We start from the raw sequence: 53,502 nt of genomic DNA on the forward strand, positions 1-53,502 counted from the left end.
GATTTTTAAAAATATTAGAAAGTTGAAGTTTCTAAATAAATACCTTGTGCAGAACTTAGTAATGAACAAAGATCTGGTATTTTCTGACATTGTCAAAACAGTGCGATTGGAAGGAAATATTGATTCATTTAATGATTAGTTTGTTAAAAGTTTCCAAAAGGGATTAAAATATCAAATGCAATGAAAAAGGATACTTTTGTTATGGTTTCTATTGTCATTATTTTCAATGCAAAATAAAATAATCAAATGAACAAGAACGAATAATAGAATATGGAACGTTATCAATAAAAGTAAATTCCGAAAAAAAACCCAGAGTCTATCGTAAATCATTTGTTGGCGCTTGATGTCATCAAAACTGAAAAAAAAGTTTCAACGTATCTTGAGATTTAGAATCAAGTAGTAATTTGTTCGAAAGTTCTTATGAATAAATAAGTTTTATATCACCGAAACCTTTAGTCCTTTCATTGAGATTTTTTATGAATTACAAAAATATCTATTTTGTAGCTTCAAGCAAGATTACAAAATGCATTTAGTTGCTAATATATATGCATCATTAACTCAAACGAATACTTTGTGCAGAATGAAGTTATGAACAATGACTTCGTATTTTATGACACGTTCAATTCGAAAGAAAGTCGATTCATTTAATTATTAACTTGTTAAAAGTTTCCAAAAGGGAATATATAATCAATATATAATCAAACAAATGCAATGAATACTTTTATTATGGCTTCTATTATCTTTATCATTGATGCAAAATAAAATACCCAAATGAACAACAGGAACAAAACAAAAGAAGGTGGCACCATATCTATAAAAACAATATCATTCGGAAAACCCCCCAGAGTATTTCGTATATAATTAGCTAACACTTGTGGTCCTCAAAACAAACATTACGCTTCAAAATTCTTGGAATTACGAAATTTGTTTGAGAGATACGTGTTCTTATGAATACTTTGTAAGTTATATGTACATAAAGCGACTAAAGTTTTAAAGAATCAAAAGCCTTTAGTTCTTTCATTGAGATTTCTGTACGAATTACAAAACTGTCTATTTTCTGTAGCTTCGGGCAGGATTGCAGTATGCATTTAGTAGCTAATATATATGAATCATTAATTTATTTATTTCCTCTTCATTAATATGGGCCAACACTTAACTATAACTGAAGCAAATTGTTTATGAATCATACTATCGGAAACGTACATGTATGACACGCATTTTAATTGGTCAAATGCGGCATTAAGTTTATTCATATCTAGAAACTGTAACTGATAAACACTTAATATTGATTTAGATTGGTGATTGTTGATGCTATGTCGGAAGATTTAATAAATGATAGGGAAATAAATCACATGGATATTATGTGTGTCCATTATGAAGCACTTTACTTGTCTACGCTTTGCACCCTTAATGTGAACTGAGGTACGAGCCTATATAACATCCTCTCTATCATAACCATTTATTTTACCCTTTATCACACCCTAATGAACACTTTTCCGCAACACATTTGTTTTTTATTATTCGGAGAAACTAAGATATTTTCGTTTTTGTCGATGTATATCTGCAATTTAAACTATGACGTCTTGACACGAACAATTTGTTAAAGATGTCGCCACAATTCATTTTAAGCGGCGTTTTGAGAATAATAAAAACATAGGATGAAGAAAAAGCAACGAGTTATTTGCTCAGATATATATTAAAAACAACAATACATATCAAAAACAAATACCACACCAAAATCAATCATTGACCAATATCGGTCCTCTGGTCATCGGCCCTGGAGCAAGTGTCTAGTGATATGAGTTGTGATAAAGTTGTTTTTTTTTCATGTAGTATTTTTTGTATAGCATTTAGCATCATATCTAAAACTTTAAGTAGGATTTGATTGGAAAATGTGTTGGTCATCCAGCCTTCTTAAAAACGGAGCAGCTTGATCAATAGTCTATGTCCTCTATATGTACGTAACATTATAAGTTTTTTTCACAAATAAAAGATATTGTGGAACTACATGTCTTATCATTCCATTCCCCATTAGAGCTATACATCTCAATACAATCTTCGTTAATGAGGTTATTGGGATTTCCGAATGACCAATGTGTGAAGGTGATTTTATTTCCACTCCTACTCCAGATGAATTCTGATTCTGTGTTCTGGTCGGTGCCTCCAATCCACACTCCACAGCTGTACAAGATCGTTTGACACCTTTCTACAACAAAGGTAGAAAACATCGGTATTAATAAAAAAGAAATAACACGTAGTTTGTTGTAGAAAATAATACAAGGACAGCAATGATACACTTAATTTGGACTTTATAACGTAACAAGTACTAAAACTCTTTGTTTATATCAAGATACAAAGTGACACTTTTCTTTCTGTATTTAAGTACCCACACATTAAGATTGTGGTGTTTATAACTTTTATAGTAATAGAGTACTAAACCTTCCTCTACAAGAAAGGTTAATACGAACTAACACATATAGTTTGTTGTTTATCATTACAGAATTCCTAACACCCTTAGTTTGGTGTTGATGATTATATGTTTATTGATAGCTAGAAGACTGTTTTTATTCGGTTTTTCTACTTTTTTCAATGATTATTCATGTTTTTTAAAAAAAAAATTTGCAATTGGGAAGCCTAAAAAGAAAAAAAATCCAATATATCTTAGGTTGATTGCTTCTTATTGATAAAAACAAAATAGTTTTCCTCTTTTTTTAATTTTGTAAGAAATCACCAATATTTCAATATTTCCCGGGTTTTATAGTCGTATTATACTGTATAAATATATTTTTAGAAACCTATTTTGGTACCAAAATGTATCCGTTTTACGTAGTTTCTATTTCAGTAAAATGTGGGGTTTTTTTAAATCATTTATTACTATGTTAATAAGTTAGTCCTCAAGAAATAAATTTACGTTTCAATGTCAAAGGAATATGCTGTCTTACCCATCCTATAAAGAAACTGCTTGATCCAATTATTTTCATCTAAAGATTCGATCTCTGCTAAATAAGCATCTTTTGCCTTACAGTAAGCCTAAAAAAATGTACATTTTTTTTTAAACATTCAAATGCAATGTGCTTTTTTTTTCTCATCAATACACTCTTGATTTTGCCAACCTTTGCATTGTCCCAAGTCTTTTGTTCTGTGAATAGGCGATAAACATGATTCCCGTACTGAACCCAGCCTTTAAACAAAAAAAAAGAGAGAACAAAAATTGATTTCCATAGGTTAAGTTTTTAAAAAGAACTGTTCGTTTCTTGCTTACTTTATTTGTCCTTCTCTATACTTATCTATAGTTTGCGCAACAAGACTATAAAACGCAGTGCTGCTATTCATAAAGTTTACGACTTTAAATTCTTTTCTATCCTGTATACAAAATCAGGTGCCATGCATTCTACGTCCATGATCATATCCATTTTATCCTAACCATTAATCATATCCCAATCCTATCTCATCCTTATTGAACTGCCCCGTCCACTGTAATCTTTAAGGATTGTAACACTATATAATACGTATCGCATTTTACTTCTGAATGATTTGAATCAATAATTTTTTTTAGAAATATTTAAGACATATATCATTCTTTTTACGTGAACAAATCCCATAAAACCAAAAATAAATGTATGTTTAAAAACCATCAAGTTTTATGTATATGCTTTGTGCAGTTCGGGTCGTTGCTTTTTACCAAAAACATTAATTACTACATGTGATATTGAGAAAAACATAACTGCATTGTTTGTTTCAAATATGCAAATACTGCGTGTTATATAAGACTAAACCATTAACTATTTACCCTCTTCACAATGAATGTTGTATTTCCATTCGCCGTTTGACTGACAGATCAGACGTCCGGAACCAAACTGGAAGTATCCGTCAGAACACGAGGCGTGCATCCTTCTGTGTATACCAATGGCGTCCTCACGTTTTGCGCTATCGATGTTTATCCCTATTCCTTTGGGTATTCCGCAGTCTGTTGATTTTGTTCAGTTTTATTTATTGTAATTATAACAAGAGGCCCATGGGCCACATCGCTCACCTGGACAACAGTTCCTTGTAACATTCTATCTCGTAGCATATGCTATTTCTATTTTTAACTTGGAACCCCTGTCTTGGGCCCCAGTATTGGTCCGCGGATTATGATTGGCTTTAACAATTTTGAATCTATATTATCTTAGGATGCTTACATAGTAATCTTACAAACTGTAGCTTTGTAGTTCTCGAAAAGAAAATGTTATAACATTTTCCATAATATATATTTCTATGTTAACTTTGAACCTTCTTGGGGCCCCAGTATTAGTCCGGTGGTCACAACTTTATTGACTTAGAATCTGCATTATTCAAGGATGTTTGCATAGTAATCTTGCAAATTTAAGATTTGTAGTTCTTGACAAAAAAATTTTAAAAGATTTTTTTCTATAAATTTTAAACTTTGAACCCCACATCGGATCCTATTTTTGTCCGTTGGTCACGATATTTTCATTATATATAATAGCTTTATTGGGTTAATATTGGAATTTCTGGTGCAGTGGTTCTCAAGAAGATTTTTAAACATTTTTCCTACGTATTTCTCTATTACACTTTGAACCCCGCCTGGGGCCCCAGTTTTTGTCCGAGGGTCACGAATTTTACAATTTAGAATCTTCACCATAGAAACAGGCTTTGATGGAAATATTGGCATTTCTGGTGCAGTGGTTTTTGAGAAAAAGATTTTCAAACATTTTCCCTACGTATTTCTATGTTAAACTTTGAACCCCGCCTGGGGCCCTAGTTTTGGCCCGAGGGTCACAAATTTTACAATTTATTGTATCATTATTTATTGTTACGTATTTCTATGTTAAACTTTGAACTCCGCCCGGGGCCCCAGTTTTGTTTCGATAATCATAATTTTTACAATTTAGAATCTTCACTAAATAAACAAGCTTTGGTGTAAATGTTGGCATTTGTGTTGCAGTAGTTCTTAAGAAGAAGATTTTTAAGGACACAGACCCTATATTCACTGTTTCGCATTTATCTCCCTTTTAAAAAGGGTTACACCCTTTATTTTACCAATTTAGAATCCCTTTTTCATAAGGATACTTTGTATTAAGTTTGGTTAAATTGATTTGGAGAAAAAGTCAAAAATGTTTAAAGTCTACAGACGGACAGACGGACGGACGGACGGAGAATGGACAACAGGTGATCATAGAAGCTCACTTGAACCTTCGGTTCAGATGAGCTAAAAAAGAAATAGCAAAACATTACACCCATTTTTTTAAAAAATGTTTTAAACAAAGGCAAAAGGGGCCATGTAATTAAAACTAAAATTCAACAAATTTTTTATTACTTTACTTAAAAAGAGTTATGAGCGCACATTTACTTTCAAAAAAATTTCCGAAATAATTTTGATATACGTGTGTTTCCTATCGCTAGTTCATTCTTTTAAGATATAACATAAAAAAATCAGAATACAGTGTTAATTATTTACTGTTTATAACGTTAAAAATCTAAATCTTTTGGTGTTAAGTTCACAAAAATATAAGACAACAAATGGTTGGGATTTGATTAGGTGGATTATTATTATTTTTCGTTTTGCTCAATGAAACTTACTTATGAGAACAAAGTGATTTTTTGCAACGGTTGAAATGACCGAAAAACCAATTCCTCATTTAATTTGAAATAATTATCATCATTAACCTGGAAATGTCAGTTAACGAGGCCGAGTACAGAACGAGTACGCACGCTTTCGCGCAGCGTTTCATTTCTATTGTGACGTCATCTTTTTTGCTTTGTTGACGCCATGGCGTGATTGTTTCAACTGCAGATATTCAGCGAAATTTGTTAAAAATAGCTCGTTTGATGCGTAAAATTGATATTATATTGTGGAATAAACATAAATGTCTCGAAGTATAAGCTATATTTAGGCTCGGGTCGAAAACGTGAAGAGGGTTCAGCAAGCCTAGCCCTCTGTCACGTTTTCTTAACCCGCCTAAATATCGCTTAATTCATTTATTTCAAGACATTAACCATGTATTTTATATTTAATGACCCTAAATATGTGATGTTAAATATTTATTTATTACTTAAATATGTCTGAATGTTTTAATAATACAATAAAGATCACCATTTCCGTCTTTGTCGAATAAAAAATAGTCATTATCTGACAAACTGGGAAATTGGGTATACAAAAAATAACTTTGATAAGACCCCTGGAACAAACCAGGAGGTAAAAGGGTTTTTTTATTTGACCATTTGATGCCTTTTAGCAATAACTTTAATATGTAGAACAGAAAAAGAAATCCCTAGGGCAGAAGTTTAAAAAATGTGCAAAATTGGTACATTTCAAGCAAAATCACATAGGGTCCTATGTTAAAAATTAACAAACTTTGAGATGGCCCCTTAAACAAACGGTGTGGTAAATGTCTTATTTTTTTATCTTAAAATAATAATTATATCAGTAGAAATTCTTGTCAAAAATTTCATTTAAAAATCTAGGGCAGAAAAAATTAGACCCGGCCTCGTTAAGGTAAGGTTTGCGGTTACAGGGAGATAACTCACACATTTTCATTGTGACGTAACACCAACTACCCTTTATTTCAGTTATGACGTCAACATTTATATGACGTCATAATTGATTTCATGTTTTTTTTTATTTCGCGGGGTTTTTTAGTTTCAATGAAAAAAATAAGAGGATACAAGCATTTTATCAATTTCCACGAAAACGAAATCCGCATCATATGGTTTTGAATAGTGTTTTAGAAACATCAGATTACACATATTCTAAGATACCTTTTTCCTGAAATCGGTGGACTTGGAAAGGTTTCAAATAAGATGTTTTCGTTTACATAATAGTAGTCTAAAATTAAGACTTTTGTTGCAGTTTATTCTATTTTTAGATAGTTCATCAGAAATTAATAAAAGTGAATCATGATTTTAATAGTGATATTATTTTCGAACATTTTAAGCATAAATAACCCCCATAATAGTCACATATAAAATGCACATATTTTCACGAAATTGTTTACATTTTATCAAAATGAAAATTGGAATTCATGAACTTTGACCTTTTGTACTTATAAAACGGGACGGGCAAAATTCATTTGAATTTCATAAGAAAAAAGACTTTAGTATAGTGAACAAAATGGTATGTAACTTTGTTACAACCTCTAAAAAATGCAAGCCGCAAACCTTACCTTAATGTTATTTCTATTAACGGCTTTGAACTTTAAAAAAAAACCTTATTTTTTTCCTCCTTTATCTACCTTTAATAAATTATTACCTCATAACAAATAGGTTTTCATACTTCATGTTTATTCATATTGATTATTGACTACAAATATTCACTTAAATCTTTTTAAAAAAACCGAAATGATCTGAAAAACAAAAAAAAGGGGGGGGGGGGGGGAATTGATATACCTGAAAGAACACATTCATAGAGTTTGTCTTCGGGGTATTTCATATGCTTGCAAGTCTCGTTCATGTTACAGCTCGGATTTTCACAGGCTCCAGCGAGGTCCTACAAAAACCAGAACAAAATTGTTTTAAGGATGTTATCAAAAGATAATCAACAGAACCAAATAAGCCGTCTGGGTTTTTTTTTCAGTTTTGATAAATTAATTTTACTTTTCTACACCAATACATTTATTTACCGAAACATGACCAATTTTTATAATATTATTAAGAGAGGTTTTGCACAGAATAAAACATAACTTTCATATAATCTCTTAATCGAACCAAGAGGTTAACAATTTACGCGGTTTTTTTTCAATGTTACCAAACAGTTATTTTTGCAGTAAGTTTTTATATACTATTTGAAAAAAAAAATACCCCGGTGTAAGGCAGAAATACAAATAAATACAGTAAATCTATTGTACTTTTTAACAACTGTCCTTCGGGTCAAACAGTAAAAAATTATAACTTAATTTGAGACGACTCTCTAGGAAATCAGTATAACAATTAATCTTAGAATAAATGACATATTATTTAAACTTTATGGTAAAAAAAAAAATTAAAATACCTACATGTAGGTTAGAAATAAAAACTTAGCTCGTAAAGCGGTAAAAAAATATTAACAGAAGCTAAACCCATAGCTCTTTCCATGTTTATACAAATTACGAGAACGGAGTGATCATCATAGTTTTATTCGTAAAAACCCAAAGAAACTAGATATCTAATCCTTATTATAACACTCTTCAAGGTAAAACGTATGCTGTATACAGGAAAATATTCGCCCCCTTTTTATTTTCGACCCTATTGCCCCCGTTGTCAGCGAACGAATTAATGATGGAACGAATTCCAATGTCTGATATTATATCTCTTTTAAAACAACTGTATCAAGGCGAATTCAAGACTGGACGAAAGCATTTGCAAGTGTAGAAGGGCGAAAATAACATGGGGCGAAAATAACTCTGTATACAGCATCTTACTGTTGGCCAGTGATCCTTTTCGCTGTAAACCCACCCAGCGCTCATCACGTACTTTGTCTCTGATTTCCTCTGATAGTTGATTTCACAGAACTTTGCTCCGGTGCAGTAATTGACTGAAACACATCTTGGTGTTACTAAACATTCAGTAACACAGTCAATCAAACTGAATTCTGGGAACGAATTACTCACGCTTCCGTCCAGTCGTTGTCCATATTGAAGTTGTGAAAAGCCCGGGTGTAGACTGCTAGAACAGTGCACAAAAAGATTAAAGAGAGGCAACAAAGGTCTACAGTTACCAAGAACCCACATTGTACTGTATGCTTTTCATTATATGTCAAAGAATATATTCAATTTAACAATTGTGCTCATTACAAAGAAAAAAAAACCCCATAAAACCACTTCAAACGTTTGGGAGATTCTGGAGTAAAGTAATATATCTTATTGCCGGGTATGTATTGAAATTATCTCGTACAAAGTTAGTTCTTATGAATACATAATTAGCCAATGTTAGCATAAAGGGAATAAGTAAGTGACATGCCATTAGCCCGTCCGTTGTATGATAGGGATGCAGTTCTTTCAATTAAGAACTATGAATATGAAGACAATGGAATATGTGTTTTTGCCGCTTCAAACAGGGTTTGTAACATGTATATAGTTTCCAACATTATCAAAAAAAAAAAAAAGAAGAAGAAGAAGAAAAAAGAAGGATAGGGTTGGCTTTGTTGTGCGTACTAGATAAATTACGATCGTAACAAAAGAGACACTAAAAGTAGGATATGCAAGAATTTGAGTGGATTGTAATAGATACGATATCCTTCACAGTATGTCAATCATATCTACGTTGTAAAAAAATGATTGCATTACCTCTACGCTACATCTACATCTACTTCTTTTGCTTGACTGCTAAACTGTTTCCCTACAACTATATGGTAATGAATTAATAAGATGGTGTGATGTCAGACAAATCGATACATAACTCATTTTATTGAGTCATTTTTATATAATTCAAAGGCGACATGTTCCTTTCACAAATTATATGTTTTAGCACAAAAAATGTGTTAATCCTTTTATTGTAAGCCTTTTTTGTACAGCGCATCTTACTGAATGCGCTTATGGAGAAAAGAGACATTAGTCATTCAGACTTTTATATCAATTTAAAGTTTTAAAACTGCATTTGATAAATTGCCTTTCATACAAACTATGCCTACAAAAATCGTGTTTCAAATGTTATTACTAAATGTGTAAATCTGCATCCAGAATAAGATTGGCGGTTTTTTTTTATCTCCTTTTCATCTTAGTTTAAACAATATTTATTTAGTGAATTTCATCATACATATTATAATAACAGTACACAGAAGATTGAGAAACAAGGCAAAAGGCTTACATGTATGTTAATCTCGCTCTCGTCATTTTACAAATGAGAGGTGGGTAAAATTTTCAATTACTATAACATTGCACATAAACATTGATTTGGAAAAATGTAGGAGAAAGAAAAAAGAAAATGAATGGGGAAAAAAGAATAGCTGGAATTGAGTATTGGGACAATTGTATCAAACCAATAGATAATGTCTATACTAATAGACTAAGGTTACTTAAACATGTATTAATATTGAACCATAATGTTGCTAGTAGCTCTAAATAAGCATTTTATATCTGTGAACATACAGGTGCATACAAATATGGTATTTAATGCAATACAGTAGTTATAGTACAACAACAGGTGAACTCCGAACCTATTACAGGTACATACAAATATGGTATTTAATGTAATACGTAGTTATAGTAAAACAAGAGGTGAACTCAGAACCTTTTACTTTCAACAAGAAGTTTCTGGACAAGGTAAAAAATATTGTTGTTTTCACAATTGTATCAAACCAATAGATAATGTCTATACTAATAGACTAAGGTTACTTAAACATGTATTAATAATGAACCATAATTTTGCTTAGTAGCTCTAAATAAGCGTTATATATCTGTGAACATACAGGTACATACAACTATGGTATTTAATGTACTACAGTAGTTATAATAAAACAACAGGTGAACTCAGAACCTTTTACTTTCAACAAGAAATTTCTGGACAAGGTAAAAAATATTGTTGTTTTCACTTTCAGAAAAATTAGCGTTACCATATAACAATAATTCAACATTAAGAAAATATGGAAGTGTCAGGATTGTATTGATCCTAACTCTGGAATATGTATTACAGTGTAGTAAAAAATGGTCAGTACTTTCAACTTCGCCGCAAGTACAGAGAGGCGAGTTGATTAATTTTCTTTGAAACAAATGAAGATTACGACCACTACACTCTAGTCTTAGTTTGGAGTGAAGAGTTTGGCCTATTCTGGTACCTAAATAAAAATAATTTGGGATTTTAATCCTACTGGTATGTAAGTATGTCTTAAAGCAGTGTAATGAAGGATTTGATTGCACATTTTGGGGTAAAGCATTCCATTGTCTTATTGTAGCTGGGAAGAATGAATTAAAATAAAGCTTAGTTCTTGTATTGATTTCTCGCAGTGGGTGCATTGTTCTTGTGTTGTAGTTATGTCCTTGAGTTTTTTTGTGATTGGATGATAGAAGATAAGTAATTAGGAGCCATATTGTGAAACATTTTGTGAAGTTGAATAAGACGATGATTTTCCCTACGTTTCGATAATGGTTCCCATCCCGTTTCTTTATATAACAGATGTCTGGATGCCAGTCTTTTCATCTTAAATCAAACATAGCACCTAATTCTTTATTTACATCTACCGAGTATGATTCCCTCTATTTCTTAAATTAGGAAACTAAATTAACTAAGAGTTATTTCATAGCTCTATAGAAACAGCCAGACTGAAATCTGCACGCCCCGTTTATCGATTGGTCGAAATCTACAGCTAATAACGAAAAATCACGAACGAAATAATCATGATGATATCAGTTTCAAATTCCCATAGAAGACGACTTGGCAGTTTCTTTTAGCTAACGTAATGATGTACAACATGTACATTAACAGTATAATTTAGTGAATTTTACTTACTTTTAAAATTCAATTAAAGCAATATTAGCTGCAATTTTCATGCCGATTTTTTTTTCGAAAATATCATTTTCTACATTAATGAAAAAAATATCATGGTGTTTAATCTTTGTTAGTCTTAGTTTTTGTTAGAAAAGCCGTTAAGAAGCCTTAATTGAAGCAAAATTGAATTATTGTCGTCCTGTACAAAATTGAATTGCTATATTTGTCCTTAGAAGAGAAATTTTTCTTCTGACAAAAATGAATGATTTATTTCAAAACTTTATTTTAATATAAGTTAAGTCACATGCAGATTTAGCATATTAGCATGTTTTTTTCAGCAAAATAAAATTCTAAAAAAGATACAGCTCATATTGCTTTAATTAATTAGTTAAAAGAAAAATGTAACTATAAACAATGAAATGCTTTCTTTGATGATTGATGCGGGTTATGAAGGTAGCGATCATTGCAGAACAAAATTACATAACCTGTTAACGCTAAGTTGCCTATAACCGTGATCCTTTTTTTTCTCTTAGCTATAGTCTGTCCTAAGTTATTGCTTCCATCCCTTTTTGAGGATTTTTAATAAAAAAAACAAAACCACATATCTGTGAAAGAAATACAGTTGAAATCAATAAAAGAGAATTTATCCAAGATATCTTCAATGAACAATTGTCATTTTTCACTCATACCAGTTCACAGGAACGAAAACTTCCCATTTATAATGGGAAATGTTTACATCTTCTCTCTATTCGCAAGTACTCGGGATACCGCAATTTTTCAACGTTATCATCCGGGCTTTTTAATGGCTGATGCAATGCAAAATCCCCATAGATTGTGTATTGAAATCTGAAGCGGTAGAGGGTGTTTCAAAGTAGATAATCTGGACATTTTTCATATTAGTGGATGAACGTAGTTTGAGCACAAAGGTATTTATGATTATCGAAATATCAAGCAAAAAGTAGTGGAAGCAAAAACTCGGGACAGAGTATAGTCAAGATTTCAAATAATAAGTCTAGCCCCCACCTTCAATTTTCTTCCGACGCCACTGTATGGAACCCACAACTCAAAAGGCATATTTTTATATGAGGTTAGCTAATGCCTAGTGTCTAAACACTGAGCCATTTCAGTCACAAAAAATTCTTGAAATCATAAATGCGATATTGGCCACCAATGTACGGACTTGTATTATTTTTCTAAAACGTTCAATTGTTGGGATACAAAATGATAGCTTCAATGTACGGTGGGTAGGCTCTCCCTGTTTTAGCTGATTTAAATCGGTTTTATTTTCAGTAGACATTGACGAAAATATGTAGCACAGGCCCACTCTATGAAAGAAAAGACACCAAAGTTCTAAAAGATGTCAATGTCTGGAGTATTTGTAAATACCTATAAGCCAGTTTACATGTAAATCAACATATTTCAAGTATTGAACATGTCTTAATTAGGGTTACAAATCGATGTTATGTTTAAATATATATTGCTATGATTTTTTTAAAAATACTTATCAGATCTGTTAGGCTACTACTTTCGTTTTTCAATATTTCATCTGTCCTGATATAGGCATTTCACACGCCTTATCAATCCATTTTCTTTACATGTATGTTGATTAATATTTTCAATCGATATGCTATACACAGTATGTACATTTACCACGTTCGTTTAACGTTTTTAAAATTTTGATCCGCGCCTGTCCAAGATCAGTTGTCATTTCGGAATTTTAATTTCCGATGGTATTGACTTCACATACTAGTGCCCGTTATTAATTTCCGATGAAAAATCCATGATGATAATTCCCGATGGTTTACATAATTGCATAATAAACTTTTAAAACTCTAACTATCCGATATTTAAAGACACATGGCTTCGAGGCAAAGAAAGGTTTGTTTTTACTACTTTTTATTGTGTATGAAATATTCAAATCAAGGGGAAATGAATGCATTGACTGTTCACCGTTAGCCCGCGATTAGGTAACATGCGTGATGCCCTTGGACGAGAGTATTGTCGTCAAGTTAGAAATGAGATACAAAGCTGTGTAAACAAAACCCAGGTCACTTTTTTGTTAACATTTTTGATATCCATGTGTAGACCAAAAAATATTGTGATTAAGGCTAGTGACTGTTTATCTACATGTATGTTCAATATGAACTAGCAGATAGAAAAAATCAGCTTAAAAAAGAGCTTTTACTGGTAAATTGAAACAATGTAAACAAAAACAAGGCATGCACCACCCAGTTTATATAACAAAGAATTGTTAACTCTGTATCTTGATTATAACTCTACTACTTACACTCAAATTTTGGTTAATCATTAGAAGTGCATTACTTACCGGGTAAAGCTGCATGGTCCGATTTAATATCAAATTTTATGCACGCTTTTAAACGATGGTTATGCTAAGTATATGTATAATAATAGACATTGCAGTAGTTTTCCAAGTCAATTAAGCCAAATGCCAAATTTTAATGAAGAAAAATACGTACAAAATTTGCTAACAAAACAAATCACATAAAAGGGTAACATGTTATTCGCCTCATGTTAAATTTCACCCCTGACATGGAGACGGGTATGGTTGTATTATGACTTTGTCATCGCTTTGAATGAAGGTCGAAATGATTAGACAAATTACAAATAAACATGTGTACGTTTTGTTCGCTATTATTTCTGAAGTTTGCTTTCTTTACAATTGATGCATAGCATGCGGGTTGAATGACCTCAATCCTTCGGGGGACGAAACCAAACGGTTTCTTTTTCTAAACATTCCCGCGATGCATTTTGGTTTGTTTTTTTGTTTGCCCAAAAAGAATTTTTTTTCATTTACTTTGAATATTTCTAACTTTGAAAGGAGACTGATTCTGCTGGTGTAAATAGGAGAAAGTCCATTACTTTCTAAAATAAATGGTTTGTATGGAAAAAATGTTGATACTGTAATAACAAATAAATCGGACCAAGCAGCTTTAAAGATTGTACACAATAAAAAAAGAGAAATAAAAGTTGACCAAAACCGTGACCAAGTACCATTAAAAAGTACATGTACCTTCTTGAAGTTCTTCCAAAGTATAAAGAGAGTTTCTGATATTTGCTGTTGGATCAAACAAGAAACCAGAAACCGTTCACTTTGGAAAATGAAATCGACATGAATTACCGTAAATGAATTGATAAGGCCTTTTTTTAAGAGAAACACATGAGAGAGAAAGAGAGAGAGAAAGAGAGAGAGAGAGAGTTTTGATGAACAGATTTAATACTAATGTATTTTAAATTTATTGTGTTATTTAATTTATAGATCGAGAGGATTATTTCCCAGCTACACCTTACACTAAGTAGATCCTACAGCTCAAATTCAGGTCACATACTGAACAAAAGATGGACTCTTTGTCACTGCATGAAGAGATGGGAACCCAAAATCTACTCCACATCTTCTTCTTTCAATGGCTTTTACGAGACAGCACAAAGGTTTCGACGATCAAGTAGATTAAAAGTAAGGTTTTTATTATCATACGATGAGAGTAGTAATCAATAATTCCATTATGTTTGTAACATTTCCATTAGGTAAAAACTTAGTTTATATTTGACATATATGAACTTATCTGCATGATGTTTGATAATGTTTAAGGTTTTTATAAAAAAGTGTTATTTATACACCTAATGATAGAAATGAATAAATTACTTTACTGTGAAATTGCTAATAGCAATATGAATGTTTTAATGTAGTTCATGCTATCTCTTCGCAGAAAATATCAACCAATTACTGTCAAATACAAAAACCCAACAACAAGATAAAAAACAAAAGATGAATAGTCCCCATGAACATGCTTATATATATTAATAGCTTATGTGTCACATTTAACATTTTGCATAAACATGTTGCATAAATAAAACACATTTTCTATGAATTTAATTTTAAGATTTAAAGAATGTCTTGCTCTTACCTTGCTTATTATGGTTATTTTATGTATAAAAAGTCCCTATCCTAATTTCTAATAATTTTATGCATTAGTACCAGTATCCACATAATTTTTTTTTTTATGCTTGACCATGACAATATATATAAACCTTGTCAGACTTGTCAATATTTCATTTTCACAACATTTACCTCAAAATTTATCGGCCTCTGTCTTTGGACTTCTTTATTTTCATGAGGACTGTTAGTATGGCTAATTGTTATTCTGCTTCACTTACATTTTTTTGGTAATATTTTTTTCTTAATTACAGACAGGGAAATCGGCATCACAGCAGGACAACCAAGCTGATCAAGCAACAAAGTCCAACAATGTGGAAAGTGAGATAGAGAAACACATTGCTGAAATAGAGACAGAACTTAACACACTCACGCAGAAGTCGATAAAACTGGAGAAGTCCAAGAGGTTAAAGCATCTCGCAGAAGGGGCCATGCTGTTGCTATGGCTTTACTTTATTTATATGGTCTATAAAAGTAAGTTTAGTTCTGTAAAACTACAATATAATAGTCTGTAAGAGATAAATTTTCATACCATTAGATCTTTTATTGGAACCCGGTTTTTAATCATGTCTTATTAATATGGTTCTTTTTTAAGTTTACACATTTTCCAAAATGAGGCAATCAATTGAATATTTTTTATTATCAATCTGTGTGTGATATGTGTGTGTGTTATTTTTTAATTTTCAAAGAGCACTGAGAAATTTGATAATTATTCCTCTCATATCAAAATTGTGATGACAATCATATTTGTGATATGCATGATATGTTACGCAATTGTAAAATGTCAAACATGTGTTTAGCCAATAAAATCGAGTCTTACACTTAGTGTTACATTCAGAATCAAATGAATCAGGTAGGATTTTTATAGATGGAGTCATGCATTTAAAATAAAGATCAATGTCTTAAAATACATATAACATTACCTTGTACATTTATCTGAGTTTATTTTTGAGTACATTCATTTGCAGTGGATCTAGCAGACATGGTAGATAAAATGAACAAAGACTCATTGATTCAGCCAGAGAAAGGAGACGTGACATTCAATGATGTCATAGGGGTGAGTTTGATTGGCCAATTTAATTAACCATTTACACTTATTTGCAGTATATGTAATGTGTATGTACATGTAGGATCTCTTGAATAATGATAGTACGTGTACTGTAAATTCCTTATATTACGCAAGTACTTAATTCCGCGATCCTGCGGTTTCAGACCAAATCACGAGAATATAAAATCGCAAACACCGAATTTTTATTGTTATTTCTTAAAGTTTTCAACTCTTAGAAAACAATAGCGAGATTTTAAAATCTGCGAAGAATGCTTTTCGCAATTTTACGCTGATATTATTTCCTCGCGGTTAATAAAGAATCTACAGTACATAATTATGTCATTGATATGTTCCAGCAAGTTGTACACATTTTATATCCCCAATCATTGGTTGGATAGAAATAATATTCCATCACCAATCATGATCAATTCTTCCTAATATGATTTTAATCACTTTTGGATGATGGAATCCCTATATTTAAAAAAAAAAAATTGATGTAAAAGATCCAAACATCATTAATTTTCAATAGTACCATAATAGACTGTAGATTCCTTATTTTACGCGTGTACTTAATTCCGCGATTCCACGATTTTCTATTAAATCGCGGGAACATAAAATCGTGAATTCAATGCGAAATTTTATCAAAGTCTCATGTACTTTACATATGTCTGGAAATTAAAAGCGAGATTTTAACATTCATGAGACAGGCTTCTTGCGATTTTATGCGGATATTAATTCCTCGCGTTTAATTAGGAATTTACAGTATGTACTTTTCAAAAATTCATAGTGACGTATATAAAAAAAATAATCACATTGGTAATATCCAGATATGTGATAAAATGTGATATGATTGGAGATGTTTTAAAATTTATTGATTTTTATTTGTTTGTAGATTGATGAAGTCAAGGAGGAATTGGAGACGGTGGTGAGTTATCTGAAGGATCCACAGAAGTACACTCGACTAGGGGCCAATATGCCCAAAGGTTAGGTTTAAAATGATTTGTACAGGAAATAATCTAATCTTTGTAAATTAATCTCATAATTTTATACCAAACCACTATGCTGAACTTTTCTTATTTTAAATTCTACCAGCTGGAGCATGGTTTATAAGATGGGAATATTGTAAATTTTTAAGCAGATTTTCAGTTGAACTTTGATGCCTCGAACACTTTTCTCGAATAAAATGGTTATGTCAAAGTGATTTGTTAGTCCCAACCACTTATTTTATAAGTATTTTACCCTTGATATCTTGAATACTTGGATATCTTTAAGTTTTTTAACAGTCCCATCTACTTTGGAATATCAAAGTTTGACTGTGAATAGTTTGGGATTAAATTAATTTTTTTCACTATTTATATTAATTTTTTCAACAAACGGGGCTGTATGTAGTATTATGCACCCCCCCCCCCCCAAATTAAAAGTTCTGAGGAAAGCTTTGAAATTAAAGTTGAAAATAAGAATAAATTAAAGTTAAGCTATAGTTATACTCAGTTTAATTGTTTAAAATTATTTGGCAAGAAAGTATGTCACAATATAGCCAAGGGATTTCATACATCCTTAAAATTCATATCTGCAGATGTTCAACGTAAGAAACCTGTCTCAAAACTCATAGTAATTATTTTTTTATTGTCCTACCTACTGAGTTTCTGCTTTTGATCCTAGGTCTGCTTATGACTGGACCACCTGGGTGTGGGAAGACCTTTCTTGCCAAGGCCACAGCAGGTAACCTCTAACCTTTGACCTTATGACAAGATGTGATTGATTGATTGTTTATTGTTTAGAGTCTCTTCATGATAAACTTTGTACACAAGCAAGGCCCGTGTGAATTTCTACTATTACTAACTTTAAACATATTTAATTCTTATATGAGAAAATGTTTTGAGAACTTCATAGTCTCAAACTTTTTTTTTCTCATTGTGAACCGGTCTATTCAGGATTTAATTTGTTCAGACTTTCATCATAGACCTTTTTTGGAGAAATTTGTCGTGTCAAACAATTTCATCATTAGACACAATCATGATAAATAGTATTGATTTCAGAACTCTGGAATAATGTTTCTTATGTATTGACGTACCGTGGAAACATTAAAATTCGTGGTGGCTCAATTTTCGTGGTATTTGTGGGTAGCGCTCCCCCATGAATTTACATTCTCTACGAAAACAAATTTTGGAAGAGTTTGTTTTCTTACTGATACTAAAAACCACCAAATCCACGAAATGACATCCCCACGAATAAGCAAAAATCCCACAATTCACAAAAATTGACCCCCACGAATTTAAATAATTCCACAGTATTTGGTCCTTGAATGAAGCACTTGTTTATTGTAAGTGGTCCTCATATAAAGGACTTGTACATGTATATATGTGTGGTCCTTGTATTTACAGGCGAGGCCAATGTTAACTTCTACTATATCTCCGCCTCCAGCTTAGAGGACAAATACGTGGGAACTGGAGCAAAACGTTTACGTGAAGTGTTCAGTAAGTTGCACACAATCTTTGCATGCCATCTGATGTACAATACATGTATCTTAAAGTTGGATAAGGGTGATAACTCTGGATCTACCTTGAATGTGAGATGCATAGTACAGTAAAACTTGTTTAGTACAAACACAGATATAGCAAATTATTTCCTATTTAGCTTTTAACTTGAGATTTGATTGGCTTATTAGCCAGATGAAAACTTCCGTACACCTGGCTTGAGCCAGAGGTAAATAACGTGACATCACAAGGCATTAAATGTGTCGTCTAAATGCATTTATAATGCATAAATGGCATATCTTGAAAGTATTATACACTCTTAATTGTACATAGGAAACTGGTTGATTTGGTTAACATTGGAAATAAGATTTGTTAACCAGGTCCAATTAGGGTGTGCGGCGATTTACTCCTGAGCCTTAGGGTATATGTACAGCACCTGGGGTAAAGGCCTCAGAGTGTATGGGCCTTAGAGTGTATGGACAGCACCTGGTGTAAAGGCCTCAGAGTGTATGGGCCTTAGGGTGCATGGACAGCACCTTGGGTAAAGGCCTCAGAGTGTATGGGCCTTAGGGTGCATGGACAGCACCTGGGGTAAAGGCCTCAGAGTGTATGGATCACAACTAAGGGTAAATCCCCAATCACCCTTGATTGAACCTGGAGAACTAATATTCTTAGATATAGCGGAAGTTTCTTTTTTACACAAAAGGTGTTCTTATTTAATGACTGAATCAGCACATGTTGTAGAAAACATATTCACCATAATTTTTTACTACAAATTTCTTACTTTGATACATGATGAATATGTAGCAAACATGACCAATTGTCACTATGAATTCACCACAACCAAGTTTCATTGAAAGCAAAATGCATGTATTCATATTAACTTTGATGCTTGTCTTTGTAGATGTAGCTAAGAAGAATTCACCCAGTGTAGTGTTTATAGATGAGGTGGACAGTATAGGATCTAACAGGATGTCACAGAGTATGGACAGAAGCTTTGCTTACCAGACACTGCATCAACTTCTGGTGGAATTAGATGGGTAAACCTTAAACCTTGCTCTGTCTCGGCCTTTTGCCACCTCTAAAATATTGTTAGTTGTTTAAGTCTTAAACAACCTAGTGGTTGAAATTTTAGTTGATGTATTTTTGTGATATTTCAGATTTGAAAATAATTCAGGAGTGGTTGTCATAGCAGCAACAAACAGACATGATGTACTAGACTGGTAAGTATAACCAAACAAAGGTTAAAGGTCAAAGTTAAAGGTCAAAGTTAAAGGTCAAGCAATATCAGTGTAGTCTTTGCTACAAAATATGGTTTACTTAATAATCAGAAAGGGTTTGGAGGAGGGTGTTATACAATGTTTGTTGTGAAAGGGTTTTCCATTCCTCCCCCCTGGCGTATTGAATTAAATCAAGCTATTGAGATTACTAGTATTACAATGTAAGTTGTTGGTCCTCAGCTTTGTCTTCATTTAAATCTGTATACATTTATGAGCAATAAATCTTCTTACCGGTATTTCTTTTTATCAATCACTGTTGGCTTAATTAAATCTCTTCCCAACAGAGCACTTGCAATAATGTGACTTATATAGTAAATATAATCTAAAGACTTAATATATGTGTATGTAATATATTCCTCAACAAAAGAGGTTGTCTATAAATTTTTTATTTTTTCAAGCACACAAGGTTTAAAAAAAAATTTCTAACAGTTAAGGCCTGTCAATAGATTACCACTTACATAAAAGACACAACAGTCTATGGATGTTGCCTTTCTTACACTGTTTCCTATTTTTTCATGTTGTAGGGCCCTAACCAGACCGGGTCGCTTTGACATGGTTGTCTCTGTTCCATTGCCGAATGTTAAAGAGAGAGAAGACATGTTTGTGTACTACCTGAGTAAAGTCCGGCATGACAGCTGTAAGTAACACATACTTCAGTTACATCAATATTCGTTGAATACGAATTTTTACCATAAATATAAGCTCTGGTATATTTGACAATGTGTTACAGTAATAAACATTCTTGAAATCGTCAAAGTTCAGTACTTAAAGTCTATTAAAAATATTTAAATTTCATGTCCACCAAAATAAGTGGTTTTACGCTACAATGTACTTAAGTTTATAAACAATTTTTAATGATTTCTAAACTCATATTTGCAATTTACATGTGAATATTTGATTTAATAATTCCAGTATTGGTGTTGTGATTTTACAGCTCTGGATATAAACCAACTTGCTAGGTCTACCTTAGGATGTTCAGGTACGAGGAAATGATAAGTGTACACTGTAATCAATGGACACTGCTTTTAATTCAAAATTTAATTTCTGGAATTAGTAGCCTCATTAAATCACTAGAAGCATCCTCCATTTGTAAATCTCCACTTCATTAAAAAAAAAAAATTACTCTATTTTTCTTGAAGTTCACACTTGTAAACTACAAGAAATTATGACAAGAATTTGGAAGTCATGGTATTATATTATCACCAAATACACCTGGAATATTACACCTGTATTTTGTTCTATGACAGGTGCAGACATCAGTAACATAGTGAACCAGGCTGCATTCCAGGCGGCGCGGGCTGGAGAGACAGAGGTCAATATGGGTCATCTGGAGTACGCCAAAGAAAAGATCCGGGACGGTAAGTGGTAGATTGGGATTATTTGATTGGTTAGAGAAATCTTCAAGCAATGGCTATTTTTTAACATCAAACAGATTTTATGTTTAATATGGCCTTATTCCTTCAATACGCCAAGAAAAGTATTTGGGAAGGTGAAATATTGATTCAGATCCGTTGATTGAACATTAAAAAATATACACTTCCACAAAGGAAGTTTTAATGATTATGGCTTGTTTCTTGCAGACCTTATATTCTTTTAGCCAATTTTTGACATTTTCACTTGGTTTGGAAGATCGGGGGTTACTGACAATGTTGTCTTCTTCTAAAGCACATTGTTTAATAATCCCTGAAATTTCTCTCCCACAGGTCAGCTGAAGGCACATAAGCTTGACCAGGAGACCATAAACATCATAGCTGTGCGGGAGGCAGCATACGCCCTTGTGGCGTACTATTCCAAATTTGGCATACCACTCAACAAAACCTCAATTCTTATGAGGGGCAACAATATAGGGCTGGTAGGTTAAGTTTAACGCTTAGGAAAGATGCTCATTTATATTTTTTTTCTCTCTTTTTTTTTTTTTTAATTTGTTTAATCAGCTTTTACTTCTGTAGGCGAAATATATTATGGTCTAGAATTTAATTTGAAAGATTAATTTGCCCAATACTTAATATTTGCTCAATTTCTGTAGAGTAAGAAGATATTGGTCTGTATTTTAGATGTGTTTCTTCTGTTAAATTGATTATCTGCTTTTTGTTTTTTTAAGACAGAAATGTTTACTGTTATTATAACATATTCATATTGTTTTTTCTTTTTGGATACTGTAAAGAATTTAAATACTTTGTTTTTAAAGAGTTTGTTTATTAATAAATTGATTTTTGTTTATTTTAAAGTTAACATTGCACAATACATCTCCTTTAATGTGATAATCTGCATCTATCCACTCATATATGATCTGACTGTTCACATCAAGTTACTCTTATTATAATATTTAGCAATATTAGTGTAGAAATATGTACTTTTCATGTATTTTTGTAAAGCCGATGGTATCTGTTTGACATCTATCTTTATTAATAGAAATCCATATCACACACTTGTTTCTGCATACTAATTAAACTTCCATGCTTTTATTTAAGTTTTCTGTTAATGTTGATTGACTGTGTTTTATTTTTCTTGATGTTGTTTGTTTGTTTTTTGTTTTAACTTCTGAGGACTTTAATGGAGATTTGTTATTTTATTGTCATGTTTTATCTCTGTAGACCAAGCTGTTACCAGAGGGACACTCCGACATGGTCAGCTCTAACAAAGATCAGGTTCTGGCCAAGCTGGACTTTCTAATGGCCGGCCGGGCTGCAGAGAGCATGATATTTGGAAAGGACAATGTCATGAAAGGTTTGTCTTGTCTGTACACATCATTTTTGATGTAAGAATTCAGGCCATTTTGAAATACCTCTCCTGCACTTGAGGATTTGAATTTTTGTGAAGTTGATTTAAAAATCATTTTTTCGGTGCAATAATTCAACAAATGAATGTAATGATTGTGTATTTATTGAAAATGTACCAATATTCTAAAATTTGTACCCCCCCCCCCCCAAAAAAAAAAATACAGAGGAGATAAAAAAGACTGTTATTGATTAATGACAATGTCTTTTTATGGAGAAACATTGGAAGTTCTAACTTCACACAGAGATTGCTTATGACCAGTCCAAAGGGTGTGTCGTGAACTGGACCCAAGGTCATTTGGTAAAGTGTATGGTCATTGGAATGAAAAAAATTAAAGTTTGTGTCTGCTATGCACTGTACTTAAGGAGAAATATGAAAGTTTCTATTTTTTTCAATTTTTTTTCGTATTAATAAGGTTATAAATCACTACAAAACTAACACACGTTTTTGTACACTGTAGCTCCCAGGTTGTCCATTCAAATTTATTTCAGACCAAAGCTACAGACCTGCAGTAAACACAAAGTTGTTTGTGACCTGTAAATATTTCCTGACTTGAGCTTTGCTTATTTGTGCTAGTTCAATTTTTTTTTGTAATAGAGAAATACAGTTTTGATATTTTCTTAGTTATGGTATTATTTCTGAGTTTTCTTACAATACCTCTAGTTTCTGTTTATTTTCAGGATCAGGTAAAACATTGGAAGAGGCCACAAATCTTGCCAGGGCATATGTCTCCAAATATGGAATGTCAGAAAAGGTAACTGTACAGCAAACTCTAATAAGAATAATAGTAGTCTTTATTTTAACCACCTTGTACTTTTGTTTATTAAAATCATTAAGGGGGCTGAATGGTCATGGATATTTTTAAACTTTATTTATCTCCCTAAGAAAAAGAGCTCTCTATGTCTCTGTCTCTGTTTCTCTCTGTCTGTCTCTCTCTCTGTCTGCCTGTCTCTCTCTGTCTGTCTCTCTCTCTATATATATATATAATTATATATATAAAGCAATAAAAAAAATCATATGTTAAAGCTAAAAAATTGGAATCATTCTTTCCTAAATGTTTTAAAGCAGTTTCATTGGTTTATAGCTTAACATCATATCTAATAATATAATGAATGGTAATACCTGTTTGTTGACCAACTAGCCTCTTAAACAAAATACTTCACAGATCTCTTAACAATTATTTGGTTGTTCTAATGTAGGCAGGAACCCGTATATTCTCAAGCAAGGAGGAGGCACTAGCCAGCCCTGAATACCAAGACATGCTGAACGAGGAAATCAACCGACTGCTTAAAGTAACTTTAATTTTGTTAATAGAAATACCATATATTACTTATTTGATGTGAGGAATTAATATCCTAAGGATTTTGAATAATCGTTTAATTTTTTAACAGTTATGAACTATTTACATCTAATATTGAAATGAAATATTGATGCTGCAGATTACTATTTGATACATTAAAATGGAATCAAGTAGTCTCATTAAAAAAAGAATTAACAGTCTCAACATTTTACTGTAGTAAAAGTGGTTATTTATGCGTGGGGGGGGGGGGGGGGATTTACACGTCTAGTTATGCTTTAGGCTTAAAATTGCAGAAAATAACCCTGCACAAAAAATTCACACAAACTTTAGATTTCTAAATCACGCATCTGCCTATGTAATAAATGCGCATTGTTTGACTATAAAAAAAACATATGCTTAACCACCAGCGTAAATAATTTCTTTTACAGTACAGTTCTGTAAATGGCAACGTTTGACTTTAAATAGTTAAGTCATCATGAACACCATGTACCTATTTTTTAAAGGAGGCTTACAAGCGAGCGGACGAGGTGTTACAGAGCCATAAAAAAGAACTGCTGATGTTGGCTGACAACCTGAAGAAATACGAGACCCTCAACAAAGAGGATGTCAAAACGCTGCTGAAGGGAGAACAGCTCAAGAGATAAAAACACTGACCACCTGGATAACACAAGACAATTTATTTGTCAAATTTAATGAAAACTCAGCAAAGACTGAAATTCGCCAGCAGAAACATAGTGTTTTTCTAACTCTGAAACTCTAGGAAAGATAAACATGAATTTGACAGGTGAAAATGTATTTTATTCAGTGATAATTGAAAAAAGGAAAACGCAATTAATAAAAATATTTACAGTCAAAATACAAACAGCATGTGTTGGGTTTTTTTCAAGGGCTTTTTTTTATAGATCTAAAGATATATTACAAATTAAAATTAAAATGTAATGTGAAAATGTCAAAGATTCTAAAATAATGAGCAAATATCATAAATGGTGGAAACTTGTACGAGGTATATATCACGTCTTAAGTTGACCAAACAAAATGAACTTGGTGTCAGATATAGTTCTATATCCTACTCCTTCCATGGCCCTGTGTACGTCACATAGTTACTGTAGTGATCATCAAGGGGACCTGGTATTGATGCACAGATCAGGAAAGACAACTTCGGTAGTGTTCCCTTAACTGCTAAACATTTCTAAGTCAAAGGAAAAAGTGTGATGTCATATTCATCTAATCTGAACTCTACTAAAGATAATATTAATCAGGTTTATACTTCAAAGATTCATTTAGAATGGTGTATGATTTTTATGAAAAAAGTACACGAAAAATGGCAAGATTTCTTGAATATAGATTTAACCTTGAAAAAAAAATGAAATGATAAGTTTGAAAATACATTATAAGATTCTCTTATTTGTTATAACTTACAATAATCATTAAATAATATACTCGCTTATTTATGTCCATCACAGCTACATACCTTTGGGTATTGATAAACAGCTTTATAAACTCCTAGACATTTCTTGTTTTGACAAAACCTAAAAACTCACACTTTGTTATAAATAAAGCTGTATAATTTTTATATCAATGTACATATACATAAATTTAACACAAACAATCTTTTCCAGTAATGAACTAAACTTTTGATTTACTTCATCATTGAAAATAATAGAAATAGAAAGAACAAAATTAAACTTGACCTAAATTGTGACCATGCCCATTTTAATATGTGATTTTTTATTAATAGTGCAAGAAAGACTTACCTAAATAGCCCGTCAAAATTACGCGCGCGTTTTGTTTGTAGAGAGAGAGAGAGAGAAAGAAAGAGAGATTGGGGCACATGATATAAATAAAAAAAAATAAACAGCTCAAAACATTAAATTTATGAAAAATACCAAAAAATTAACACAACTCATGTTTGAAATATTAGTAAGTCAAGTACCTACATAAAGTAACAATTATCATTAGATTACCTGTAGGTATATGGAGAGGGGACGCCGTGGAATTGCTTACTCCCTGTAGATCCAACACGCATCTTTTTTAAAAAAAAAAACTATATAAAAGCGAACTTGATCTGTTTAAAGCTTTTCATTTTTAACGGTGATATTTAATACAGGGTAAGCAATGACACTGAAAACCGTAAAAACAAAAACAAAAACCGGACGCTGTGTTTCTGTATTATTATATTCGAGTCAAAAATAAAAATGAACTAACATTTTCTAAAACCTTATACCTGTAAGAATTGCCCTCGGGGACACAGTGGCCCAGTGTACAGGGGCTGGAGTCACATAACGTCACTGCCTGATTGCAGTTTTTCCCGCGGTAAGTGACGCCATTCTCCTGACCGCACTCACAAACGTACTCGCTGAACCCCACGGGTCGACACACGCCGCCGTGTTGGCAGGGAATAGGCAGGCATGGATTAGGGGTAGTAAGCCCTAAAACATACATGTATTTGAGATGAATTATAGAGATATAATAATATCGTTTCTGTAAAACCAATGCCTTGTTCATAGACATTTGATTCAAGTGACAACGGGGCACACGGCGATGTATTTGTAAAAGAAAAAGACACAGGCACCTGATGTTATATATTTTTTTCTCATAATAAAAATGTATGTACCCTCTACCTTATAATACGCGTGTATTATTAGGTATAGGGTATGTATTTTTATTTTCCGGGGCTTAAAGCTTAAAGCTTTTGAAAATGGCAGTTCTTGAAAGTCTTTTTTTTTTTAAATGTCGGTATTGAGAACGACGATTGATGCAAATAAGCATTTACAATCACTTAAAAGCGCTTTGTCAAAGATGATTAAAATTCACCCCAAGAGAGAGAGAGAGAGAGATTATTGTTACCCGTCGTTGTGTTCTGTCTACACTGTGGTCCGGAGAACCCCCGGGCACAGATACAGCGGTAGGTCTGGTTTGCCGTGGCCTCACAGATCCCGTACCCACAGTCCGCCCCCAGACACGGATTCACCTCCTCTCCACAACGGGAACCTCATAAAAATGATTGTCAATAAAGTATTCCGTCACATTAATAATAGATAAATACTCAATTAGTGAGTTCTTAGAATTTAAAATTGCAGAAAAAAGAACTTACTGGTATAGATTTAATTCATTATTTTACATCATTACGTCTTTGAATTTTTTAGTCTGTCAATTTATTGTCTGTATTCTACTGCTAAAATGTATTTGTTCAAAATTATAACATGATTAAAGGTAGAGATTATGAATGGTAACAGTTATAACTAGTTTCACTTCTAAAGTAGTACTATATCCGGATTTTATGGATGCGACCCTCACCTGCAAACCCTTTATCACAGACACAAACGTAGCCAGTAGTATATAGTATAGCAAACTGTTCTACCCTAAAATGATGAGATGATGAGCAAGCTAAAAATAGACCCGATGAGTAGCCCTATGACCTTTAAAAGACCCGATGAGTAGCCCTATGACCTTTAAAACTTTGCTAATAATGATATAACAATTAAAAGTCTGAAACCTTTTAAACTTTGCTAATATATATATATATAACAGTCGTATTATGTAAACCTTAAAATCGGTTGTGTAAATAAATACAAAGCTAGTGTGATATAAATACGTCTCGGATATAAGTTGAAACAGGAGCACCTCTTTGGATTTGATTTTATTCAACATGAATATCGATAACCTATTACACCATATCGAAGATAGTATGGTAGAAAGTGAAGTGTAGAAGTGTTTAACTCTAAATGAACTGATTTAATGGCCAGAGCCGAATAAGTATACTCAGCACCATGCAGTCAATAAGAAATTAGAAGAATTTCGGACAGAGTAAGTTATTTCATTATTATCAATTTCGGTTTGAAAAATGAAACTAAATAGGTGTAAAAGAGAATTATGGATATATATCAACTTTTTATTAGGAATAATAGCGAGGAAGATAGTTCAGACGAGAGTTTGAGCCTTGATCTCTATGCGGAGAGTGGTGAGTCCGATGATGATTTGTGTGTTAGTTACTAAAAGTTCATTACATAACCAAGATCCTTGAGGCACCATGAGTACGATGCATAAGTGCAGTCGTAGATATGTTGGAACTAGTTGATAAGAGAAAAAAAAAGTTGAGTAATTAGTCTTACGTATCAAGTATCATGAAGTATTCAAACCTGTCAGCGAGGAACAATAAGTTAACAAAATGTCTGAATTTCAGACCAAAATGTTGTTGTTGATATGTTGAAACATGTATATGACCGAATCATGTTAGAATTATTCTTACGTAAAAAGTTTCACGAGGTAAATCAAACAAGATCAATGAGGAACAATAAGAGCAAACGAAATATTATATCAGAGTTAACAAAATGTCTAAATTACATGCTGAAATGAAGGGCGATGGAAATGAGTTTGAACACTACTTTATCTCTTAATAAAATAAAAGGTTGCGAAATTTTTATGTAAATAATGAGGTAACATATAGGTATATATAAAGTCGACAATTTCATCAAAAATACTGACATTCTGTATTAAATTCAACACAGCCATGGCCGTAACTCTGTTCAGCTGCGAATTGGGAGAAGGGAGAGTTTTGAGCATTATAAAAGACGAGGCGGAGTATTTTATAGATCTCCGGATTGTTGAAAACGACGATCAGCCGTCTAGGAAAGGCCAGCGCCTATCACTGAGCCGTTGGAAGAACCTAATCAACAACATTGAAGACATAGAAAAGGAAGTAGAGAGTATGAAAAATAAAGAGGACGTCGACTACCGACTTCACTTGGGAGGTAACATTTGTTTCAATTACAACACCGTACTGGTGCGTGAACCTCCGGAAGTTTAGGGACGGGACCATCCCCACGCATGAAGGGCTATCCTTAAAATTTGGACAGTGGCAGCATATGATTGGGAGGTTGGATGAAATCCACTTCCAACTCCCAATTGACATTGAGACAGTGATACCCTGTCAGCTATCGGAAGACCACCAGAACCAAGTCGGAATGCTCCGGTGTCCCGAGTGTAATCCAAACGATTTTGATTCATACAGTGACTATTAACTGTTTTTGATTTGTGTCTGTTTGAATTGAATTTGTTGAATATGTCTATCTTACAAATAAAAGCATGTGTTCAAACGTATGATTTTTCATTTGGTGTTTCACTGTAAGTCACTAAACATGTTTCCTTTTGAGAGTCATACAACGATGTCTATATCTGGCTGTACGGGCTCTGGTAAAACTACGTGGGTACGAAAACTAATGAAATATACTCGGGAAATGTTTGAGGGACCAAGTCCTGATAATATTTTATACTGCTATGGTATTTATCAGAATGCATTTGACGAAATGGAAAAAGAGTTACCGAACCTAACATTTTTGCACGGGTTACCGTCCGAGTTGGATATTAACGCCCTCTGTCAAAATGGAGATCATAACATGATCATTATCGATGACTTGATGCACGAGGTAGTTAAAAATGGAGAGATGGAGAGGTTATTTACTCAAGGGGCTCATCATCGTCGACTGACGATCGTTTACTTAAATCAAAACATGTACTGTCAAGGGAAGCACTCTAGAAATATTAATTTAAATACGCATTATATGATTTTACCGAAAAATCCGCGGGACGTTAACCAGATCCGCTGTTTGGGCAGACAGGTATTTGGCGGGAAATCCAACGCTTTGATAGAGGCGTATAACGACTGTTTATCCAGTCCCTATGGATATCTCGTTTTAGATCTTACCCCCCATGCCGAGGAACAATACCGAATTAGAACCGGGATATTCCCGGATGAAACCTGCATCGATTATATTCCGAAGTAATACTTATTAGAGCAAAAGTTTGGTTTACTATATACAGCGAGCCCAGTCCAAATCCGGGCTTTAACAGAAACAGTTCACAACCTGCTTTTAGGTTCCCTAACTTTGAACGAGAGTTTGATCAAGCTAATTCGTAAAAGAAGAAAGTTGCTATTAAATTTTAGCAATCCAGAACGCTCGTTTAAAACCAAACTCCGCGCATTGAGATCGCATTACCGTTACTTTACGGAACTTTTATGTCTGGCAAGCCCCGTTATTTTTCAACAAAAAAATGAACTACACTCGGAAAATGGTGTTAATTCCGATTGAGCAGTACGAACGACTGTTAAAAAGAAAGCATACTGAAGCGCAGTCCGGCGCGGGAAAGTCCGCACGCGCAGAGCCGCCGCCGCCGCCGCCGCCGCCGCCGCCCGGTATTCCCGCAAAACGAAAAACCGACAAGTGGATTCAATTGAAATTTTGATATAAAGCAATGAATAAGACGATGTATTTACAACATCTATTTTTTATGAATAATACTCTTTGTGACTTTATACAGTCTTTTTCGATTTCTGGGAATGTTTACGTGTCCATTTGTCTATACCAAGAAACTTTCAGAATTGATCTGAGATTTTTCATCAACAAGAAAGCTACGATTAAAGGTTTACACCTAACTACCGAACAGTGGCAAAGACTTATGAAGATAATTCCTATCATAAACAATGTACTCTCTAGACTTTCATATAAACAATAATGCTTGAGTTTGTAGATATTTATTTATAAAAATGTAGATATTTATTTCAATAAACATTTTAAAAAACAAAACAAAACATGGGTTGTATTTTATTATTATTCGGGACTCAGCGTAATGTCAAGCACCTTAGTGTCTACACCATTGTCCTCCACTCTACGTTTGCAGTAAAAGTAAGTGAAGCCGACTCGTTCCTGCTCGTATGAAAATATTCCATTGTCCTTTGCGCGGAATCCTTTGTTCACGGCGCTAACGTACTTTGTTGTTTTTAAAACATTTCTAAACGTGTTCAATGGCGTTAGGACTGCGCGCTTTGAAATTCCTTTGCAGCTGAATTTGGTCTCTCTCGTCAACCGCGAAGATCCCGCTTGTAAACGCTTGATGGGTTTTAGACCTTTTGCCTTTCTAACAAGGCGTCTCGCCGTGAGGTATCCCTGCATGCGGAATTGTTCAGTCTTATTTACAATATAAGTTTTGGAACAGTGTTTGTAACCAGCTAGACATCGAAGCCGATGCCCAACATCACTGGTTTCCTCGGAAATGCTGTAGCAAACACGCAAAAAGGGACAAAAGAACACCGGGGCTTTTTAAGTTAGAATTTGAAGGGGACGAGTTTGTGGGTCTTTGTTCCAAAACTTATATTGTAAATAAGACTGAACAATTCCGCATGCAGGGATACCTCACGGCGAGACGCCTTGTTAGAAAGACAAAAGGTCTAAAACCCATCAAGCGTTTACAAGCGGGATCTTCGCGGTTGACGAGAGAGACCAAATTCAGCTGCAAAGGAATTTCAAAGCGCGCAGTCCTAACGCCATTGAACACGTTTAGAAATGTTTTAAAAACAACAAAGTACGTTAGCGCCGTGAACAAAGGATTCCGCGCAAAGGACAATGGAGCAGGAACGAGTCGGCTTCACTTACTTTTACTGCAAACGTCGAGTGGAGGACAATGGTGTAGACACTAAGGTGCTTGACATTACGCTGAGTCCCGAATAATAATAAAATACAACCCATGTTTTGTTTTGTTTTTTAAAATGTTTATTGAAATAAATATCTACATTTTTATAAATAAATATCTACAAACTCAAGCATTATTGTTTATATGAAAGTCTAGAGAGTACATTGTTTATGATAGGAATTATCTTCATAAGTCTTTGCCACTGTTCGGTAGTTAGGTGTAAACCTTTAATCGTAGCTTTCTTGTTGATGAAAAATCTCAGATCAATTCTGAAAGTTTCTTGGTATAGACAAATGGACACGTAAACATTCCCAGAAATCGAAAAAGACTGTATAAAGTCACAAAGAGTATTATTCATAAAAAATAGATGTTGTAAATACATCGTCTTATTCATTGCTTTATATCAAAATTTCAATTGAATCCACTTGTCGGTTTTTCGTTTTGCGGGAATACCGGGCGGCGGCGGCGGCGGCGGCGGCGGCGGCGGCTCTGCGCGTGCGGACTTTCCCGCGCCGGACTGCGCTTCAGTATGCATTCTTTTTAACAGTCGTTCGTACTGCTCAATCGGAATTAACACCATCTTCCGAGTGTAGTTCATTTTTTTGTTGAAAAATAACGGGGCTTGCCAGACATAAAAGTTCCGTAAAGTAACGGTAATGCGATCTCAATGCGCGGAGTTTGGTTTTAAACGAGCGTTCTGGATTGCTAAAATTTAATAGCAACTTTCTTCTTTTACGAATTAGCTTGATCAAACTCTCGTTCAAAGTTAGGGAACCTAAAAGCAGGTTGTGAACTGTTTCTGTTAAAGCCCGGATTTGGACTGGGCTCGCTGTATATAGTAAACCAAACTTTTGCTCTAATAAGTATTACTTCGGAATATAATCGATGCAGGTTTCATCCGGGAATATCCCGGTTCTAATTCGGTATTGTTCCTCGGCATGGGGGGTAAGATCTAAAACGAGATATCCATAGGGACTGGATAAACAGTCGTTATACGCCTCTATCAAAGCGTTGGATTTCCCGCCAAATACCTGTCTGCCCAAACAGCGGATCTGGTTAACGTCCCGCGGATTTTTCGGTAAAATCATATAATGCGTATTTAAATTAATATTTCTAGAGTGCTTCCCTTGACAGTACATGTTTTGATTTAAGTAAACGATCGTCAGTCGACGATGATGAGCCCCTTGAGTAAATAACCTCTCCATCTCTCCATTTTTAACTACCTCGTGCATCAAGTCATCGATAATGATCATGTTATGATCTCCATTTTGACAGAGGGCGTTAATATCCAACTCGGACGGTAACCCGTGCAAAAATGTTAGGTTCGGTAACTCTTTTTCCATTTCGTCAAATGCATTCTGATAAATACCATAGCAGTATAAAATATTATCAGGACTTGGTCCCTCAAACATTTCCCGAGTATATTTCATTAGTTTTCGTACCCACGTAGTTTTACCAGAGCCCGTACAGCCAGATATAGACATCGTTGTATGACTCTCAAAAGGAAACATGTTTAGTGACTTACAGTGAAACACCAAATGAAAAATCATACGTTTGAACACATGCTTTTATTTGTAAGATAGACATATTCAACAAATTCAATTCAAACAGACACAAATCAAAAACAGTTAATAGTCACTGTATGAATCAAAATCGTTTGGATTACACTCGGGACACCGGAGCATTCCGACTTGGTTCTGGTGGTCTTCCGATAGCTGACAGGGTATCACTGTCTCAATGTCAATTGGGAGTTGGAAGTGGATTTCATCCAACCTCCCAATCATATGCTGCCACTGTCCAAATTTTAAGGATAGCCCTTCATGCGTGGGGATGGTCCCGTCCCTAAACTTCCGGAGGTTCACGCACCAGTACGGTGTTGTAATTGAAACAAATGTTACCTCCCAAGTGAAGTCGGTAGTCGACGTCCTCTTTATTTTTCATACTCTCTACTTCCTTTTCTATGTCTTCAATGTTGTTGATTAGGTTCTTCCAACGGCTCAGTGATAGGCGCTGGCCTTTCCTAGACGGCTGATCGTCGTTTTCAACAATCCGGAGATCTATAAAATACTCCGCCTCGTCTTTTATAATGCTCAAAACTCTCCCTTCTCCCAATTCGCAGCTGAACAGAGTTACGGCCATGGCTGTGTTGAATTTAATACAGAATGTCAGTATTTTTGATGAAATTGTCGACTTTATATATACCTATATGTTACCTCATTATTTACATAAAAATTTCGCAACCTTTTATTCTATTAAGAGATAAAGTAGTGTTCAAACTCATTTCCATCGCCCTTCATTTCAGCATGTAATTTAGACATTTTGTTAACTCTGATATAATATTTCGTTTGCTCTTATTGTTCCTCATTGATCTTGTTTGATTTACCTCGTGAAACTTTTTACGTAAGAATAATTCTAACATGATTCGGTCATATACATGTTTCAACATATCAACAACAACATTTTGGTCTGAAATTCAGACATTTTGTTAACTTATTGTTCCTCGCTGACAGGTTTGAATACTTCATGATACTTGATACGTAAGACTAATTACTCAACTTTTTTTTTCTCTTATCAACTAGTTCCAACATATCTACGACTGCACTTATGCATCGTACTCATGGTGCCTCAAGGATCCTGGTTATGTAATGAACTTTTAGTAACTAACACACAAATCATCATCGGACTCACCACTCTCCGCATAGAGATCAAGGCTCAAACTCTCGTCTGAACTATCTTCCTCGATATTATTCCTAATAAAAAGTTGATATATATCCATAATTCTCTTTTACACCTATTTAGTTTTATTTTTCAAACCGAAATTAATAATAATGAAATAACTTACTCTGTCCGAAATTCTTCTAATTTCTTATTGACTGCATGGTGCTGAGTATACTTATTCGGCTCTGGCCATTAAATCAGTTCATTTAGAGTTAAACACTTCTACACTTCACTTTCTACCATACTATCTTCGATATGGTGTAATAGGTTATCGATATTCATGTTAAATAAAATCAAATCCAAAGAGGTGCTCCTGTTTCAACTTTTATCCGAGACGTATTTATATCACACTAGCTTTGTATTTATTTACACAACCGATTTTAAGGTTTACATAATACGACTGTTATATATATATATTAGCAAAGTTTAAAAGGTTTCAGACTTTTAATTGTTATATCATTATTAGCAAAGTTTTAAAGGTCATAGGGCTACTCATCGGGTCTTTTAAAGGTCATAGGGCTACTCATCGGGTCTATTTTTAGCTTGCTCATCATCTCATCATTTTAGGGTAGAACGGTTTGCTATACTATATACTACTGTAGCCTGTTTCCGTGCTCTGGCACCTGCCATGCAAACAAGGCGAATTATCACAGTAATCTATTTTCTTATTACACCTATCGCCTTCGTATCCATCGGAGCACCTGCAATGAACAGCAGGCGATGACGTAATATTCATGACGCAAGTTCCGTTTCCACAATCCACACCTTGACAGAGCAAGGGCAATCTACAGTCTGCGCCTGCGTACTGGTCGTCACACAGACACTTGTATCCGGTTTGGTAGGAAACGCAGTGTCCAAACCCGCAGTCCACCCCCTCACAATGATTGATGACGTAGTTACACAAACGCCCGGTAAATCCAGACTCGCAGACGCATACAAAAGTTTGATTTGGCGCGTAAATCATACAGCTTCCTCGAACACAGGGATCCGGTTTACAAGGATTATTGTCATCGACGTTACAGTTTCTTCCGGTGTAACCTGTTTCGCATATACACTTGTATTCACTTCCGTTCTCTACACAGGAGCCATGCGTGCAGGGTTTCGTCATGCATGGATGGAAACGGATGTCACAATTTTTGCCCATGTAGTTTTGTGCGCAGTTACATGCATAGCTGTATCGTCCGGTCGTCGAGCACGAGCCATGTACACATGGATTGTTTGCGCACATTCCTAAATATTTCTCACAGCGCTTGCCTGTAAAGTTCCCTTCACACACACAGGAAAAGTCATCGATTTCATCCTTGCATGTTCCCCCAAAGAAGCATGGGCTGCTTGCACAGTCATCAATATTTGTCTCGCAGAACACGCCCGTGAATCCAGCAACACATGCGCAGTTATACCCTTTACCCAAGGGTTGACACGTTGCCCCGTTTATACACTTGCTGCTTTCACAGGGATTTCTGGGAGGATCTGGATTATCTAAAAGGGAAAATCAAAGAAAATAATTGACATCCACACGCATGTTTGAAAATAAATATCGCAACGTTCCAAAAAATTTGTGGTCGCAGATATTTGTCATTGCGAGCAACTCTTACAAATCGTATTCAAAATGTGTTACTGATTTTTAAATCACAGACTTGAAATAAAGTCACGAATAGAAATACGTTTACAATATCCAAATACATGTACTTACTGAATTCATACACTCCTTGAAAGGCCATTGGTATCTGACCTGTTCGGAATCTGACGTACATAGTGTCTGACGTGGATCGTACACTGTACACCCCCTGGGTTGCAGAGCATATCTTCGCTTTGATTGGAGCGCTCTGGTCCGCACCGTCGTGCACCGTGATTCCGGCTCCGATGACGTCACAAACGCTTTGTTTGAAGTAGACTGTCGGGAAAGACAGTGATACGGTTTTGTCTATTGGTGCTTGAATGGTCACGTGGCAATTAACATTCTGCATGGCCATGTACGGGTATTTGAGAGAGGCGAACACGTGCGGTGCATAGTTTGAGGCAAGGGTAGCGTTGCACGGCCACGCTGAAAAAAAAAAGCACCGAAGATATTACAGTATCTTGCTAAAGTTTACGTCCATCTTCATTCCAGTTTTGTCTTTTATTTATCCATTGATATTCATGTAATATCAGTTAGAACCATTTTAACAGAAGCTTGGACTTTGGGTAAATATTGTCAAACAATTATTGCTGGCCACTCAAGATTTGTCTGGCTTTTGAGTTAAGACTACGCAATTTGTGTATATTTCAATTAAAACAAGCGTCATTTTTAACGCGTGTTAACGCAAGATGAAAATAGTTACATCCTACCGAAAGTCCAAGGCCTTGTTAAAATGGTTCAAAGGAAATGCGCGTAGCTCTATCGGTCATTGTTGACAGAGAAAAAAGGCAGAGATAAGAAAGAACAACATGCATAAATAGACAATATTTCAAAGTTCTTGAAATGTTTGTATCTGTTTCAGTCAAAGCAGGCTTTTTTTTATTCAATTCACATACTTCTTTATTCTGTTTCCAAAAAATATTACATGAATTCATCAAAACGTCAGAAAAAAAATTCACCTCTAGAATGAAAAGACATAATATTCCTCATTTAAAAAGACACATCTTATAATGTCAGGTTAAAGAAAGCAGCTAACGATTTAAAGTCTGTTAGAGTATTTTGCATTGCATACGTTTGTTTTAGAAGTACTCCAATTTATAAAAAATAACTCTTGTGGATGGCGATTTTCCTATTGAATATATGATGTCAGAAAAATTTACATGTAGGTACATGTGTAAGAATTGTTTTGGTCGATGTTGGGGGTCAAAAAAGTGTGTTTTTATCTTAAAATTCAAATGCTCTCCATTGAAGGGTGATGAATAGAGTTGACAATTATTTGACGACTCATCGGATACATTACTGTAAATTATAAAATAGAAAATGTATGGAATTAGAGATTTATTTACCTGTAATATACTGGTAGTGATCATACAATGTCGTATGGATCAATGAAACGTCCTTTGATTGGCTAGAATACAAAGTGTTGCTAAGACCGCACGTGCCGGAGGCGTGGCTATAGGAAAATGACATGCATGTGTGGGCGTGGCTGATGACGCAGTGAAAGGAACACTCCTCCAGGCTGGAGTTCTGCTTGATGTGAAAGTAGCTGCTTTGTTTACTAAGGGCGGAGTCCGAGATCTTTCGAAACATGTTCTTGTAGGATGCTGAGATAGGATGTTAAAGAAGTAATATCACCAGAAATGGTAAACAGAATTATGTTTAGTTTAAAACTGATTGGTCACGCAGACGAAAATTGTGTTTAAATTTCACCAAATAATTTTTGATTACTATGTTATGCATTTTTGATACAGTACGCTGAATATGTTAAGTATACATTAAAAAGCAAATAAAATACATACGCGGTATGTGAATATATCTTAATTTGACATAATACACCCAATGGATTTTTCTTAAAATGAGTTAAATGCAAAGTAAAGGCAAAAACAAATTGTTGAAGAACATAACGCATGCAAATATATTAAAATGCAGACAGTTATATGTTATGCGTTAAACAGATCCATGCAAACCTTTTGATCGCTCGTAGAAATCCACGCTGGGGTTGTCATGTAGGCCAAGATAGCCATCTTGAATGAGTAACGTCGTCATATTAGTGTAGACACACATTCTACTTCCGGCGGTATACTCAAACGCGTAGCACGGAAACTGGCGAGTCCGGAAGTAGATGGTGCACTTGGCTGCGCACATTTCTAGACTAACGTCTCTCTCCACTCTCAGGGAATGCGGCGGGATGGGGGCGATGAATTTTCCTGGGGCATGGACATACTCACTGACTGGACTTACTACAAGACCCAAAGAATGTTTATAGACGTGTGTCTACAAAAAATAATTGACGCGAACATTTGCTAAGTGAGTATTCTGCAATAATCCACAAATGTAATTAACGCGAAGTATACATTTGTAATAAGTTGACGAAATGATCGTCAACATGTAATTGACGCAATAGCATATGAAACATGTATTCGACTTTACAACATTGCTACCTAGATAAGTTAAATATATTTTGAGCTTCTATACTGAAAAATAGTTCAACTGCATTTTTTCTTTATGGTCGATTGGTATTGAAATATTGTAAATCATAATCTTTAAGGTATATATGTGAATTATATAATAATAAGTTTTAAGCGAACATTGAAGAATATGTAATCAACATACAACTAAATACAACAGCTTAATAAATTTGCGATAGCAAAATGATAAAATACACCTTAATTTCAATACTTTACCACTGTTACAGAATTTACATTAGCGTAGATTTATCTCACCTATGGTAGAAGCAAGGGTAGGCTTAGAAACCGAAAACGAAACAAAACATGCGATGATGGTTATAAGTTGGGCCATGTTTGGAAATGCTAGGTGATATGTTGGACGTTAAACAGTTGCGGCTTTAATATAGTAGTGTGGCTATGACGTCACTAGTAGCAGGTGCTTTCTTCATGTATTCATCTGAACATATCGAAACTAATCAAAAAAAGATAAGCAGTTCCTCACAATTATCAGTGAAATAAATTTATCTGTAATATTGATAACATTGCAAATAAATGATTGTGTTTAATGATAAACAAGGTCCATTGGCCACTCTACCCACCTGAATAATAACCCTTGTATGAAAATCTATTTTTTTCTTCAAATAACACTCTTCTTAAGTATCTAAAACTCGGAAACGTACTTCATATATTCCAAAATTTAATAATACATCAACACAATATATATAAAAAGAACAGCATTAAAACATACTACTGGGACATCATATTCAAAGCTTAATGTAAATATTGGCATTCCTGGGGCAGTGATACTTGTTAGTAAGATCTGGCTTTAAAATTGTAAGCCTATTTTGAGTGTTTTGTGACTATAAGCCCCTTAGAAAAAAAGGCGTGGCCCTTTATGTTTACAGATTATAATCACAAAAAAAAGAATGCTTTATACCACATTTGGGAAAACTAAGTCCAATGTCTTCAGAGAAGAAGGTTAAACTGTAAAACGTTTACAGACAACCGGGCGGCGACAGGTGACCAGGGAAATATCACGTAAGATTTTGGCTCAGTTGACTAAAAAGAGATAACTAAAGTTGTGCAGATGTTCCAAAGTTTTGATACATCATAAGAACAAATTAACTATGGTTCTCATTTACTCATCCCTGGATTAAAATGTTGTAAATTTCAAAGTTTGTCACTACAATTAGGCAACACAAATGTGTGGTTCTAATTCTAGCAATGAATTAAGGTCTTTAAATGTTAGTTGAAAATCAAAGTACTGAACTAATGACGGGAGTTGATTTTATTGACTAATATTTGTTTGAAAATCAACGATATTTAATTTTGCATGGTAAGTATATGTGTAGTTTCATAGCTGTATTGAATAATTTTGCACATTTTTTCTACTATGAATTATCAGGCTTTTCCAAGTGTTAGACTGAAAACCCCATATGAATCATGTTGTGTAATATTTGAGAATTGATTTAACGCCATCAAACTCTGCGATGCATTATGTATCATAAATCGAAATATTTCTTTAAAATTGCATACCACCAATATTGAACTTTGGCGTAGGAATACATACGACTTCAAAAAATATCTAAATTGTTCGTACCAGTTAAAATATGACTGTTTTCTAGATACGTGTATTTATCAATAAGTTTTTTTGAAAAACAATGCATCTAAGTACATTACAACAAAATTAACGATTATTTCCAAGTACTAAGTCTTGTCAGCAGTGATGATGTGTGCTAAGGTCCAAACACTGTTTCACTTCCGGTTTGCCATAGCAACTGCATAGGAGAGTTGACTAAAATCAACTCCCCAAAATAATAAAATGATATTCTCTTGTATCATATTTAAGCGGGTTCAACAACAAGAGGTCCACAGGCCTTGACTGCCCCCTGAGTAGCATCTGAGTACCATTAGAGTGACACGTCAGAGGCTCTCCTGATTGCATTTTAAAATTCAAATGTGATGTCTAAATTCTAATCTGAGACTCCTCCAATGTGACGTGGTTTTTTGTATTTGATGTTTAAAAAACATTGATAAACGAATATGGGGAAGGGGAGGGTGGGTGGGGTTTAAAAGTAGGAGGAGTCTCATACTATCTATACCTTAGCTCCAGGGGCAAAAATAATGCACTTTTTGGTAATCAGAGACCCGCGGGCCTTTAATGGTCGATCTTTTAAAATAATATCCATGGTTACATTTATTATGCACAACAAATGCATACACCCTATTTCTACTCATATACAATGCGGAGGATATTTAAGTAGATTTCCTAAAATAGAAAACATATGTTGAAGTCAATATTGCCAAGTGGCAATTTACCATATAGTTTTCCAGATGAAGTTTAACATTGTCAATGAAGACACACAGCAATTGCCCTCATTAAAACTTCGTGTTCCATATACGGTCATATTTCAACCCCCAGTTTCTGCTCAGTTAACATAAGATTATATTAAGCGTCATAAAAAATGCATGACTCCCACGGCTGTGGCAGTACAGAAAAAAAATATTATAGAATCAACACTTCTTCACTATATGGCTATATTGGCCTCGCCCTAGGGACTGAACCCCTGACAGAAGGGACCATGAATTTCATAATTTTAGTAAACGACCTCGTGAAAACTATAACTTGTGCATTTAGTTTTTATCCCCCAATAGAAATAAAGATTTCTTTAAAAATTGACCAGTTTTGCATATTTGGCCCCGCCTCTGTGGCACTGGGTTTGTAAAACCATGGGTATGACAATTTACTTTTCTCTCACCATAAAAATGCTTCACATCAAAATCGGTAACTATTGTCAGTTTCATGAAGAAGTTTAAATGTAAAATTGTCAACGGACGATGCACATGACGCACGACGACAGAAGAAGACAAACTGCACAAAGTCACTTGAGTGACTCAGGTGACCAACAAAATTAATGTAGAATCAACGATAAAAGTAATAAAAAAAAAATAACATAAAACTCAGGACACATGAAGAAATATTTAATTATTTTTTCTTGTCTAGAACAAAATACATGCAGATACGTTAAAATTTGCATTTAATGGTTTTTTTTTTCAATTACATTGCTATTATTTATCATGATTTATATTAGAAGAATGGTTTCTACAATATCCGTGGTATCATGAGGTAAAACTATACATATACAATTTGCAAAAAGCACAACGACATGTAATATTAATCAACAAAAACTTAAAAATACAATGACAAAGATATATTAAAAAAAATACAATGAGATTGTATTAGTTTTGAGTTTTGTCAATTTGAGACTAACATAAAAAAAGGTTCGACTAGCTCATAATACTCAAAGAACGATTCCTTATTATATTTATAAATTGTTCGGTAATGGTAAGCTTAAATATAGAAAAAAAGTTAATGGTGAATTGACAAAACAAAACATTACAAAATCAAATCATAGTGCCATAGACACTGAAGATTGTATAGAAATAATGAACTTCAAAATAAACGTTTACGTTAAATTTAAGCACCCTGTTATAGAATAAAAAATGTTTGCATTTTGATGTATTAACCTGCAGATAAATGGCTCTGTGCATTACTGTGAAATCATTAGATTTCGTGGTGGCTCATTTTTCGTGGAATTTGTGGGTACCTCTCATCCACCAAATAACATCCTTCACGAATTGATGAATTAGGGTAATAAAGTCATATTCCCTTTTGTAGATATATATGAATACACGAAATTACGTCCCCACGAACCTGTAAAATTTAAGTCATCCACGAAAATTGGCCCCCACGAAATTTAATGATTCCACAGTATTGATTTCCCTATAAAATTCGAAAACATGGGTTTCTTAACAATGAATGACCAAATAAGGATTTTTTTTTTATTTCGGACCACGGGACATGTTATACGTATAAAGAAAACTAGTGTTATGAATCGTTTCCTTCCCCCACTCGGTGGCTTGAAGAATGTCCGGTGTTTCCATGACCTAGTATTAAGAACATACAATCGTTGCTTGCATCAGTATTTCATAAACATATGATTTTTTTTTCTTCAATTTAATTTTTAATTTATATAAGAATGTCGCATTTCAAATCTTATTTTACGAAAACCATTCGGAATGATGCGTTACCTCTGCTTTTTCTGCCAACATCAACTTTGATTTCTCTGCATTTTCACTGCATATTGTTTCATTCAAAGCATTTTCCTGAATACAAGAAAAAAGGTCAAAAATGTTTTGTGAAAGTTTAATTACATGAAATTGTAGTCTCCAACGAAGATACATAAGAAACGCATATTAACCTTGTTTTTCAACATGGGCGCGTTTGTTGTAGACAATGGCTGACTTTGTGTGGGAGATGTTTTCATGTTCTGGCCAGAAGACGTTGTCATTGTTTTTAGTTTTTGAAACGTGTTGCACAATCCTTGCCTTACCTTTAAAATATAATAAAGCATTGCACCTTCAACTTATCAAAGGTTAAATATGATTTTACATTATAAAGTAAAATGTAGATTAACTAACCTTTTTGTTAAGTAAGACGTGAGTGACAAAAATGAAAACCCCCTGAAAAAAAAGAAATAAGAATATATACAGTATATAAGATAGATAATGTTTATTTAAAGTCGGGTTTTACAAACAATAAACATTAGCTATGGAGCTTTTGCCGATTTTCCGACTACATAATACCATTTCATAAAATTACAACAAAGAATATACAATATCAGTAACACATTACTAAAAACATAACTGCAAACATACCACAAGGATACTCTAAGACAAATAGATACCACAATAATTCTGACGTACTGAAATCAAACCTGTTTAGGAAACTTACCGACAAGCGCAACAGTTTCAACAGTGTGCATACCAACTATATATGTTTGATTAGAAATGATTAAAAGAGGTAAAGTTTCTAAATGACTCTGGCAGAGAATTCCAGATTTTTGCAGACATATTTTTGTGTAGTTGAGGGTATGTCTGTGTGGGAGTATTGCTGCAATTAATAGTATACAAATCAAATTCAAGACTGACCTGTAGAGAGTTTGCAATGACAAATATGTACTGAAAAATGTCTGTTTTATGGTCCACTGCGAACATGCCTAATATCCAGGTCACACCAAGCACTGGGACGAGGGTACCGAGGGATCGTAAACCGGATCTTTTAAAAAAAATGTAATCAAAAAGGAGAAAGAGTGCTAATAAAAAGTTTACGTATCGCAATTGCATGCATGCTACAAATGATGACACGAATTTTTATATATTAGATTCAGTTTTAAAATATTAAAAACTGATTAAAATCATTTCTGATACACTACCGCTATCGAAAGTCAATGTGTATCAGAACAGTTAACTTTAATCAATTTGAAAACATTTTTTAAAACAACATGTGGCTTTTCTTAGTCTTTGTTCTTCCTGATATTATATCAAATTTTAGTGTTTATAAGAAAAATGGAAAGGATTATAGTTTACGATATAAATGTCATGAAATACGAAAACAAGCCTCACTATATATTTTTAGTTTTTACTTACGAAGCTTTTTGCTGGAGTGAAGATTTTGACATTGTTCTTGAAGCATATAATACCCGCAGCAAAGAAACAATTATCAGGATGTTAAGCTGAAAAAAAAAATCACAGGTTTTCAAAAAACCAAGAAATTAAAACATTAAAAAAGTCAACGTTTTGCAAAGATAATGAGCAATATATTTTTTTTAACAATTGTTCTTCTTTGTTTTTGTTTGTTCTTTTTTTTTATAAAGTGTAAGTTTTTTGTTATTATGGAAATAAAAATGTAAAAATATAAAATTTTATACTCGAAGATTATTTTCAAATAAAGGTCATGTAGATAGAATTAAATTAATATAAAGCAAGTCCATTTACACACCAATTTCCGGGTACCTACTATATTTATCAAACATACTGGGATGATGAACAGGTAGAGAGATCCACTTTTCATGGATAACCAACAACTAAACAGTGATATATTGCAATTAATTTATCATTTTTTATTTATATTTATATTTTATTGACAATTACTGATTACAATAACTCATAAATATGAAAAGAGGTATATAACAGTCAAAATTCAATATATATCAAAGGAGAAAAATAATCGTTCTTTTATAGTGCATCACAAAGTATTATTAGTTAAATGACGTCATACTAGTTTTTTAAGTGATATCCTTTTCCCCAGAATACCCCAAGGTTAGTTGCTGTAATAATGGCTGGCAAACCTGACCACAAAAACGTAAAAAAAGAAAATGAAATGATAATTGTGTTATAGTTACAATATAACAGAACTAATTTGATTATATATTATGAAAAAAATAAACTTAAGGATATTCTATCATCATCAAATTTCGTAAGCTGAGACTTAATATATTTTATTTTTCCAAAAGAGAAACATTTGATATTATAACAGTATGTGTATGATATGTGGTGAACAATGCTTTCTCACCAAGTAAGTGCAGGTTTTAATTTGAGTACATTTTATGGGGTTTTTCCTTTAACGTTGCCTCGCCAGCCGTTTCCGGTGACGTTAATGAAACAATTGGCTGCTGAACAAGGACGAATAAAGCTTAAAACTGGTACTTATTTTGAAACTCGGTACAGTGATCTAGCCTTTTACATTTAAAATGTATTTGAACGGAGTAGGCAGAATCGGAGGTTTAAAATCCCCGTTTTATAGAATACTATAACTTCGGCATTATATTTCAAGATAGTCATCAATAGGTTAAAAATGTAGCTGCGTTCTCTCACCAGCGACTGGCAATCCAGCGAACTGCAATCGACAAAAGCAACACTACCAAATCCAGTGATGCTGGTTTACAAGAAAGAACCCTAAGGCTTATACATATAAGACATGACCTTTGGTGGTGTACTTATTTCGGTGGAAGACTCTAACTGCAACCAACACTAGAAGAACACAAAACAAACATTTAGATGACTTACCCCATGCTCCAATCAGAAACCAATGGATTCTGGGTTTTGACTTGAAGTTGTTTGCAACGTACATTGCATAGTATGTAACTGTTATGCTCATAAATAAATAGACACCAATGCCAAGCATACTGCAGAAAGTAACTAGGAAGAGGTAATGGATTATGGCCGTTATCGCAACACAAAGGTTCTGAAATTTAAAAGAGAATTGATACTATAAATTACAAACTTTTTGTATTAACTAGTAATTGATTTTTTTTTCAAGAACAATTATTTTAAAAGGCAGTTGGAAAATTCATTGCGTTCCATCTATTACCTCTCTTCCATTCTCTCTCTCTCTCTCTCTCTCTCTCTCTCTCTCTCTCTCTCTCTCTCTCTCTCTCTCTCTCTCTCAATTTTTCTTTTTAGACTTTTCTAAAAAATATTTCCAATTTTGTAAAATACTATACAGGTTATTAAAATTATGTCGCATTTTATTTAAAGCAAATTTGTTCATACTTATATTAGTTTCTAAAATTTAACCTCTAGATTCATGTTCTAATTCAAAATGAAAGAATTTAATGTATGATATACAAATTACCCCGTCATGTGTTTCCTCCACAGTTGTAATGAACATAACAAGGGACATAATCAAGGCTCCACACATATTCAGCATCATGATATTTTGTTCACTTTTGATATATCTGTATAAAATAATGACTTTTGAATACATATTTATGAAATTGTCATTTATCTTGCACATACTGCTAGAATGGTATGTGTACGGTATTTTGGGGGGTATTTTAAACTATGCATACTATACACAATCTATACAATATTTGTACCTCCAAGTCATGATGTAGATTACAAACGTTATGAACGCAAACGCTATCGAGAGAACCACACCAACAAAGGACATCGTTTTCAAGATGTTGCTTTCTTCTTTCACCTGAAAAGATGAAATTCATATCATTTTTTCTTCTTAAAAGGCAGTGTTACAATATTTTTCTGAATTGTTGAATTTTTATATCGAAATTAACTTCAGTAAGGTACAAAATGCGATAGCTTTTATTACATAGCAAAGAATTGTAAGCTCATTATCTCGCTTATAACTTAAAAATTAACAAACAAACTTTGACAAACAATTGGAAATATCTAATTAATTTACTTTTGCATCGAGAACATTTACATACAATTTAATTTTGGAAAACAAAATCGAGGTCATGTTCCTTTTATTTTAAAAATACATAAAACAACAACTCTCACCGAAAAATACGGTCTCATCAAAATGGCAAAGTTTGTGAGATGGTTACACAGACATACTGTTTTTTGGTGATCACTCTGTTTCACTTTGCAACCCCTCTCCGTCCATTTGCTAAGAAAAAAGAAGGTAATAGAACACGTTCTAATAACAGTGCATTGCGCAATAGCAGCGAATGTACTGTTAACCAATTTTTTATTCGCCTACGATACATATTTTACGTGGTTTACTAAAGCCTCGTCGTCGCGAATTAATCTCGCTAAAACGATAATGTTACAGGTAAAGATGAGATTTGATTGCGGTAAATAGTCGCTGCGAACGAATTTTTCTTCGGTAAGTCACAAAGTAAAGTTGTTGCAAATGAAATTTAGTTTACTGTACTGAAAAAGGCATGCTTTATTGAGAATGGATTGTTTTTAGAATACTGGAGAGAAATTTCGTTTAGGAGTTAAAAAGACCCTTGTAGGTACCGAAAATAAATCTATTGGACGAGCACACCCTAATCAGTCACAGTTTGTTGGACTTCATTACAGCTATAAAGCATAACGCTATCGGGTTTTATAAGTTCATATTTAAGCATGCGCGGATCTAGAGGAGGAGTCGTGGGAGGGGGAGGTTCCTAATCCCCTGAAAAATTCATGAATTTACATAATTATATTAGTGATTACAGAAAATGTGCCTCAGACCCACCCCCATCACCTGCGCCCCCCCCCCCCCCCCCCCCCCTCAGACCTCTACCCTGGAAAATTTAATGAATCCGCGCATGTTTGGGCGATATTTTTATCAATTATTTCTATGATATATAATTTAAAAAAAATCAGTTTACCTCTTAACAAAGTCAGAAAATATAATGATTTTTAAGCTAACATTTTGAAAAAGTTATAAATTTCCTTTGAACAAACTACCTTGTTTTAAAATCCCAGGAAACGCACACTGGATGCAATTCATTTGATTCATTCTATAAAATATTAAATTAAAATACAATTTGCTAAATTAATTTGCGCCGTTCGTGTGTAAATCCATACATATTGAAACAACACTCTCAATATTTTACATTATTTCAAAACCAATAATTGACATTTTGCAATTAATCAAAATACAAATTAAATGCCAAAAAAATAAGAAGTCTACCATAGATAAGATAAAAAAAACATCTTACATTAACGATATGCCTGAACGTTAATGCTAGGGGTGGATCCAATATTCCGACATCATTCTGTGTAGTCAGGGAGAGAATGGGAGAATTGACAAATGTATTTGTTGTGGATTCCCCCGTCTGAATTTCTAGTTTTTCGTTCCTGCAAATTTGAAGTTGGAGGAAACATGATATTTAATATATTGGTCTTTGTTGAAGTTATTATATTAATTTCACATACAGTACTAGTATTAAACCAATAAATAATGGATGAAAGTTTATTAAGAATAAAATTAATTATATTGGTTATATTCTATAAATACCTTTGTATTTTCCTTAGTATTCGATCGTTTAATTATTAATGATCATAGCTTAATTTTTTGTTCCATTTTCGTTTGCTTCAAAGATAGTTAGAGTTTAAGTAACAAATACAAAAAACCTGTGATTTTCCTTTGACAGCAAATCTGGTAGGGTTTTGTATATTATAGCCACACATCGCATGTCTAAAATATTAATCGAAAAGAAATCATTTAAAAAAGTTTTATTTTCATATTATTGGGGGCAGAATGTCATTTCGCCTTCGCCTCTTAAACATCATAAAAATAATCAATCTAGAAATCATATTGATGTTTAATTACAATTTGACTGACAGAATTAGAAAAAATATGTTTTTTCTGACCAAATAAACTATTTACCCTTTGGAACATTTATGTGTTGCTTTGGTAGTTCTAGAAAAGTCGGCATTTCGTTGTCATTATCCGAAGTATTGTTTGATAATATATCCGGAAAACGAATATCGCTTTCATCGAGATTTGTTTCGTTAATAGTCAGTTCTAGAATAGAAAAAACCAACCAACAGCATCTGTTTTTGTGAATATTTCTTGAAATATTGATAATAATTAAGTTGATGAATTGATATATAGTGATTACCAATATTGGAGCCACAAAACCTTGGCGTTGTTAAATTGTCTTTTTGCATCAAAATCTCATTAAGATGATCCATATTCTTTAATATTGAGCTAGCGCGTTTTCCTTTCTGAAAGATCACGGGTGACAGATATGCAAAGGTTAGGCATAAGGGTTTTAAATGGCAACAAGGTTAATTTATCGTTTTACAACTAAATAGAAAACACAATTCTTATATAAAACCTTAACCTTTTTTATGAGGGTAGTCCACGATTTCGAGTTGTTCGTTGATAAAATATTGTCAATCACGGCGTAGAAAACCTAAAATAACTCAATGTATACCATTATCATCCTTTTTGTACAGATTTGAAAACTACATATGCAGTTGATTAGAGAGGGTATTGGAGAGGGTTTGTATCGGCACCATCTCTTAAAGAAGCCATCTGAGTATCGGCCAGATGAATCTCAATTAAGTTTCATCAACGATTTCCGATCATCAACCATGTTCGATAGCCGAAAATTATCCGGATTTTTTTATACGTATCATATTAATTATCATAATTTAGATATAAGAACATAAACATCTTATTCAGTTGACCTTGATCATAATAATATCATGTTATTTTTCTAAAACAAATGAATGAAAACATTGTGCATTTCTTCAAACGATGATAAAGGCTAAAAATAATCAGTTTATACTTTTGTTTTGTTTTTTATCAAATCATCAGAATAATTAAATGCAATTTAATGCGAAAAGCAAAACTGTTTTTGTGAGCTGTATCACCTCGTTTTCTATGTCTGGTCCAGTGGTGTTAACAATCTTCTCTAAGATGTCCAATGTTGAGTTAAGGTCCCCTGCACTTATTCCCTTGATTGAAAATGTTGTGTTTTTCATCATGTGCAGAATTCCACTTACGGTTTCCTGGAACACTTTCGTATCCTGTTTTCCATCTTCTATTATACTGTTCAACTAAGCAGGTACATGTTTAACTAAAGTCAGACTACATGTCGTAAACAATCATTTATATAATATCATAGAATGAAAAAAAGATTCACCTCCTAACAAACATTCAAAAAGCAAACTGCATCTTACCTGCTGCGAAGCATTCCCCAAGCGTTCAGTCGTGGAACTTATAGTCATAAGGGAATGCATAAGTCCGGGTGGTTGAACTATTTAGACAATCATATTTTTTTTAAAAATTTAACAACAATATACATATATTACGCGTCGTGAAACTTTGAACATAACTGTTAATTTTAGAGTGTAGGCTAACCAACTTTATGTACATGTGAAACGTCCAAACTTTACATTATGTTTAAAAATTAAATGATTGTTATGTACCAAAAACTTGGATTTCGCAGATTTCTAGGATCGGGCATTTTTCTCCTGAAGATGTCTGATCCTGATAAATCCAAACGTATCTGGTTGTTCTTTTACATTCCTTCTCTATAATGGTCGGCATGGCGTCATATTTTGAAGAGGTGTAACATGATGAGCGTGATGTTGGTACAGTGGTATCATTAGACACACGGATTGAAAAACCCGGGAGTCGTGATTTTTTGTTGTCATAAGTGGATCCATCTATAAATACAAGATTGTGATCAATTTCTTGCTAACAATTTAAAACATAAAACTAGCTGAATGTAAAGTATTATCATACGCACATATGTTAGTACTCCTGTACCAGAGTTTGACTGAGCTGACCCTATATACTCTTCCTAGGTCTATTTGAAGCCACGCTTCTTTTATTGTTTTCTTCACAGCAGTATGAAAGCAGCGCCTTATATTATTTTGATTGAAATCGCCGTCCACTGCATACGATGCCAAGAAGGATTTGAAGTAAATAGAGCTACCTTTGACTTTGGTCATGTTAGTGACAATTTGTTCTGTAAAATTAATGAAATTCATTAACAAAAGGTATAACTCTTTGAATATGTTCATGAGGTGATAGTTTTAGACGGGAATTATAAAATTCATTAAAGACCCCAATAATAGATTTTAATGTTGCCTTGAGCATAATTATCACCACATTATATTCAAAAAGATGAGTTCAGGTTAATTTATACATTTTTTTCAACTGTAAATTAAATTAGATTTCGATTGATTGACATTGTGTTATTTTCATGATATACGATATATGCCAATCCCGGTTTGCTCCCTACGATAAGTCTTTGAGGCTTTGATGAAGTTAACTGAATTATACATTACAAATTTGATTCATAGTTATCACGCACACCAAAAATGAAATTAAAATGTAAATAAATTAACAAAAATTTAGGCAAGCTATTATAAGCAAGGAAAGCCTTAATTGCTATGCAAAACTGTTTAAAACTGATCCTTTGAATGCAGACGCTAATACAGACTGGGAAATGAATTCATACATAAAAACAGTTATATGCAGCACCCGATTCATTATGTACACTATATTTTTTTTTCAGTAAAATATTAGATTTGAGCTGCTTGAGAAGTTAAATTATAGTTGTGCAGTAAATAAATTTTCATTTTTTATTTTTTTTTAAAATAAAAACTTTAAACTTTAAATATATCGAATCATATTGTACTGGCAATGAAATCTTCTATCTTTAATAACATAGAATATCTATTCATTACATACTTCCCTGTAATAAGTGCTTTTTTGTAATGCAATTTATGTGTGAATATTGAAGGGAAGTTATGAAGGCGTTCACTATAAAGTGGTATTATTATCCGTTCTTGCTAATGCCTAAATGTACCCCTTTTTACTTGTTTTCAGTTCGATGTTTTATATAACCCTAACATTTTATATATTAATTAGAGCCGTTATAACAGAGTTGTCTTTAGGCAGTCCGTGTCAAACTCCATTTGGAGCAAGGCAAAATATATACTCATGATTTACTGTTCAGTAATTGGATAATAAATATGAATATATTGAACACAATGAAATTAACCTCACTTCATCTAGAGATTCTTATTTCAGTACAAACAACGTCAATGTCACGTTAGAGGGCATATGTTTCAGATTTTGACAGCCTAAAGATGTTTATAAATGAGCTTCTTTTGCGAAAAGAAGAAGGAGATATCAAATGGATGACAACTTGTTTTGATGAGCAAACTTCTGTTGACATGGAAAGCATTACGGTGTTTTTAATTTCGCTATGTTCACGGTCAAACTATTTTCCGTGAATATTGAACTGGGCATTCACCATCTCCGTGTAGGCTGACATTACAGATGCATGGTTGCATGAGGGCTTCTAATTTATCAGTTGTTTATTATAATCATAGTTTATTTAAAATTCGTTAAAAATAGCAAGCATGAGTATTATATAATATGTATTTAAAAAATAAAAACTAATTTAATGCATTTAATATTAAAATTAAACAACTATTTATAACGGAAGATTCTGTTCACTTTTATCTCTGCGGCCCTATCGAAGACATATGCATTGTGTACACGGATGCTAATTGTCCCTCATATCTCAGGCATCTCTTTGGGCAAAGACTAATGTACAACCATTATGTTTGCGATCGACATTCATATTGAGCAGTTCATTTTAAGATTGATTGAGGTATATCTAGACACGTAGGATTAAAGACGTATACAGTATACAGTTATAAAATATCCCATTGAAAATCCAATGTCTTGTTAAAACGGCTTTACATATAGCAATATAACAAGGAAATTGTAAAATTAATTTTTTTACGGATAAATAAAGACAGCAACAATGCCCCTTTAATCTAAGAAGAATTACACAATACACAGACTTGAAAAGGATTTAATACATAGTAAGTGAATTCTTCTTTATTCAGATAAGGGTGAAGTGTTTTTTTCCGGAACATCAAAAATTTGTCTTTTTTCTTAAAAAAGAGAGTTACAGTATTACATGTTCTTAGTTTGAAAATACTTTTTTTTTATAAACTAAGAAATTACTCCTGTATATAAAAAAGTTATACAAGAAATGCCATTTTTATTAATAGTGTTAATGGTAATATTATTATTTTTTTTATTCTTTTAAAAATATACAAGGTTTAAGATCCCATATGCCAAAACTTGTTCATGACAATTCGGAATTTAAAAATAAAAATAGATGACATCCGATTACCTAACATTAACAATAAATAGCTTTTGACATCAGATCAACTATCTAGATCTATAAAGCTCTAACTGAATGCGTCATTGCAAAAAAAAATCAAAAAAAATCAATGAACACTTAAAGAAAATAATGCAAAAAAAGGTAACAATGCCTGAATATATAGTATACATTTTTTAATTGTTGTTACTTTTGCACCTTATTTGTAACATGATGTCTGCCATGCAAATTGTTTTCACCAAAAAAGGTTCAACTTTAATTTGACTTTAAAATGAAACGTTAAAACTTCATCTATTCATATTAACAACGAAACAATGTGCTTTTAAATTTGCTAAATATAAAATCTGCATACATACCATCCGTTTGAACTTGGAAGAAGAATAACGAAATAACACAAAGAGTAAGGAGTTCCGCCATGTTGATTCATGAACTGACTTGGAAGTAACATTTTTATGACATACTCTACAAATATTACGACGAGGAAGGTGTTATCTGGTAGACCATCAGCATGTATTTTTAGAAGAAAACCAGGTCTGATCACAGGATGAATGACCATCTTTAAGTCCTCCTTAAAGATAGCTTAAAGGTGTTTAAAGGTAGCTTAAAGACGATCTTTAAGCAACCTTTAAGCTACCTTTAAGCTATAAGTATTGCTTAAAGGTGGCTTAAAGAAAGCGTAAAGATGGCTTAAAGGCAGCTTAAAGACCATCTTTAAGCCACCTTTAAGCCACCTTTAAGGACAACTTATAGGTCCTTAATGTCCAAACTTCT

General features: G+C 33.4%; 4 protein-coding genes across 4 annotated transcripts; 1 reads left to right on the forward strand and 3 right to left on the reverse strand.

The window, feature by feature from the left end:
- Nucleotides 1-1,954: 1,954 nt before the first annotated feature.
- On the reverse strand, nucleotides 1,955-8,708 carry LOC128174008 (neurocan core protein-like). Its single transcript, XM_052839657.1, has 6 exons — nucleotides 8,400-8,708; nucleotides 7,390-7,489; nucleotides 3,791-3,967; nucleotides 3,114-3,181; nucleotides 2,943-3,030; nucleotides 1,955-2,206 (listed from the first exon to the last, which is right to left on the reverse strand). Exons 1-6 carry the CDS (start codon nucleotides 8,706-8,708, stop codon nucleotides 1,968-1,970), a joined length of 981 nt encoding a protein of 326 aa, XP_052695617.1. The 3' UTR covers nucleotides 1,955-1,967.
- Nucleotides 8,709-13,209: 4,501 nt separating this feature from the next.
- Nucleotides 13,210-24,882, forward strand: LOC128172940 (ATP-dependent zinc metalloprotease YME1L1-like). The gene is made up of 17 exons (XM_052838677.1): nucleotides 13,210-13,278; nucleotides 14,678-14,872; nucleotides 15,607-15,826; nucleotides 16,321-16,409; nucleotides 17,293-17,383; nucleotides 18,063-18,122; nucleotides 18,785-18,877; nucleotides 19,782-19,917; nucleotides 20,038-20,100; nucleotides 20,682-20,794; nucleotides 21,092-21,136; nucleotides 21,405-21,515; nucleotides 21,861-22,009; nucleotides 22,752-22,884; nucleotides 23,616-23,689; nucleotides 24,135-24,227; nucleotides 24,739-24,882. The coding sequence occupies exons 1-17, from the start codon at nucleotides 13,258-13,260 to the stop codon at nucleotides 24,877-24,879; spliced, it is 1,827 nt and encodes a 608-aa protein (XP_052694637.1). The 5' UTR covers nucleotides 13,210-13,257; the 3' UTR covers nucleotides 24,880-24,882.
- A 354-nt stretch (nucleotides 24,883-25,236) lies between these two features.
- LOC128172941 (fibropellin-1-like) lies at nucleotides 25,237-38,844 on the reverse strand. The gene is made up of 9 exons (XM_052838678.1): nucleotides 38,762-38,844; nucleotides 38,006-38,278; nucleotides 37,385-37,642; nucleotides 36,114-36,464; nucleotides 35,028-35,899; nucleotides 27,533-27,569; nucleotides 27,083-27,226; nucleotides 26,460-26,664; nucleotides 25,237-26,261 (listed from the first exon to the last, which is right to left on the reverse strand). The coding sequence occupies exons 1-9, from the start codon at nucleotides 38,835-38,837 to the stop codon at nucleotides 26,153-26,155; spliced, it is 2,325 nt and encodes a 774-aa protein (XP_052694638.1). The 5' UTR covers nucleotides 38,838-38,844; the 3' UTR covers nucleotides 25,237-26,152.
- A 3,461-nt stretch (nucleotides 38,845-42,305) lies between these two features.
- On the reverse strand, nucleotides 42,306-53,148 carry LOC128173751 (adhesion G protein-coupled receptor B1-like). Its single transcript, XM_052839426.1, has 23 exons — nucleotides 53,088-53,148; nucleotides 50,329-50,550; nucleotides 50,006-50,245; nucleotides 49,757-49,833; nucleotides 49,448-49,633; nucleotides 48,913-48,984; nucleotides 48,688-48,793; nucleotides 48,453-48,590; nucleotides 48,197-48,260; nucleotides 47,782-47,920; nucleotides 47,528-47,580; nucleotides 46,628-46,736; nucleotides 46,207-46,310; nucleotides 45,963-46,065; nucleotides 45,395-45,572; nucleotides 44,607-44,676; nucleotides 44,346-44,412; nucleotides 43,976-44,061; nucleotides 43,478-43,604; nucleotides 42,968-43,009; nucleotides 42,748-42,879; nucleotides 42,578-42,652; nucleotides 42,306-42,433 (listed from the first exon to the last, which is right to left on the reverse strand). The coding sequence occupies exons 1-23, from the start codon at nucleotides 53,146-53,148 to the stop codon at nucleotides 42,329-42,331; spliced, it is 2,556 nt and encodes an 851-aa protein (XP_052695386.1). The 3' UTR covers nucleotides 42,306-42,328.
- Nucleotides 53,149-53,502: the final 354 nt, after the last annotated feature.

This window comes from Crassostrea angulata, chromosome 2 (genome assembly GCF_025612915.1).
Source record: "Crassostrea angulata isolate pt1a10 chromosome 2, ASM2561291v2, whole genome shotgun sequence".
Taxonomy (NCBI): Eukaryota; Metazoa; Mollusca; class Bivalvia; order Ostreida; family Ostreidae; genus Magallana; species Magallana angulata.

Coding starts and splice junctions, on each gene's coding strand:
- LOC128172941 (XM_052838678.1), bottom strand. CDS start 38,837: ATGGCCCAACTTATAACCATCATCGCATGTTTTGTTTCGTTTTCGGTT. Junction 36,465..37,384: donor TCACTACCAGTATATTACAG/GTAAATAAATCT, acceptor TTTTTTTTTCAG/CGTGGCCGTGCAACGCTACC. Junction 26,665..27,082: donor TAGACAGAACACAACGACGG/GTAACAATAATC, acceptor TGTATGTTTTAG/GGCTTACTACCCCTAATCCA.
- LOC128172940 (XM_052838677.1), top strand. CDS start 13,258: ATGGCTTCGAGGCAAAGAAAG. Junction 20,795..21,091: donor TAAAGTCCGGCATGACAGCT/GTAAGTAACACA, acceptor GTGATTTTACAG/CTCTGGATATAAACCAACTT. Junction 24,228..24,738: donor AAATCAACCGACTGCTTAAA/GTAACTTTAATT, acceptor TATTTTTTAAAG/GAGGCTTACAAGCGAGCGGA.
- LOC128173751 (XM_052839426.1), bottom strand. CDS start 53,148: ATGGCGGAACTCCTTACTCTTTGTGTTATTTCGTTATTCTTCTTCCAA. Junction 49,634..49,756: donor TGGGGAATGCTTCGCAGCAG/GTAAGATGCAGT, acceptor GTACCTGCTTAG/TTGAACAGTATAATAGAAGA. Junction 46,311..46,627: donor TGATGAGACCGTATTTTTCG/GTGAGAGTTGTT, acceptor TCATCTTTTCAG/GTGAAAGAAGAAAGCAACAT.
- LOC128174008 (XM_052839657.1), bottom strand. CDS start 8,708: ATGTGGGTTCTTGGTAACTGTAGACCTTTGTTGCCTCTCTTTAATCTT. Junction 7,490..8,399: donor AAAAGGATCACTGGCCAACA/GTAAGATGCTGT, acceptor TGGTTTTTGTAG/GACCTCGCTGGAGCCTGTGA. Junction 2,207..2,942: donor GCAGTTTCTTTATAGGATGG/GTAAGACAGCAT, acceptor CCTTTGTTGTAG/AAAGGTGTCAAACGATCTTG.